The 71,001-nt window shown below is 40.8% G+C and overlaps 5 protein-coding genes and 5 non-coding genes across 11 annotated transcripts; 7 read left to right on the plus strand and 3 right to left on the minus strand.

Annotated features, from left to right (window-relative positions):
• Window positions 1-231: 231 nt before the first annotated feature.
• TRNAP-CGG (transfer RNA proline (anticodon CGG)) lies at window positions 232-303 on the plus strand. Its single transcript has one exon. It is a non-coding gene; the product is annotated as a tRNA-Pro (tRNA).
• A 5,678-nt stretch (window positions 304-5,981) lies between these two features.
• Window positions 5,982-6,063, plus strand: TRNAS-GCU (transfer RNA serine (anticodon GCU)). Its single transcript has one exon. It is a non-coding gene; the product is annotated as a tRNA-Ser (tRNA).
• An 11,511-nt stretch (window positions 6,064-17,574) lies between these two features.
• LOC116460559 (U2 spliceosomal RNA) lies at window positions 17,575-17,766 on the minus strand. Its single transcript, XR_004245855.1, has one exon. It is a non-coding gene; the product is annotated as a U2 spliceosomal RNA (small nuclear RNA).
• A 15,500-nt stretch (window positions 17,767-33,266) lies between these two features.
• Window positions 33,267-33,913, minus strand: LOC116459893 (histone H2B type 1-J). Its single transcript, XM_032140654.2, has one exon. The coding sequence runs from the start codon at window positions 33,865-33,867 to the stop codon at window positions 33,487-33,489; it is 381 nt and encodes a 126-aa protein (XP_031996545.1). The 5' UTR covers window positions 33,868-33,913; the 3' UTR covers window positions 33,267-33,486.
• Window positions 33,914-34,150: 237 nt separating this feature from the next.
• LOC116459883 (histone H2A type 1) lies at window positions 34,151-34,656 on the plus strand. Its single transcript, XM_058432325.1, has one exon. The coding sequence runs from the start codon at window positions 34,190-34,192 to the stop codon at window positions 34,580-34,582; it is 393 nt and encodes a 130-aa protein (XP_058288308.1). The 5' UTR covers window positions 34,151-34,189; the 3' UTR covers window positions 34,583-34,656.
• A 5,081-nt stretch (window positions 34,657-39,737) lies between these two features.
• Window positions 39,738-48,267, minus strand: LOC116459888 (histone H2B type 1-K). Of its 2 annotated transcripts, none has more exons than XM_032140646.2 (2): window positions 47,820-48,267; window positions 39,738-40,127 (listed from the first exon to the last, which is right to left on the minus strand). In XM_032140646.2, the coding sequence occupies exon 1, from the start codon at window positions 48,207-48,209 to the stop codon at window positions 47,829-47,831; it is 381 nt and encodes a 126-aa protein (XP_031996537.1). In that variant the 5' UTR covers window positions 48,210-48,267; the 3' UTR covers window positions 39,738-40,127; window positions 47,820-47,828. The 2 variants fall into 2 exon arrangements, with proteins under 2 accessions (XP_031996537.1, XP_031996539.1); XM_032140648.2 differs by lacking the exon at window positions 39,738-40,127 and adding an exon at window positions 42,462-42,482 and having other exon boundaries at window positions 47,820-48,266.
• LOC116459906 (histone H4) lies at window positions 40,686-41,472 on the plus strand. Its single transcript, XM_032140667.2, has one exon. It carries the CDS (start codon window positions 40,729-40,731, stop codon window positions 41,038-41,040), a length of 312 nt encoding a protein of 103 aa, XP_031996558.1. The 5' UTR covers window positions 40,686-40,728; the 3' UTR covers window positions 41,041-41,472.
• A 258-nt stretch (window positions 48,268-48,525) lies between the features above and the next one.
• Window positions 48,526-48,993, plus strand: LOC116459887 (histone H2A type 1-H). The gene has a single exon (XM_032140645.2). The coding sequence runs from the start codon at window positions 48,549-48,551 to the stop codon at window positions 48,933-48,935; it is 387 nt and encodes a 128-aa protein (XP_031996536.1). The 5' UTR covers window positions 48,526-48,548; the 3' UTR covers window positions 48,936-48,993.
• A 10,466-nt stretch (window positions 48,994-59,459) lies between these two features.
• TRNAH-GUG (transfer RNA histidin (anticodon GUG)) lies at window positions 59,460-59,531 on the plus strand. The gene has a single exon. It is a non-coding gene; the product is annotated as a tRNA-His (tRNA).
• Window positions 59,532-64,055: 4,524 nt separating this feature from the next.
• TRNAT-AGU (transfer RNA threonine (anticodon AGU)) lies at window positions 64,056-64,129 on the plus strand. Its single transcript has one exon. It is a non-coding gene; the product is annotated as a tRNA-Thr (tRNA).
• The last annotated feature ends 6,872 nt before the right edge of the window (window positions 64,130-71,001 follow it).

The raw sequence follows: 71,001 nt of genomic DNA on the forward strand, positions 1-71,001 counted from the left end.
TAGCAAAGTAGAATAAAGGAGAAATGTTTCTACAGGTTACAAGTTTTACCATAGTATGGTAATTTAAGCTACCAGCAGACCATCCACAGAAATAGCCTTTCCGACCCTTTCATTTATGTAAATGATTGATGGAATGATAAATATTATTTGGTAACAAATTCTTTGAAGAATAAAAATAAACAATTTGGGAATAAATCCTACAGTAAATATAAGCAAAACACTTTTCTAAGTGGCTCGTTGGTCTAGGGGTATGATTCTCGCTTCGGGTGCGAGAGGTCCCGGGTTCAAATCCCGGACGAGCCCACTTCATTTTCGCCCAATAAGCTTTAAGGATTTTTAAAGTATTTCCCCAAATAGTCATACCCAAAAATATGTACTTCCACCACATGAACAGTAGAATTGCCTAAGCAGGCGAGTACAGAATCCCGGACCTCTTCTAACGGCAGACACCGGAATGCTGATGCGGCTGCAGCGGCGCTCTCCCACCTCTGTCCGTCTCTTCTCAAACCCCGAAAGGAAGGCCGTGGGCAGCTCGTGCGCGCGTGCGTGTGCGTGTTTAACCGAGTGCTGGAGGGGAAACGTGAGTTGCAGTCAACCGGTTATCTTCCTCTTATAGGAAGGAGGATTTTAATTTCCACTTTTAACTCCAGCTTCGGTGATCACTCTCTGACTCCTAGTGTTTACTACTCCCGCCACACTGGAAAGTAAAAGTCTCCTCAAGTGCTGCTGGTGCCGCTGCTCCCATTGCAGTCGACTGTTAGGGTGTCACACTCCTGCCTCTCTTGCTTTCCCCGGTCAGAGTTCATTCCTTTATTTCTTCAACGGATGCATAGCCAATGAGTATGACATGTCACCCTTCAGTGCTGAAAGCTATGGAGGCAGTGATGGAAAAATATGGTTTTATTTCTACAGAACTTAATATTACAAGTGATTAATTGTTTACCATGATGACGCGTTTTGAGAAAATATGGAATTCCCATGGAAGTATATAGCACCAGGGCTGACTATTGACTCTTGGGAATATTGCTAGCCCGGGTTCATCTAACTGGAGAGAGAGACCACGAGGAGCAGTCATTAAGGCTGGAATTTCAAAGTTTTTCTCATCCCATGCTCTGGAAATTTGCGGGTACTTTGTTGAAAACGCTCAGAAGAATTGACTAACACTGGAATTCGAAACAGGGAAAAAATGGAGAGGAAGATATCAATCCAGTTATTTTGCTCATGCTGTCTAAATTAAAATATTTCCTCAGAATAACTGTTTTGTTTGCTTCTGTGGCCAAGACTGAAAGTGGACACCCACTCCCTGACCCCAATTTCGTTCTAGCTTCATGGACCTCACAGAGGCTCAACTTGCTCTGCTCATCTTGGTATTCTGAAAGTGGGCATTTTTTATCTTTCCTTTTTCTGACCAATTTTAAGGGCCATTGAGTATGAAGATGCAGATCCTTATTCATAGGTGAGGTGTAATATGTTGTCTCTTTTTATAAATAAAATATAAGTGTATAATTTATTTGTAAATTAATGTGTATAATTTATTTGTAATTTAATTTTATAACTTGGAATAGTGTTATTTATTGAGTTTGAAACTCAAAAGGAACTTCCTCTGACCTCTGTTCATTAAGAAATTTCTCTGAATGCAGAAAGTCAGTTGGATGTCATCCAGGCAGAAAAGATTGAATGACCCTTCTCTACAAGGAATTTTACTATCCTAAGAGGGATAAGTTGGACATTTTGACATGTAAGAGTCTGATAGTAAATGACACAGGCAGGCCATTCTAAAATGGTTCCCAGAGTCAATAAATTGGACTCATGGTCTTAGTTTCCAGTTATTTTTAGGGCTTAATTATAATTATGGACCAGCAATCAAAGATCACTAGGCATCATTAGACACTGAAGTTAGTGTCTAATCTGAGAAACAGGGATTTTTTTAAAGCTTTTTTTAGAAAGGGAGAGAAAGAATGCTGTACAAAAGGATAATTCTATAGAAGTTTCTTGAAATTAAAATTACGAGAGTAGAAAGAAAAAACTTAATAGAACAATTGACATAAAACCTGAAGGGCATCTCCAAAATGTGGAGTAAAAATATAAAGGGAAACTCCAGCAATTGTGATTCTTGATACATACTCAAATGAGTTGAAAAACCATGTCCACACAAAAACCTGCACATCAATGTTTATAGCAGCTTTATTTGGATTTGCTAAAACATAAACAACCAAGATGTACTTCAATAGGTGAATGGATATATTTAATGCAAACTATGGCACAATGGATGGACTATTAATTCATGATAAAAAGAAAAGAGCTATCAAGACAGGAAAAGACATGGAGAAATCTTAAAAGCATACTGCTAAGTGAAAGAAGCCAATCTGAAAAGGCCACGTACTGTATATATGATTCCAACTATATAACATAGTGAAAAAGGTAAAAATATGCAAACAGCAAAAAAGAGCAGTCATTGCTAAGAGGGAGGGAGGGAGGGAAGGATGAAGAGGTGAAGCACAGGGAATGTTTAGAGTGCAGATACTATTATACATGATACAGTAATGATGGACACATATCATTATACATTTATCAAAGAGGAAAGAGTTACAACGTAACCCATAAGAGTTACAACAATGAAAGTGAACCTAAACTACAAATTTTAGTTAATATTAATGTATCAATATTGGTTCATCAGTTGTAACAAATGGACCACAATCGTATAAGATTTAATAATAAGGGAAGCTATAGGAAGGAGAGGGGATATATGGGAACGCTTTGTACTTTCTCTTCAATATTTCTGTAAATAATAAACTGCCTAAAAATGTCTATTAATTTTTTAAAAGTAAAAAGAATGTAACCAGGAAAGAGCAGTAAAAACAAAACAAAAGGTAGAGGAAACATACTGGAGATTTAAAATCCAAGTAAAGGAAGGGAGGGAAGGAAGGAAGGGAGGGAGGGAGGGAGGGAGGAGAGGGAGGGAGGGAGAGAAAGAGAGAGAAAGAATGAAAAAGAAAAAAGAACGAAACAAAAGAAAAGAAAATTAGCCGAGTGTGGTGGCACACGCCTGTAGTCCCAGCTACTTGGGAGGCTGAGGCAGAGAATCACTTGAACCCAGGAGGTGGAAGTTGCAGTGAGCTGAGATTGCTCCACTCCCCTCCAGCCTGGGCAAAAGAACAAGACTCTGTCTCAAAAATAAAAAAATAAAAAAATAAAAAGAGAACACAGAAATCAGAAAACTAGCAACGACAGAAAACAAGCTAATATCCCTAACTGAAATACATGATTTAATGATGTAATAGAGTTCCCTAAACAAGGAATGGAAACAGAAACACACTAAAGCATATCTTTCAGACATTGCAGAACATTGAGGACGAGGAAATTATCCTGAAATAGATATATAAAAGCTAACTGCAAATGTAGTCTCCGTAATTACAATGACTTTGTACTTCTCAAAACGAATACTGGAAGCTAGAAGAAAAGAGAACTCTCTCAAAATCCTGAAATAAATTTCAAAAGCCTGAAAAAATATTTCCCAGACAAACATTCAATCAAGTTGCTGGAGAAGTATTAAAAAGTCTCGTTGACCACGGTGAAACCCCGTCTCTACTAAAAATACAAAAAAAAATCAGCCGGACGTGGTGGCGGGCGCCTGTAGTCCCAGGTACTCGAGAGGCTGAGGCAAGAGAATGGCATGAACCCGGGAGGGGGGGCTTACACTGAGCCGAGATCGCGGCCACTGCACCCTAGCCTGGGCGACAGAGCAAGACTCCGTCTTAAAAAAAAAAAAAAAAAAGTCTCATCTACAATAAACTCTTTCTCAGGAAGCTGCTTTACAATGTACTCCATCAAAATGTGAAGGCATATTAAGATAGAAAATACATGAGAAATTGGACATACAGCACCAGTGGCAGAGAAATAAAACGCATAGTACAATGGTGAAGGAAGACATCAGGATGAAAACCCAATATGAAGTTTAGAAATCACTCAGTTTATTGTTTTGGTAAGGCTTTTATGGTTATTTGTGATTTTTTTTCTAAAAATATATATAATGTTCAGGAAACAAAATAGTAAAGATAGGTAAATAATATTGCCAAACCTAATTATATAAAGGGTGATTACTCATTCAATAAAAATTCTGATATAACTATATTTGAAGGAAAAATTGATAAGAAGAGTGTCTGTGGAGGTATTTACAGTGAGGAAGAGAAGTGAATCTTCTATTTGTGTAATGGGAAATCAATGGAAAATACTAAGCTTAAAATTAATATGTAGCATATGTATTAGAGTACAATTTTGTTTCTGTAACAAAGACCCAAAAGAACCATAGTTTAAAAGAAACATTGCTGATCTCTCCTGTGACTGTCTGAGGGTGTAATCAATGCCAGGGTGATGCTTTGGCTTCATGGTGTTGGTTCCAGTCTTCTATGTCATGGCTCCCTCCATCCTACAGTGTGCTGGGTCCAATCACTATTTCATGAAGCCTTCATTCTCAAAAGCAGATACATGAGGAAGAGATAAATAGAGGTTATTTCCTTCTCTTATGGACATAACCTGGAAGCTTTACATACATTTTCTCTCTTATGCCTTTACTTAGAAATTGGTCACATGATGACGCTGACTGTCAAGGGAAGTTACTGTAATCTTTTCATGGGTGGCTATGAGCTCAGCTAATTTTCCACTTCTTGGAAAAAACAAAAATAATGAATGGACAACTAGCCATCTTTGCCATAGCGTGATATTTGGAGACGTGCAGGTAAAAACAACACAAAATGCCAAATGGCTGAAATGTTTGCCTCTACTAAGAGGAATAAGATAGGAGAGACCACTGTTTCGCATACACATATTTTTTGGAGTAATTGAGCTTTTAAAACGTGTATGGTTAACTTTGATTAAAAATTTTGTTAATAAAAAAAAGCTTTAAACTAAGAACCAAAGTATGGATAAATAATTCCGGGCGTGGTGGCGGGCGCCTGTAGTCCCAGCTACTCGGGAGGCTGAGGCAAGAGAATGGCGTTAACCCGGGAGGCGGAACTTGCAGTGAGCCGAGATTGCGCCACTGCACCGCAGCCTGGGCGACAGCGCAAGACTCTGTCTCAAAAAAGAAAATAAATTAATAATAATAATAATAATAATAATAATTCAGCCAGGCTAAAGTGAGAAAGGGAAAGAGCATTCCATGAGGGAAAATCACTTGTTGGAAGAGGAAAACTAGATCCATCTTGAGGCAAAAACCCAAATGGGACTGAGCATGGAAAACAAGGGGTAAGGAAGTGGATTGGGTTGAGGTTGAAGATTTCAGGCAGGTCAAGGCAGCAAACACTACAATATAAGGGCTCTTCCAAGGAAAAAGAAAAGGATGATTCTTTGTGAATTCACAGAAACAAGCAAAGGTGGTCTTCACTCAAGATGTTAATGCAATCTAACGTAAAATATCCTGACATTGACAGTGTGAAAATACAGCAGGGGTCCATTCCCGCAGGATTTCCCCTGTGTTCCCTGTTGTTTAGACTGTGATTGATTTGCGTGGGCCTCTGAAGAGAAACCGACTCCGGTGTGAACGGTTTTAGGAACCTCCGTCTCCTGCTGGCTCCCAGGTGCGCTATCAGACGCAGCGAGACGCGGTGAGCCGACAGAAGAGCTGACCAGGCTCACCTGCCGCCTCAGGTCGAAGGCAAACCCCGTGCGCCCCGTCGGCCCTGTCACGCCCGCAGCCTGCTCAGGCGCCTTCTGCCTCGGGACCAGGAAGCGGAAGAAAGGGAGAGACCGGCCCGGCAACTACGTTTCTATCATGTCTCGAACATTTGTGTGAGTCCCACGAAAGCTAAGCCTGTTTATTCCCCCTCGAAGCGTTTCCACTCAGTTCTCGATCATTCATGTGAAAACGAGCCATCTCCACGTCTCCCAAACGTCTTCAAACCGTGTCCTAAGTCTTGTAAGGCCGCCTGTGGGTTCCTATTACAAATTCTGAAATAAAATACTCGGAAAATGTGGGGTATCAAGACGAGGTGGCCGAGTGGTTAAGGCGATGGACTGCTAATCCATTGTGCTCTGCACGCGTGGGTTCGAATCCCACCCTCGTCGGGCGAGGTCTTTTAATACGAAGAGGAAGAAACAATACCAAGTCCAGCCAACTTCCCTTTCAACTCTCCTGGAGTTCAGGTCCCTGGCCTTGGAGAGGAAAAAGCAGCTCTCGTAATTCTGTACCATCAGTATTACCATGGTGTTGCTGGGTTTTTTAACTTTATGGTTGATTGGGTATTGATTGTCAATATTGTGCGCGTGATCAGTTTAATGAATATTCTTCTGGTGGGCTTCCTACCTGATGACTGCAAAAACGCCTTCGAGCCTGAGAAAGGGGAGAGGGCAATAGAGAGGAGAGGAAGGTGACGGTGGGGCTAGAAAGAGAGAGAGATGAAGCTGCCAAAAAGGGGGAAAAACTCGAGGTGTGGTTACCCCAGCCCCTTCTTTTAGAAATCATTACTACTGTGAACATTAGAATAAATTCATCAAAAAGATAAGCAGAAAATAAAAACAGCACGACAAATACACCAAGGCAGAAATTCAATTACTTAGATTCTCAAGACAAATCGAGGGACCAACATTGAAGAAACGTGTAGCACTGACGACATGGCCACAAGATTTTTGTTTTGTTAAAAAAAAAAAAAAAAAAAAAGCAAGCCGGGCGCAGTGGCTCAAGTCTGTAATCTCAGAACTTTGGGAGGCCGAGGCGGGTGGATTACCTGAGGTCAGGAGTTCAAGACCAGGCTGGCCAACTTGGCGAAACCCCGTCTCTACTAAAAAATACAAAAAAATTAGCAGGGTGTGATGGGCGCCTGTAATCCCAGCGACTCGGGAGGCTGAGGCGCGAGAATCGCTTGAACGCAGGAGGCGGAGGTTGCAGTGAGCCGAGATGGCGCCACTGCTCTCCAGCCTGGGTAAGAGAAAGAGACTCTCTCAAAAAACAAACAAAACACGTTATGAAATTTGGAGGTAAGTTATTTTCAAGTCTTCTTCATGATAATCTTAATAGCTGCATTATAGTCACAGGAGTTGACAAACTTTAGCAATTCTTCTGTTTTCGAAATGTATTTTAGGAAAATTAACGAGTCAAAGGATTGTTGCAAAAATCGGTCAGAGGCTTTGAACGTCTTCTGGTTATTGCTGGTAATTAGTGATTTCTATTTCAGTGTATGTTGTTTCTCTTTGCAATCAACAGTGCAAGAGGGACCCAGTTACCCCACTGACACTTTGACATAGGATAGGTATTCAAGGAGGTGACCATGTTCTTGGGACACAACAACCGTGGTGACCATACAGTCAACACAATAAGCCTCAGCATTCACACTGAAATTGAGCTCATTCAAATGAACAGCTATCATGAGGAAATTTCCCCTAGAGACAGCATGCGCATTTTGATTTACCTGTCCTTAGACTGAGGCTTTGCTCATTACAATAGTAAAAAACACACCTCTGGCTGGAGATTTAAGATGCCTGTGAGACATACCATGTATGAACAAGCATGTACAGCTACTGCGCATGTGCACTCAGAGGACCACCCAGAAGATGATTACTAGTAACACTTCTCACCTCCTTCTAAATAGTCATGTAAGACTCCCATAAAGGGAGCCTCCCTAGCGCCAATCTTTGCTGTCTCATCCTTAGGAGCAGCCCGCCCTGAATTCTCTCTCTCTCAGGGTGTGCTGTCTATTATGCCCCTAACTTACAAAATATTCTTTTTCCTTTGCAATAAATTAATCTACGCTGCACTTCTTTTGCTGTGTGTCTCTGGTTTAAATTCTTTATAACTAAGAAGACAAGAACCGCCGGGCGCGGCGGCTCACGCCTGTAATGCTAGCATTTTGGGAGGCTGAGGCGGGCGGTTCACTTCATGTCAAGAGTTCCAGACCAGCCTGGTCAACATGGTGAAACCCCATCTCTGCTAAAAATGCAAAAATTAGCCGGGCATGGTGGCGCACGCCTGAAATCGCAGCTACTCGGGTGGCTGAAGCAGGTGAATCGCCTGAACTCGGGAGGCAGAGGCTGCAATGAGCCAAGATCACGCCACTGCACTCCAGCCTGGGCAACAGAGTGACACTTTGTTAAAAAAAAAAAGACCCGAGGTCTTACAACAGCCATCAACAACTTGACAAGCTGAATTACATTATTTATTTTATTTATTTATTTATTTATTTATTTATTTGAGACGGAGTCTCCCTCTGTCACCTAGGCTGGAGTACAGCGGTGTGATCTCCGCTCACTGCAACCTCCGCCTCCCGGGTTCAAGCGATTCTTCTGCTTCCGTCTCCCGAGTAGCTGGGACTGCAGACACCCAGCACCACCCCCGGCTAATTTTTTTTTTTTTTTGAGACGGAGTCTCGCTCTGTCGCCCAGGCTGGAGTGCAGTGGCGCGATCTCGGCTCACTGCAAGCTCCGCCTCCTGGGTTCACGCCATTCTCCTGCCTCAGCCTCTCCTAGTAGCTGGGACTACAGGCGCCCGCCACCACGCCCGGCTAATTTTTTGTATTTTTAGTAGAGACGGGGTTTCACCGTGGTCTGGATCTCCTGACCTCTAGCAATCCGCCCGCCTCGGCCTCCCAAAGTGCTGGGATTACAGGCATGAGCCACCATGCCTGGTCAACAATTATTTATATACTTTATATAAAATCACATATATGTTACATATTTATATATATTTTGGATATATCAAGTAGAAAGGCAAGAAGTTTTCCATATTCTGTTCTTTAATTATGCATTTACTTGCTATAAATCTATCAGTCCTTAGAATTATTTACCTCAAATATATTTCCTTTTACTTTTCAAATAGATTTTTTAAACAATTAATTCATATATATTCATATATGTATATTTATATATATGATATATATGATAAATATATTATATAATATATCATATATTATATATCATACATTAAATATCATATATATGATAACCAACCTGACTTTTATTACTTCCTTGCATTTTTAAGAATTGTTTAATCACCAATTATTTTATTCTTAAACACCATTGTTTACCTATGTCTGAACGTTATATAAATAGAATCATATCTCCAGTATTTTTTCTATGTTTTTCCTTAATAATATTCTATAAATTTCATTCTTGTTGTTGTAGATAGTTCATCCCTTTGTTTTTATATAGCATGTCATAACATAAACATACTGCAACATATTTATCCTTTGAATTCATTTTCCATTGCTGTGTAAAAAATTACCGTAAAATGTAGTTGCTGAAAACATTTTTTGGCGGCTGGGTGCGGTGGCTCACGATTGTAATCCCAGCACTTTGGGAGACCAAGGCAGGCGGATCACAAGTTTAAAAGATCGAGACCATCCTGGCCAACGTGGTGAAACCCCGTCTCTACCAAAAATACAAAATTAGCTGGGCGTGGTGACACGCTCCTGTAGTCCCAGCTACTCGGGAGGCTGAGCCAGGAGAATCGCTTGAACCCGGGAGACGGAGGTTGCAGTGAGCCGAGGTCGCACCACTGCACTCCAGCCTGATGACAGAGCAGGACTCTGTCTCAAAAAAAAAAAAAAAAAAAAAAAGGAAAAAAAATTGGCTTCTAATTTCTGTGGGTGAGGATTCTGGGAGTGGTTTATCTGGGTTCTGTGGCTCAGGGTCGCTCACAAAGCTACAATCAAGGTGGCAGCAGGAGCTTCAGTCATCTCGAGGCTAGACTGGTGAAGGACTGGCTTTCATGATCACTGACATGGTTGTTAACAGCATGTTAGACTGAGGATGTAAGTACTCACCAACTATTGTCTGGAGGCCACTCTCAGTTCCTTGCCATTTGAAGTCTCCACAGGACTGCTCACAACATAGCAACTTGTTTCATCAGAGCAAGCAATTCAGAAGAGCCAGAGTGAGTACGAGCAAGAGAAAAGTCAGAATCTTTTATAACCTAATTTTGGAAGTGACATCCTATCACTTTTGCTTATGCTGTTCATTGAAAATGTTTCAGTAGGCCTAGCCCACCATTCACGGGGATGGAATTACACAAGGGCATGATTAACAGGAGCTGGGTATCATGGGGGGCTCTCTTAGAAGCTGCCTACCACACATTTTAGGTTAATGAAGATTTGTATTTCCGTTTACTTCTAGGGCCCTTCTTGTACATTTCTTCTGATGCATATGTGCTCAGGTTGCTGAGTCATAAATTACGGATATGTCATGGGTCTGGCTTTGTTCAATGTGATGTTGATGAGATAGATCCATGTAATTATAGTTCATTTTCATTGTGCTGTACTGTTCCATGGTTTGGACCCCACAATTTATTTATCCATCCTACTGTCAATTGACCTTTTTTTCAAGTTTTGCCTATTATAAATTACATTTTTGGAGATTTTTCCACATATCTCAGGGCACATTTGCACTGGATATACACACAGAAATGAAATGCTGACTCCTATGATATGCATAATTTATTAGATAATTTTATTAGATACCCCTCAAATTTTCAGAGATAGTATCGTGCACCTGCAGCATACATTAAGTTCCTGTTGCTTCAACTTCTTTCCAAAATTTAATATGGTCAGGCTTTTTAATTTCACTATTTTCCTGGGTGTTAATGGGTCAAAATTGCTTATTTATTCTGTAAATACCTGATTAGTAATGCCGTTAAGTCCTTTTTATATTATTATTACTATTCAATATTTCATTTTGTGAAATGCCTCTTCAAATACTTGATTTTTGTTTTTCTGTTCCTTTCTTACTGCTGTGTAGTAGTTCTTTCTATATTTTGACTACAAGCTCTTTGTTGATTCCATGTTTTATAAACACAATTCCCCTACGCTGTAACTTGCCGTTTGAACCTCTGAATCTCTTAATAACTTGAGGAACAAAAGATTTTTGTTTTAATGAATCTAAATTTATTTATACGTGTGTATCTGTGTCATATATTATATATGTACATATGTGTAAGTGTTTTATGGGTTTTGTTTTACAAATCTTCTGCTCCCTGAAAGTCATAAAGATATTTCCCTTTATTAACATTTAGAAGCTATCTTGTTCTACCTTTTACATTTATATCTAAAATGCACCTAGAACTGATATTTATGTATAGTGGGAGGGAAAATCACCTGGAATATCTATCATCTATCTATCTATCTATCATCATCTATCTATCTATCTATCTATCTATCTATCTATCTATCTATCTATCATCTATCTAAATTCATTTATCTAGAGATAAGTATATTCATTTTGGTATTAAAATGACCAAGCACTTGGTGGGGCGCAGTGGCTCATGCCTGTAATCCCAGCACTTTGGGAGGACGAGGCAAGTGGATCATTTGAGGTCAGGAGTTCGAGACCAGCCTGCCCAACATGGTGAAAGCACATCTCTACTAAAAATACCAAAAATTAGCTGGGCATAGTGGCACACACCTGTAGTCCCAGCTACTCAGGAGGCTGAGGCTCGAGAACTGCTTGAACCCCAGGGGGCAGAGGTTACAGTGGGCTGAGATTGTGCCACTCTGCTCTAGCCTGGGCGACAGAGCGAAACTCTGTCTCAAAAAAAAAGAAAAAGAAAAAGACCAATCACCATTTGTTGAAAAAAACCATCTTTTCCCTCTCTGCTCTGCAGACTTACTTTTTCTATCACCAGATGCCCATATATGTGGTCCTTTTCATTTCTCCACTCTCTTTCTCTTGTCTATTTATCTAACTTTATAATCCCCCACACTCTTATTTACTATAGCTTTATAAGTCTTGATATGTGGTAACAGAAAACTTGACCTATTCTTCCCCTTCAAGATTTGCTTGTTCTGTATTGCCTGTCTGTACTTACATATATATTTTGGAATTATTTTGTAATTTTCTGCCAAAAAAAAGCTGCTATGATTTTGGATAATATTTCCTGAATCTGTAGATCAGTTTGATTATAATAGGTATCTTTAAAATTATGAGATCTGGCCGGGCACGGTGGCTCACATCTGTAATCTCAGCACTTCGGGAGGAAGAGGTGGATGGATCACTTGAGGTTAGGAGTTCGAGACCAGCCTGGCCAACATGGTGAAACTCCATCTCTAATAAAAATACAAAAATCAGCTGGGTGTGGTGACACATGCCTGTAATCCCAGCTGCTTGGGAGGCTGAGGCACGAGAATCACTTGAACTTGGAAGGCGGAGGTTGCAGTGAGCTGAGACCGCACCACTGCACTCCAGCCTGGGTGACAGAGTGAGATTCTAGCTCAAAAATAATAATAATAACAAAATAATAAAATAATGAAATCTTACAATGTACATATTACCTTTCAATTATTTAGATTTTCTCTAGTTTATCTCAATAGCATCATACTATTTTTCTACATAGAAAAATGGCCAACATTTTACTAGGTATATTTCAGATATCTTTTGGTTTTTTGCTACTACATGTGATATTATTTTTTAATTTTTATTTTATTAATACATTACAATTCAACTCATTTCTTAAATCTGTTATAGAAAGCCTGATATTGGTTCATTGTATGGATGCTGATATAAGGAGAAGCAGGCCTGCAATTAGAAACATCGTATTAGGAAGAGTTAGCCTCACATCAGGTGATGCAGGATACACATATGTGTACAAGACCATAGACCACTAGGAAAACTCAGTCTAAGTTATGACTGAGGTTTCCCTGCTCAACCAGCATGCCTCTTTCATGAAGGATCTAAGCAGTGGTCCTCAACCCACGGTGATTTTGCCCCATTAGGAGATATTTGACAATGTATAGAGACATTCTTGTTGTCACCAGTGGAGAGGAGATGCTACGGTATCCAGTGGATAAAGGCCAGGGATGCTCCCAAACATCCTCCAATGCAAAGGACAGCTCCCCATGACAAATAATTTTCCAGCCTAAAATGTCAGTATCTTCAAATTTGAGAAACCCTGATACACTATGATACATATTAATATATACACATATATATAGAGAAAATATATCAAATGACAATTTTACTCTCTTTTGGATCAATACCCAACTCCTTTGCTGACATTCAAGACCCTCCATGCCCTCTACTTACCTTACTGCTCCTTAGAATGAAGTTTCAGTCTCGCTCACCTATGTCATGTGAATTCCTATCTCCAATACATTTCTTAGGATCTTTAAGTAACCTACCCTGCACCTTTAGCTTTGACTAATGTATACTTCTTCAAAGACTATTTCCAGGTCTACCCTTCTACATAGACTATAGAGAAAAGTGATTATTTGCTTCTCTCAACTCTGATATGTGATGCTTCCTCATATACCCAGCTAATAAGACATTTGCCCAGGTTTACCTTCTTTTGGATGATAGTTCTCAAACTACCCCACTCACTTGGGTAGAGTTGATCTGCTTCTGTCAAACATATACAGAAATATGTAGATCTCTTTTTCTAGCACATGATATCACTGAATAATCATTTTTTCCCAATGTGGTATCTTCTGATAAAATGAGAACTCTAGACGTTTTTCTTCAAACAGAAAATATGCTGTATGGATTGCATGTTCGTGCCCCCCCCCAAATTCACACATTGAAATCCTAACCTCCAATATCATGGTATTAGGAGGTGGGGCCTTTGGGAGGTAATTAGACCATGAGGGTGGAGTCCTCTTGAATGGGATTAGCGCCTTTGTAAAAGAGACCCCAGAGGGCTCTCTTGCCTTCTTTCTGCCAGGTGAGAATACAATGAGAAGTCTGCAACCTGGAAGAGGGCCCTCACCAGAACCTGACCACATTGGCACCCTGATCTCAAACTTTTCGCCTCCAGAACAGAGATAAATAAATTCCTATCATTTATAAACCACCCAGTCTATGGCTCTTTGTTATAGCAGCCTACACTGACTAAAATATATACCAATCAAAACTAATTGTAGGCTGGGCGTGGAGGCTCATGTCTGTAATCCCAGTACTTTGGCAGGCCAAGGCAGGCAGATCACTTGAGATCAGGAGCTGGAGTTTGAGATCAGCCTGGCCAACATGGTGAAACTGCATCTCGACTAAAAATACAAAAATTAGCCAGGCATGGTAGCAGGTGCCTGTAATCCCAGCTACTCAGGAGGCTGAGGCAGGAGAATCGCTTGAACCTGGGAGGTGGAGGTTGCAGTGAGCCAAGATGGCTTCACTTAATTGTATACTTATACATTGTGATGTTCTCTTTCTCTTTTATACATTCTCCACTACACAGCTTTAATGCAACCCATCCTGGGCCATAGGAATAAACTCATAGTATTAGACACAACTTGAATCACATATAATAATACTAACAGAATATTTAAAAACACTAACAGAGACCTAGAGTGACACAGAGACAGATTAGCACCTAGAGACACACCATGTGAGAAACAGACATGCCATAAAACAGACACAATCACACCTGCACACATTACGATAAGGCACTGAGGGCCAACATGTACCAGACACTGTGCTAAGCACTTCCTAGTCAAATTTACATAACATTCTCATAAAAAACTATGAGACAGGTACAAATAATTTCCACTTAAAAGTGAATAAATCCAAGGCACAAAAATATGATTTTCCCAAGGTCATCAGATGATAAATTGGGGCCGGGGTAGGAATTTTACCTGTCTGGTCTTTGACCTTAATTACTACTCTGAAGTATCCCCTTCCTCAAGTTATAATGAGGCTGGTTTCTTCTCTTTCTTCAGATCTCAGGTCTAAGAGGCCTTTCAAGTTTCCACATTTAAAGAGCCAACATTGCCTTGCTTCATTGTCGTTAAGAACTCACGACTATTTGAAAGTATTTATTATCCTCTACTTTTGTATAGCTGCTTGCCCTTCCAAGAGTTAGGCAAGAGAGGCTTCCTTCATCTAGGATTGCCAGATATAGCATATAAAAATATAAAATGCCCACTTAAATTCGAACTTCAGATTTTTAACATATCTCATGCATTATTTGAGAGTTACTTATATTAAATGCTTATATTCATTGTTTATTTGAAATTCAAATTTAATAGGGCATCCTATATTTTATGTGGCAACCCTCTCCATCACAGTCAACTCATCTATGGAGTCTTTCATATAGTTATTTTTTTTGTTTGGTTGGTTGGGTTTTTCTTTCTTTTTTTTTTTTTTTTTGAGATGGAGTCTTGCCCTGTCTCCCAGGCTGGAGTCAATGGCGCAATCTCGGCTCACTGCAACCTCTGCCTCCCAGGTTCAAGCGATTCTCCTGCCTCAGCCTCCCAAGTAGCTGGGATTACAGGCGGGTGCCACCAGGCACACTAATTTTTTTTTTTTTTTTTGTATCTTTAGTACAGACAGGGTTTCACCATGTCGGCCAGGCTGGTGTCGAACTCCTGACCTTGTGATCCACCCGCCTTGGCCTCCCAAAATGCTGAGATTACAGGTGTGAGCCACTGCGCCCAGCCTCATATGGTTGTTTTTAAATGTATACCTTCAATGTAGAAATACAATAAGTATTTCTATGGCTGTGGTTCAGGAAATCCATGTAACTGCTTGAATTGGGTGCAGGAACTGGCATTTTTACAGATTTGCAGGGAGAATGTTCATAGATATTTCTAGATAAACAAATGGATCAATGCTTTTTACCTTTGCTCTCTTGCCAAGTGAGCACTAGCTCCTTTTTATGTAGGATTTTTCCTTAGAACTTTCTCAGACTTGGTGATTCCCCAGCTGTTCTTACACAAACCTCCTCAACTCCCTTTGCCTTATAGAAAGACATAGAGAGACAATGTGTTTGTGAAAGCAGTCTGAAGATGTGGATCCTCATGGTGGACTCACCGCCCACTGTGTCTTGTTTCTCTTTTCATTCCAGGCTTCTAGTCCCTATTTTTTCTCATATTCAAAATATTATAAACCATTCAGATTCTTGAAGCGATGAGCAAAATAATTCATACAAAATTATTTGTAGGTTCTCAAAAGCAAGAGAAGTGCCACTAATTGCTATTATATGATATGTGCCTCTCACATTCAGAAACAGACACACAAGAAGGCATCAAGCACAGAACAGGAATTGAAGTTATTGCCAGGACCAGTATCTTTTGGAACTCAATTGCCTTAATACAGGTCCAGGAAAATGTATACCCACAAAATAAGCATATCCCTACAACCAGCAGACTAGGTGGAAATAGTAAGAGGAAATGTTTTGGGAACTCACTTCTACAACTCCCCTGATGTGGTTCCTAAGTGTGGTGGCATATCCAGAATGGATGATATGCCCAGGCATCTGCTTCACCAATACTGGGGCCCATTGCTGAGTTGGGAACAGAGTTAGGGAAATTACATATTCTCCTGGGATACAAATACTAGATAAGTAATTAGATTATTTGATATAATTTTCCTTTGTGTTGTGGAGAACCAAATGAGGCCATAAGTACATAAACAAGGGAGATCCTTAACCTGGAAGGTCAGGAGAAATATCCCAGGGTAGGTGGCATCAAAGCCATAAACTGAAGGAATGAGAAGCTGTGGAGGCATCAATATTCAATACTTTTTGACCAACATCTGTCTGATAGGATTAAGTCCCTACTCTGGAGAAGCCTCCATCTTATTGGGAGTTACTTTTTCAACTTTACATAGTAGAAATATTTTCTAGTTTGTCATTTGTTTTCTATCCTTATTTGCTGATATCTGTTAAAACATTTTAAATGCATACATACTAAACTTTCCTTTTTGTGTTTTTATTATGTTCAGAATGAAATGCAAAACACAAATCAAAAGAAGCAGTTTTCTGTATTTTTCAATCTGAAGAAATTATATTACCATTGCGTGCATCAAGTCTTTCCTTTTCAACATTAAATGCATTGTTACTGTTTGCACACTTCCTATATAAAATAGGTCCTAAGAAAAATTTGAGGTGATAGAACATATATAATCTGCAAAAGTACCACCCACAAATCCTATAGTCCTATATAGGCTATTTATTTTTATCGACTTTTTAATGGAAATCCAATCAAAGGAGAAAGCAGTTGAGATGGGTGTGGCAGAATGTGAGTGAAAGGTGTGATCTCACCAGTCCCAACAAAAGGAGAACATCAGACCAGAGCCCTTCAGGTGCACTCGGGAGGCTTCAAAGTTGGATGCCTGAGGAGAGCTCCTCAGTGTAAAAGAAGGTGAGTTTTAATTCTTGCATTATTTCTATGTTTTATTAGAAGTCACTTTAATGAGGGATATGTGTTTATTATGGGGAACTTTTTTTCATTTAAAGACTAAGTAAACAGTCTAGGAAGTATAGGAATTGTCTCACATAATTTTTTTAAATGAAATTCCTCTGCCCCCTAAACCTTGAAAATTTTTTGGATAAAATGTTACTAAGGATTCTGCGGAGTTGTCCTTAAAAATATAAATGCTTGTATCACATCATGGAACTATTTAATGTTATGTCAATATTATTTGTTGGACCTAAACTAAAATGGAAAAGTCACAGAAACATGGACAATAGTTTATGGAGCTTAAAAATCTTATAAGGCACTAAGGTATTAGGCAACAACGACACTAAAGAATAGTATAATTATAAGTAGATGTGGTTAATTAAACAAAAACAAGACTGGCCCCTTTCTAAAGCAGTTATGTATAGGTATGAATCATATTTCACTTGCAATCTCTTGCTAGCATTTTTTAAAAATTTCCCCCAGAGGAGGATGCATCATTTATGGAAGTACTGCAATACCAAGATGATGTGTGGAGTGGACAGAGGAAGTTGTTATTCTACCTCCTACTTCCAAAAGTCCATTTAATATATTGTTCCTTGGATACAGGACATATCAGATATTAAATTGATAAGAACAGACATTACACTTGATGTTAGCCAAAAGGCCGAGAAGCAATTTGTTATATTTAACTCCTAATTTTGGCCTAAGTACTGTCAAAGTCAAAATAAAATATAGAGATGAATCTCTAAACATTTTATTTGGGAATCACAAAATTGCAGTTCGAGACATATGCACAGACTGGGGTGGTCCTCAGTATGTCTGAAGAACAGAGAAAGTTGGAGATTTTACTGGAAAGAGAAACATTATATATTGTTTTGAAAGAAAGCTAAATGGCACTAGAGAAGCTCTTGGGAGCTGGCAAGCTCTGACCTGCAAGTGACAGTAGTAAGTAAAATGTCTCAGAGTCACCAAAAGTCATTTCAGCAGCTACTAGGTAAAACTAGTCTTAGGAATAAAGCAAGCCATTTCAGCAGCTGAGCTTATGGAAAAGGTAAGAACCACATGAATGATGGTAGAGATCCCTTTACTGAATTCCATTAGCAGGGACAAAAGAGGTCTTTACCAGGAAAAACTGTCTGGAATGGTAAAGCAGAAAAATTACCATTAAGAAGAAAATTTATGCTTTTATGCTGACCCCACAGCATCATATTTCCACCTCTGGCTGCATATTGGTTCTTTTAAATAGGTAGTGGAGGTCTTCTACCAGTTCACAAGTGTAGGTATGCTGGTCAAGTGTGCTCAGCTAATAACTCCATGAAGTTTAACATTCCAAGGGATTTGTTAATAGCACCTAATAAGAACCTTTTTAAAACAGCTAGAAGTGGAAGGATCACTTGAGACCAGGAGTTCAAGACCAGCCTGGGCAATATAGTGAGAAACCGCACCCCCCCGCAACCCCTTGTCTCCACAAAAAAAATTTTAAAAATTAGCTGGGTGTGGTGGCACACACTTATAGTCCCAGCTACTCAGGAGGCTGAGGCAGGAAGATGGTTTGAACCCAGGAGTTCGAGGCTACAGTGAGCTATGATTGCACCACTGTGCCCCAGCCTGGGTGACAAAGGGAGACTCCATCTCAAACAAAAAAAAGAGTAACATTTTGACTCAACAGTTTGTTTCTTTTGTTGCTTAGTAGTGTTTCTTTGCATGGATATACCACAATATTTTAGCCATTCATCTATTGATGAACATTTGGATTATTTCCAGATTTAACTAATACAAATAAAGCTGCTATAAGTATTTTTGTACAAACCTTTATATGGACACATATTTCCTTTTCTCTTGAGTAGATACGTAGAAGTGTCATGGCTGAATCATACGGTAGTTAGCTGTATGATTAACTTTTTAAGAACCTATCAAAACGTTTTCCATAGTAGTTTTTACATGCATAGGACAAATTTATGAGAGTTCCAGTTCCTCTATGTCCTTTCCAATACTTCACCTTCAGTCTTTTAAATTTTAGGCATTCTAATAGATGTGTAGTGGTATTTGATTGTGATTTTAGTTTGCATTTCCCAAATGACTAATGATATGCAAAGTATTTTCCTGTGCTTATTTGCTAACAATACATTTTCTTTGAAGTGTCTGTTCATATCTTTTGCCCACTTATTTAATTAGGTTGTTTATCCTTAGTGTTGAGAGTACTATATTAAGTATTGTTCATTCTGGATACCAGTCCTTTATCAGGTAAGTGCATTTATAAGTATTTCCCTGAGTTTGTGGCCTGATTTTTCATTTTCTTAACACTGACTTTCAAAGAGCTATTTTTAATTTTGAAGAAATCCAATGCATCAGTTTGTTCTTCGTTGGATTCTGGTGTCATATCTAAGAAATCTTTGCCTAATCCAGTGTCACAAAAATTTCTCTTATATTTTCTTGTAGAGGTCTTGTAGTTTTAGGTTTTATGTTTAAATGTATGAACAGTTTTAATTTTTGCAAGGTATAGACACAAGTTCATATGTATATATTACATATCATATATATATATATTTTGCATGTGGATATTCAATTTTTCTAACACTATTTGTTGAAAAGACTATCCTTTTTCCACCAGGATGCCTTTGGGCCTTTTTCGAACATCAGTTGTTTATATACATGTTGGTTTGTTTCTGGATTCTCTATTGTGTTCCATTGACCTACTTGCCTATCTTACAACCATACCATGCTGTCTGGCTTTCTGAAGCTTTATAATTCTGTGAAATGAGGTAGTTGATAGCCACCCAGCTTTGTTCTTTTTCAGAGTTGTTTCGGCAACGGTAGATCCTTTTCATTTCCATATTAATTTTGGAATCAGATTGTCATTTCTGCAAAGAAACCTCCTGGGTTTTGACTGGGTTAGTGTTGAATTTGTATATTAGCTTGGGAATAATTGTTATCTTAACAATGCTGAGTTTTCTGGCCTATAAGCAAGTTTTATCTCTCCAAGTATTAAAGTCTTCTTCGATTTCTCTCAGAAATATTTTGTAGTTTTCAGGGTATAGATATTTCACATCTTTTGTCAAACTCATCCCTAAGTATTTCATATTTTAATTTTATTATAACATTTTTAAACATTTTATTTCTGATTGTTGCTAGTATATACAAATGCAGTTGAGTTTTTTATATTGATCTTGCATCCTACAGCCTTTCTGAACTCAAGCATTAACTCTAGTAACTTTTTGTACATTCTGTCTGATTTTCTACATGAGATGGCCATGTTATTTGAGAATAACGGTAAGTGCTATCTTTACAATTTAGAGATTCTTATTTCTTTCCTTCCATTGTTCCTTCTTTTCTTTCCTCTTTTTTTTCCCCCTAATTTCACTAGCTAGAATTTCCAATACAACATTGAATAGAAGTGGTGAAAGCAAACATGACTATCTTGTTTACGACCTTAGGGGGAAAACATTCAGTCTTTAAGTATAATGTTAGTTGTAGATTTTTTGTAAATACCCTTTATCACATGAGGAAGTTCTCCTCTATTTCTAGTTTACTGAGAGTTTTCATCAGTAATGAATGTTGAATTATGTCAAATGCTTTTTCTGCCTTATAGTGTGACAGTCCTCCACCAGCTTGCTTAAGGGTGATATCTGCTACTTGAACCCTGAAGGCTGGGTGATAAGCCAAGGCCATGGTACCCAGCCGAGGAGCAGGTATCCCTGAGAACCCAAATATCCCAGAGAGTATCTGAGAACCTACCAAAGAAAACAGTCTCCTTGCCTAAACACAGTAGGCAAAGACCAGAACATTAGCTTAAAAGCAGCTTAGAGATGGTGGCAGCACAGCTCTCTAGAGCTGTCTTGCTGCCGTCCAGGAATGCCCTCTATATAAGTCCTAATAAACTCATCTACTTATCAAGCTGAACTTGTCCAAGTCATACTTTGGTCTCTCGGTTCCTTCCGAGTTTGGGAGAAATGTTACAGTCCCAAGTTTTTCTTGTAACATTCCTCTGTTGAGATTTCTTAGTTTGTTAATATGGTATATTATGTTGATTGATTTTTCTAATGTTTAACCAACTCCACATTTTTTGGAAAAGCCAGGAATACTTGATCATGATGTATTATTGTTTTTACGTATTACTGAATTTGATTTTCTAAAATTTTGTTTAGAACTTTTGTATCTCTGTTCATGAAGGATATTGGTCAGTAAATTTCTTTGTTTATATTTGTCCAGTTCTAGTACCAAGATGATGTTGCCCTATGGAATGAATTAAGATAAAAGTTAACCAATATTTTAAGAAGCCAGACAGTAAATATTTTAGGCTGTGCAGACAATCAGGTCTCTGTCACAACAATTCAACTTTGCTGTTCTGGTGGAAAGTAGCCATAGATAATACACAAATTAGTGAATGTGATTGTGTTCCAATAACACTTTTTTTTGAAAATCAGGTGGTGGGTCATATTTGGTTTGTGGGCCATAGTTTGTTGACCTCTGAGTTAGGAAGTATTTCTTCCTGATTCTAACACTTCTATGAAAATGAAAAGCCAATTATAAAGAAAAACACAGTTGGAGAATTTACAGTGTAAGTTGCCAACCCCTATCTTAAACTATGGTAATAAGAATGATTGCTATTGAGCCAGAAACATGTGTGTAGTCACCTGATTCATGAGAAAGGTAACACTGCAATGCAAGGGTTGTCTTTTCAACAAATTGTGTTAGGTCAATGATATGTCCATATGGAAAAGTCCATATGGAAAAGATTGTTACAAATCAGTAAGTAAAGTACAAATAATTTAAAAATGGGCAAAGACATGAACATTCTCTTCCACTAAATGACATTCAATGTATATGAAGCATATGAATAGGTACACAATATTATGACTCATCAGGAAACTGAAAATGAAAGCAACAGTGAGATATCACTAACACATCCTATTCAGAAAGGCAAAACTTAAAAAGCCTAACAAGATAAAGGCAAAAATTTGAAGCAATTAAAATCATCTTATAGGAGTTTGAATTGGTTTATACATTTTAGAAAAATATTTGTCAGTGTTTACTAAACCTAAATATATGGTTACTTTAAAAACTGTTAATTCCATTCCTATTATATGCTCAAAGGAAATGAGCATAGGCTGGGTACAGTGGCTCATGCTTGTAATCCCAGCACTTTGGGAGGCTGAGGTGGGTGGATCACAAGGTCAGGAGATCAAGACAATCCTGGCTAACACAGTGAAACCCCGTCTCTACTAAAAATACAAAAAATTAACCGGGCGTGGTGGCACCCACCTGTAGTCCCAGCTACTCGGGAGGCTGAGGCAGGAGAATCACTTGAACTTGTGAGGTGGAGGTTGCAGTGAGCTGAGATTGTGCCACTGCACTCCAGCCTAGGTGACAAAGTGAGAATCCGTCTCAAAAAAAGAAATGAGCGCATATGTACACCAAAATACATACATAAAAATATTCATAAAACTTATATTCATAATAGAGAAAAAGATAAGCTGAAAGCAACTGAAAAGTAACCAAGGCCATTACATTTTAAATTGTTAACATTTCCTGAAATTGTCTTCTAAAACAATGTCTTCTTTTAATTCTTGAAGTACAGATGAACACTTTAGTCCTAATGACATCATCATTTACAGAACATGGTGAGTTAACCAACTATTTTACCATGCATGTATAAATCTCAATAAAACAAAGAAATTTTAGAACTCAAATCTATAAACTTTAAAGTATTGACTTTGTAACATGATTAATTTAAATGTAAATTTAAATATATGAGTTTGTGCCTGACATGGTGGCTCACGTCTGTATTCCCAGCATTTGGGAGGCTGAGATGGGCAGATCACCTGAGTTAGAGTTCGAAACCAGCCTCAACAACATGGAAAAACCCTATCTTTACCAAAAAAAAAAAAAAAAAAAAAAAAAAAAAATTGGCCAGGTATAGTCCCAGGTACTTGGGAGGCTGAGGTGGGAGGATCGCTTAAGCCTGGGAGGCAGAGATTTCAGTGAGCCAAGAATGCGTCATTGCACTCTGGCCTGAGAAACAGAGCCAGACCCTGTCTCAAAAAGAAAATATATATGTATATTAGTTTGATAAACTCCAATATAACTTTTTTACATAAAATTGACTTTTTTTAAGTTTATAAATATAAATATTTTAATATGATATTTAAATCCAATTTTGCTGGAAAGCCTAAATACAATGTGGAAGCTATTGACTTGTCCTATTATCAGTCTTACATACTATTATAAAAGAAATGATATACCATTATAGCTTCTCCCAACTATCCAAATGCTTATGGGTCAGGTGTGAAACCTACAAGATGAAGCAAATGAGGATTTATCTAGGGGTGACAGTTTTGTGGAAAGAAATGAGTATCAGGGAAGGCTACACAATGCAAAAACAAAATTCTATGAGGACTTGAACCCAACGCATTTTGCTTACCAGACAAGAAAGCTGAATGACAAAGCAACAATTCCCTGTCATAAAAGTTAATTTATTTGATATTATAGTATAGACATTTTAAAACACACCAGAAAAATTTTAGAGTTTGAAAATAACAAGTCACATTTTGTTTTGAGCAGGAAACATATCAAGACAACTTCCTTCATACAAGACATTATTGTAATCCCAGCGACTCAGGAGGCCCAAGCAGGAGGACCACTTTAGGCTAGGAATTTGAGATTAGCCTAGGAAACATAGTGAGACCTCGTCTCTAAGAAAATAAATTAGTCATTGTAGTAGCACACACCTGTAGTTCTAGCTACTTCGGAGGCTGAGGTAGGAGGATGACTTGAGCCCAGGAGTTTGATGCTGCAGTGAACCATGATCATGCCACTGCACTCCAGCCTGGGTGACAGATCGAGACCCCATTTCTGGGAGGGTGGGAAAACCAGACATTGACAAGGCCTGAGCAGAGGAGGCTGCCAACTGTAGAAATTGCAAGTTACAAAGAAATTCTCTGTTTTCTACCTTCACGTCTATAAAAAGTTGCTCTAAAGAAAAAGAACCAGCTCTGGCCAGGCGTGGTGGCTCACACCTGTAATTCCAGCACTTTGGGACACCGAGGCAGGTGGATCACTTGAGGTCAGGAGTTTGAGACCAAGCCTGGCCAACATGGTGAAACCCTGTCTCTACTAAAAATACAAAAATTAGTGGGGTGTGGTGGTGCTCGCCTATAGTCCCAGCTCTCAGGAGGCTGAGGCAGAATTGCTTGAATCAGGGAGGCAGAGGTTGTGGTGAGTCAAGATTGCACCACTGCACTCCAGCCTGGGTAACAGAGTGAGAAAGAAAAAAGAAAAGAAAAGTAAAGAAAAGAAAACCAGTTATTTCCACTGTTTTCAGAACAAATCAGACTGAAGTTTACTTGTGTCAACAGTGTGTGAGGTTACAATGTGATACTTACTATTCTTGAGGAGATGGAAATGTTCAGAAAAGAAGCCACACAAAGTACATGGTGGAAGAGCAAAAATGCAAAACAGGCTTAAAGAACTGTGAGAGTTTAGAAATAAGCAATAGATCAAAGGGATCAAGAATGGGCATTAGAAGATGAAACTGAAGACAGAATAGGGAGTAGGGGGTTCCAAGTATAGAAATAGGACATTCTCTATGAGGAAAAGAGAAGAACCTGTTTAGTTGGGCATGAAACATACATTCTAGGTAGAAATAATTTTTTTTTTCTTTTTTTTTTTCTTGAGACAGCATCTAGCTCTGTCACCCAGGCTGGAGTGCAATGGTACAACCTTGGTTCACTGCAACCTCCACCTCCCAGGTTCAAGCGATTCTCCTGCCTTAGCCTCTGAGTAGCTGGAATTACAGGCGCCGCCACCACACCCAGCTAATTTTTGTATTTTTAGTAGAGACGGGGTTTCACTGTGTTGGCCAGGCTGGTCGCTAACTCCTGACCTCGTGATCCGCCTGCCTTGGCCTCCCAAAGTGCTGTGATTACAAGCATGAGCCACCGCGCCTGGCCCAGTAGAAATAATTTTTAAAAGCTTATCTGGAAAAATGTATATAGAAACAAGTAATGGTTTAAAACCCAGACTAAAAGGATAGAAGCTCTTTTGAAAAACTTCGAGTAGAGAAGTTACTTTCTCAGACTAAGCTTTGGAGTGTATTTCTTATCTGTCAGGAAGGTTGCAAGATGGTGAGCCTAGAAGTGGAGAAACCAGAAACTTTTCAAACAAGGGCCCCAGATGCTAGGCCATGTTCCTTCAGCCTCTGAAGTCAGCAGTGAATACATGTGACACCGCATTTCCTCCATAATGCTGTGTGCCACGAATGCATGAAGGAATGAATGAAAAGAAAGCAAATGTGCGGGAATAATCTACAAGAGTTGGCGAGTCATTGGAGGTGGAGATGTATGTCTAATGGGTGGGAATGCACAAATCTGTAAATATGTGTCAAGTGAACCGTTGGGTACATGCGGACAAGGAATGTGGAGGGAACATGAGCTGATACGTGAGAAGCAGCACGTTTCAGAATCAAAACTATTCTGCTTTCTAGTACTGGCTTTGCCACTTATCAATCTTGGGACTTAAGGAAGTTTTCTGAGTCTCAGCTTCATCTCTAAAATGAGGATAATGATACCTGTTTGTGAAAAATATTAAGCTGGATAAAATGAAACAATGTAAATGACCCAATTTTTTTTTTTTTCTGAGAGTTTTGCTCTGTCGCCCAGGCTGGAGTGCAGTGGCGCGATCTTGGCTCACTGCAAGCTCCACTTCCCGGATTCACGCCATTCTCCTGCCTCAGCCTCCCCAGTAGCTGGGACTACAGGCTCCCGCCACCACACCCGGCTAATTTTTTGTATTTTTAGTAGAGATGGGGTTTCACCGTGTTAGCCAGGATGGTCTCAATCTCCTGACCTCGTGATCCACCCACCTCAGCCTCCCAAAGCACTGGGATACAGGCATTAGCCACCACACCTGGTCATGACTCACACTTTATTGTCCCCTAATACATAGCCCTGAATAGATGGTGGTGATTTTTTATGATAAGGTCCTTTGGTGATATTTTCAAGAGGAGTATCTCAGGCCATGTGGTTGCAAGTGCAGATTTAAAACAAGGAGAAATCTAGGCTAGAGGCAAGTTTGCCAGCATTCATCCTTTCAGCTGTACTACGTCACCTACTCTGCACTAGGGCCAGAGAGGAAACAATGGCTGGTGAAAGAGCAACTGATATTTCTGAAGGCGGGAAGACAAATAATTAGAACGAGAGGGTGAGCAAGGAACATTGACAGCGCAGCCCTCAAGTCTTGGGTCCTTCTAATTAGGTGCAGGATGAAAAAGGAAGCCTTGATGACACATAAATTCTTACAAGCCAATGTTTCTCTTCTGGGAGAAATGGAAACTCAGAAATCAGTGCTCTCAAAGGGAAATTAGGTATGATTTCTTGAGAGCCACAACCCAACCAGGCTACAAGGCTTTCCAAATAATAGTCCTGAGTTTGAGCTTCAGAGAAGGAAGGTATATTTTCAAGTCATGCACTGTATCAATTGCCTTTTTGGGTACATAAAAGAAAATACTGTATATGCTAATAATCATTAACAAAAAAACATTCAGGTAAAAAGAAAAAAATCTGAGTTTTAACAAAACTGAAAAACACTCAGAAGAGGACTATATGGAATGACAATTTGTTTTTCATCTTCTGGATCATCCCCTGAGGAAAGTAAAGAAAGTTCCCTCAGGATATTCCAGTTGGCAACAGCGGAGCAGAGGAATATTATTTTATTCATTTATTCAGATAAGTACTTTGCTGGGCACTGTTCTAGAAGCTGGGAAATACAAGTGATCAAAATATAACCTACCCCACAACTCCCCAATCCAGCTCCAAAAAACTTTTAGTGTGGAGGATGGCATAGTAAAGATAATAAGCCAATGAATAAGGAAAACATAGCATTTCAGATCTTTATATTATGACCAAAAAAAAAAAAAAAATCCTAAATTGGAACAGGAAACACAGATGGGGTGGCTCAATTACAAGATGGCAGTTAAAGAAGGCCTCACTGACAAGATGAGTTCCCAGTGTTAGGACCCCAATATCCTTCCTTACAAAGAGTGGGGATCCCACCCTAGAAAAGGAATAGCAGTTCAACCACCCCACAGCAGCTCTGGCAGGGCTGTTTCTGGATAACTTCATGGAGAAGTGCACACACTGCCTTTCATTTCAAAGATGAGCATCAGTCTCGTCTTCAGAGAAGATGCAGCCATTTTGGGGTTAGGGTTTCTCTCCTCAGGTCACTAGTGTAGGTGCACCTGCTGAGAAGTTTCAGCCACTCCACCTGCAATAAGACAGTTAGTTAATGAGAAAAGCAAGACAGAACCTGTGAAGAACATGTGACCATCAGCCATTTGAATGAAAGGGGGCAAATTTGAATGAAAGGGGACACATTTGTTTGTGTTTGCATAAAGATATTCCAGACAGGTACACAGGAAACGAATAAAAGTGGTTCATTGTAGTATATCAAAGATAAAACACCAGGCCTTACTTTAAATGACGAAAACAGATTTTATTTAGTAACCACTGACAGTGGGGAACCATCTGGGTTTCATAACTGGCACATATCAAAATCAGGCTCCACTCCTACCACAGAGCCTGGGAGACGAGGGCCCTATCTTCAGACATTGACTGAAACAAACGGTAAATTCCTTTGGCGGCATCAATTGAGTTTTCTCAGGCAGGCACTTGAGGAGACTGGCGCTATTAGGAACTATGTTCGGGTTTGTTCAGGTCTTTATAGGCCAAGGTGGCCACCTAGTCCAGAAGAGGGCTCAGAAGAAGCCGCCTAGAGTTTGGTCAAAAAGAGAATCTTTGCCAAGTAGATGGGGGAACTGGGCGGCTGGGGGCTGTTGGAGATGGGATGGTTTAAAGTATTTTTTGTATATTCAATTATTAAACCGTAGCAATGAAATACCTAATCGAAATCATAAAACTAAACAGTTTTAGCTACATTATCCTATCCGTTATTGCCACAAGATGGCGACAGCACTTCTCAACTCATAAAACTAAAGTTGTAGCTACATTAGCCTATCCATTATCGCCACAAGATGGCAATAGCGCTTCTCAACTCGCCTGCGGGATGGAGGGAGGGTGTGGCCCCGAGAACTCCTCCCTGTGCCAACAGCAGCTCTCCAGCCCGCAGCGCTTCCTGATGTTCCGTTAGTTCAGTCGTCTGAACTCTGCATGTAGATTCCTCTCAGGGCAGCCCTTTGTTGACCAAAAAAGAAATATGTTCACTGATTTGGCCAGCTTTTTTAAACTTTTTTTTGGAGGGGAAAGGGAGTGGTCATGGACATCCTGAAGTAGACACAAAAATACAGAGAATCCTGCACTTCCCAAGTCTCGTCGCGCAGGCTTCAACAATTACCAACATCTTGCCCATTTTGTTTCATTATCCGCACCCACACTGACAGATGAGGGAGTCTAAAAAATATCCAAAACATGAAATCCCAAATATGTGATTTTAATCATGAATATTTTCACAAATATCCTAACAGATATGGATATAAAGAAAATACACTAAGATTTTACACCTAAGAAAATTTAAAAAATGATGTGTAACATTATCCCATACCTAGCCCTTAAAGAAAATCCTGAATTGTCTCAAATATTTTTTGTATTGATTTTGTCTGAGATCCCACCAGATCCAAATATGGCATTTGATTGCTGTTCCTCTTGAATGTATTAAAATCCCTAAATTTACCCAAGTCTCCAAGTAGCCTGAGTGCTCTTTGAAAAAGGAATTGAGAGACCATAATCTGGGTGGGAATTCTCACTGATCATGGATTGTCATTGCTTTTAAACCATTCTTTGAAAAGTGTCGGGGAAAAAATGTTTTGTTTTCTCTTTTTTTTTGAGACAGAGTCTCGCTCTGTTGCCCAGGCTGGAGTGCATAGCATGATCTCAACTCATTGCAACCTCTGCCTCATGGGTTCAAGCGATTCTCCTGCCTCAGCCTTCCAAGTAGCTGGGACTACAGGCACGCATCATCACGACTGGCTTATTTTTGTATTTTTAGTAAAGACCAGGTTTCACCATGTCGGCCAGGCTGATCTCGAACTCCTGACCTTACGTGATGTGCCTGCCTCAGCCTCCCAAAGTTCTGGGATTACATGCGTGAGCCACCGCACCCAGCCAAAGTTATATTTTTTATAAGAGTGTTTTTTAAAACACTCAAATTGTCTGTCACGGCTCCTTGCCTATGCCCCTAAAAAGAGAGGGGAGGGGTAGGGGAAGGGGGGCAAACAGAAACAAAAAGAAAACTGACAAACAGAGGAGAAGTCCAAAATTCCAACACCCATTAAGTCAAGACTTCCCACAGTTCTCTAAGCCAGCAAATGAATGTAATTTAAACTGTTTTAAACTTCGCATAAAAATAAATCATTTTTGGTAAATCAATAAACAGAGGCATCTCCATGACTACTGGTGGGAGTATGTACTCCTCCTTTTCTAAAACAAAAAAACAGCAGAGAGCCCTGAGTTGGAAACATGAAAAGCATAACTTTTTTGAGTTAGCTATTATTAAGTGTAATATGAGAGGTACCACTCCATTCCTACCTCTCCTTTCTTTAACCAATGCATTTTGGCTACAGAAGAAATTATGCTTTTTCTTAGTCACTATTCAGCACATCTACAACATCCAAAATTGAACAGTACTCCAAGAGGGTGCTAAATGACTACATGCCACTTTAACTGAGTCTTCCAAAAATTCAGACTTCTGCTTATAAGGAATGTGGTACACGTTAGGAATACCGAGTCCCATGGTCATCCATGCATTACCTTACCCTTTCTGTATAATGTATAGAAATGGGTCCAAAAACTGTTGAGATATGAGGTATAAAGTGTTCAGTAAGTTCACAGATGGTCCTGCTAGCAATAGCATGTAAGAAATTGAAGCATATCGAAATCTAGTGTGTTTATCTCAGTGAAGACAAATCCCTGCCTCATCCATGACAAAGTACTTGCAAGAATGCAAGAATACTTCCCCTGACATATATGGGACACTTAGCAGCATCAGTATCCAGAGGTCAGCCTTGATGAGCTAAGTCTATACTACAGAGCTCAAGTATCACCTCTACCATTGCCTACCACCCTGGTCACATTGTCTACAAGTAAATCACTTGGGCAATAAGTGGGGTGATAGGAAAAGAGACTACATGACAGCCATATGGTTGATGTGTACCTGATTTTTGATAGCCTCCTCTGAAGAGTGGGAATTTAGGTTAGCATTCACGTGGGACATTATTCTCATACTCTGGGACCATTCTGGGAAATTCGTCCATATCACTGGTCCCCAAAGCTTCTTGTCAACACAACCTCCACTTTTGCCCACTTAAAAAATCTCTGTCTATCCAAACCATTAGCCATGTACATTCAGTTTAGATCAGTGTCTTAGGTCACTCTCCTTCTAGAAAAAGTAAATAATGACATTCAATACTCCAAATTGTGCTGAGTAGCAGCAATTCTTTTCCGTATTGCCATTTATGGACATACTTGAGTTACGGCTTCTAATACTACTGTTACAACCGGCATCAGTAGTATTAGCCAACATATATTGAATGCTTACTATGTAGAGGACATTGTTCTAATTATACCAAAACTATTTGCTCAAGAGGCACTATTAGATCCCCCTTTTTAAAATGAAGGAAATAGCCAGAGGAAAAAAAAGGGAAAAAAGCCAATTCTTTAGGAACTGGTTAGTAATGGGTTGAACTTGCAGCATCCAGTTTTTCTTGTTTCTTTTTTGAGACGGAGTCCCCTCTGCTGCCCAGGCTGGGGTGCACTGACACGATCTCGGCTCACTGCAACCTATGCTCTCTGGGGTCAAGTGATTCTCCTGTCTCAGCCTCCCGAGTAGCTGGGATTACAGGGTCCCACCAGCACATCGGGCTAATTTTTGTATTTTTAGTAGGGACGGGGTTTCCCCATGTTGGCCAGGCTGCTATCCATCTCCTGACCTCAAATGATCCACCAGCCTCGGCCTCCCAAAGTGCTGGGACTACAGGCGTGAGCCACCCCGCCCAGTCACATTCAGGTTTTCAAGCAAAGTATTAACTCTTTGTCCTTATTCTTAAGGAGACACTAGCAAGATGAAAATAACCCATAAGGTGCCGGGCGCGGTGGCTCACGCTTGTAATCCCAGCACTTTGGGAGGCCGAGGCGGGTGAATCACGAGGTCAGGAGATCGAGACCACGGTGAAACCCCGTCTCTACTAAAAATACAAAAAAATTAGCCGGGCGTGGTGGCGGGTGCCTGTAGTCCCAGCTACTCGGAGAGGCTGAGGCAGGAGAATGGCGTGAACCCGGGAGGCGGAGCTTGCAGTGAGCCGAGATTGCGCCACTGCACTCCAGCCTGGGGGACAGAGCCAGACTCTGTCTCAAAAAAAAAAAAAAAAAGAAAAGAACCCATAAGGTGATCATTTGTTTCACTACTCCTTAGGCAGTTTAGTCCTCTGAGTAACAGGAGAATTAGCTGGGTTCTTTTCAACTTAACTTTGTATAGTTTTCGAAAACCTAGACTTTACAAATTTTCACCTGTGGCTGGACAATATACCCATGAGCCAGTCACAATCCTCCTTTTCTTACAAACTCTGCTTTTTATTCTGATTTCTATATCCTGTAAGATAAAGAAGCAAGTTATTTAGCTTGGAAATTATCATCTGACTATTTGGATTAATAGAGAGGGTCAGAGGCCCATGTAACATAACAATAATGACATAAAAGTAATTTAAGTTCTGTTTATTCACAGAATTGATAACAGTTCAGTTATCCTTAGTATGGGATGATTATGGTGAAGGAAAAGAACTTGAGTGTATATTTATTTTCTACATAGAAATATATACAACAAACCAGATAGCAATTCAAAGAGATATATATTTTAGAAACTCTACAGAGACAGTTTTCAAAGGCTGGACAAGTGTCTGAGAAAAAGCTAAAAAAATAGAAGAAATTTCATAAAGCAGGCAATATTTCACTGGGCTTTGAAAAAAATAGGTAGGACTTGAGTCAACAAGGGAAAAGTGTGTATTTGATAGTGGATTTAACAAAAATACTAATTGTTTTAGGTGTTTTTACTGTTCTAAATTTAGATCGATTTTAAATAAACTAGATAGTAACTCGTTTATATACAATTACTACCTTTGAAACCAAAACCCAGTCATAGTGGGAGCTTCCAAATGCTTTATAGACCTTGGATTTTTACCTAAAAGACACATGACTGAAGTTACAACCTAGAGCAACATCGTTTGTTGGGTGACTGGTTCTCATTTGTGACAACCTGAATATGGGGGAACTTGTTTTTCCTCACTTCTTCTAGGCAAAGTCAAAAACAGTATTTAAAATGCTAACGAAAGGAGTTTTAAAATTGAAATTGACTTGTTTCAGAAGAGTCTGGGATAAATGTCCTCGAGCTTTCTGCCTTCCTTACGCCCCGAATTGTCCTGTTTAGGCTTCTAATGCCTTTGCTTATATAGATATACCATAAAGGGAAAATAGTATTCTGATTAGAAATAAAGCATTGATCTTTCTCAGGCTGAAAACTACGGCATTCAAATTCCGTTGTAGCCGGGCTTGATGGCTCATGCCTGTAATCCTAGCACTTTGAGAGGCTGAGGCTGGTGGATCACCTGAAGTCAGTTCGAGACCAGCCTAGCCAACATGGTGAAACCCCGTCTCTACTAAAAATACAAAAATTATCCGGGCGTGGTGGCGCATGCCTGTAATCCCAGCTACCCGGAAGGCTGAAGCAGGAAAATAGCTGGAACCTGGGAGGCGGAGGCTGCAGTGAGGTGAGATCGCGCCACTGCACTCCAGTCTGGGCGACAGAGGAAGTCTCCTTCTCAGAAAAAAAGACTGATTATGTTGCCATAGAGGGTCCCTTTAAAAAAGAAAAAAAAAAAAACCTCTATCCAACGAAAACTAAGAAGAAATAAATCTTCCCGAAAGCGATAAAATACTAAAGAATGAGAAACTGACAGTTTACTGAGTTTGTAACGAAGGCCAAATAAAGGCGGGGTTTGGATTCCTTTGGCGCACCCAAGCCGACCGTGGACTTCCTGGATACAACAACCAATCAGGATGCAAAGAGGAAGGGCGGGCGTTGCCCGGGCAAATTCAAACTGACAACCGCTGCAACTTGGCACTGTTCCAAATCACTATCCGATGGGGGATCAACTTATAATAGAAAACCTCCCATCTCCTTACTTAACTCTAAGGGGATTAGAACGGCAGATCTAAAAAAAGGTCACTAAGAATTAGTTAAGTAACTCCTCTACTTCAAACTAAAAAACACAGTATCGAGTTACAAGGGCTAGTCAGCGGCCAGCACAGGACGAATGCAAGCACCAGCTCTTTCTTTGAGAAGATGGGTGGCTCTTAAAAGAGCCGTTAGGGTTGAGACTTCGCAATCAACTCACTGTTTACTTAGCGCTGGTGTACTTGGTGACGGCCTTGGTGCCCTCGGACACGGCGTGCTTGGCCAACTCCCCGGGCAGCAGAAGGCGCACGGCCGTCTGGATCTCCCTGGAGGTGATGGTCGAGCGCTTGTTGTAATGCGCCAGGCGGGAAGCCTCACCTGCAATGCGCTCGAAAATGTCGTTCACAAACGAATTCATGATGCCCATGGCCTTGGACGAAATGCCGGTGTCGGGGTGGACCTGCTTCAGCACCTTGTACACGTAGATGGAATAGCTCTCCTTGCGGCTGCGCTTGCGCTTCTTGCCGTCCTTCTTCTGCGCCTTAGTCACCGCCTTCTTAGAGCCCTTTTTCGGGGCGGGAGCAGACTTCGCTGGCTCTGGCATAGCACTGTCCGGCTACAAAGCGCCAAAGATAAAGGAAAAACAGCGTGAGCAGGGTATGACAAGGCGCTTTTATATAGAATCGTTTATGCAAATAAGGTGAAGAGTTGAAGTCTTGTGTCTGATTGGTAGTTATTCAGGGTAACGTCAGAGGTCAGTTCTGCCCAATCAGAATTCGTAAATCCAGAAGACGCACTACCATTGGTTGAAATTAAACTGCAGCCCTAGCCAACAGCACATCTTCTTTTTCGCGCCGAATAGTGTTTATAAAAAGCGCCGCCTTTCATGTTCGCTTTATGGTTGCGTGTAGTGAGTTGCGGCTATTATGTCTGGACGTGGCAAGCAGGGAGGCAAAGCTCGCGCTAAAGCCAAGACTCGCTCTTCTAGGGCTGGTCTCCAGTTCCCCGTGGGCCGAGTGCACCGCTTGCTCCGCAAAGGCAACTATGCCGAGCGGGTCGGGGCTGGCGCGCCGGTGTATCTGGCAGCGGTGCTGGAATACCTGACCGCCGAGATCCTGGAACTGGCGGGCAACGCGGCCCGCGACAACAAGAAGACCCGCATCATCCCGCGTCACCTCCAGCTGGCCATCCGCAACGACGAGGAGCTCAACAAGCTGCTGGGCAAAGTCACCATCGCACAGGGCGGTGTCCTGCCCAACATTCAGGCAGTGCTGCTGCCCAAGAAAACTGAGAGCCACCACAAGGCGAAGGGCAAGTAACTACCTGGACTAGTTTGTGGCAACTCAAGTAAAATCGAGTCCAAACCAACGGCTCTTTTCAGGGCCACCCACGTCTTCTCTAAAAGAACTTAACATTTATTCCATGTGAAAGAAAAAGTGAGACATGGACAAGACTCTAGTCATAAATTACCCATCTTTGTCCTTTTTGAAAACAGTGTAGCGAACACCGCAGATTTAAAAGAAAAACTAGAGGGAAGGTGGTCAGATTCTACCACGCTTAAAAGTTTAAGATGTGAACAAATCTATTAGGCCATTACTTAATTTTAAACTTAATGTGTGTCCACAGAGCACCAGTGGCTTCGTGAGTTCTTGAAGCACTTTGGCCCAAAAGAGTTATCGCCCTAGCTAGAATTTAGCACACAGCTGTTCCACGCGGGCCGGGGAGGCATGAAGAAGTCGCGCCGCTACATGCCGGGCACGGTGGCCCTGAGCGACGTCCGGCGCTACCAGAACTCCGAGCTGCTGATCAGCAAGCTGCCGCTCCTGCGAGAGCTCGGCGGTGACGTGACGCCGCTGCACGAGAGCGAGGCTGCAGAACTTTGTGACACGATAGTCCACCTCCCTGCAAAGGCTCTGTCAGGGACACATCTTTCCTGATGGATAGCTGTGAAGCATTCTCTTCACCACCCCACTGCATGTTGCAAAGTATTCCTTTAAAATGAAGTGAGTAAAATACTGGGATGACTGTTATCTGGAGCCCAAGAAAGATGGCTTATTTGGAAAGGCCTAATATCCCAAGTTGCTTACCCAGAAGAACTTGACAGGATAGTTATTTCTAATAAACCTTAAAACGCATCAAGAAATCTGAGGTAAAGTGTTAGCACACAGACTGTTAAAACGTCTGCCTCACAGATATGGGGGGAAATATATAGAGGATTATAATCTGGTTCAACAAATGTTGATGAGTATCAGAAATGTACATTAGAAATAAGTATAAGAAATGTTTATTAGAAATGTACAGGGTGTTGGGCGCTCCTGACAAACTGAGGCCTCCTAGCAAGACTGGTAGTTTTCTGTGGAGGAGGGTTATTTAGTACAATAGTGCAAATAACTTTTGGTGTTCTCGCTAAACAAGGAATACTCATGCCAAGATTGCACAATCGTGCCTCCTACCTCTGTTCACTGAACTCTGATGTAATTTTTTTTTTTTTTTTTTTTTTTTTTGAGACGGAGTCTCGCTCTGTCGCCCAGGCTGGAGTGCAGTGGCGCTATCTCGGCTCACTGCAAGCTCCGCCTCCCGGGTTCACGCCATTCTCTTGCCTCAGCCTCCCGAGTAGCTGGGACTACAGGCGTCCACCACCATGCCCGGCTAATTTTTTGTATTTTTAGTAAAGACGGGGTTTCACTGTGTTAGCCAGGATGGTCTCGATATCCTGACCTCGTAATCTGCCCGCCTCGGCCTCCCAAAGTGCTGGGATTACCGGCGTAAACCACCGCCCCCGGCCCACTCTGATGTAATCTTAAGAAAAAGACATTAACTCATTTTTCTTGTGTATTGTAGACACTTTTGGCTGTCTGGTAACATGGAAAATCTCAGAATGATGTTTTCAGTATATAAAATGCCAAACAAAGTTAAATTACAATTATCAAAGTATTTTTAAAACTTCATAGTGATAAATGAGCCGATATAGTTATGTTGTTAATATAGTTAACACATTACATGATTTGGTGAGCCTAATTGCTGTTACTAATTAGAGGAGTAAAAATGTTTTAAGATAACTCAGCAATTGTAATGAGAAATGAAACATCTAATGTCTTTTGGGTTACAAACTAACAGGTACTGAGATTTGTGGCCTGAATTCATAATAAAGTGAAATGTTCAAGTTCAGTCAAGGTTAACTTTTTAAAAATAGATATTTTACTACCCAAACTCACGGACTTCCCCTTCAACACCCTCCAATTACTGAATTTTTTCCTTAGGGGCATTGTGACATATAAGTATGGACTTCAGGTTAAAAACTCTTGCTCTAAAATTTGGTCGACCTACCCCATTTCTTTTCAGCTCCTTTTCTCTAGATACCTCCTCTTCCTATCTGGAATTTCTTTAGCACTTAGTCTATTGACATCTCATAACGTTTTACTGTTTCTGTTTCTTGTTCTTAAAATATAACTACTTCCAATCCTAGTATAAATATGATGTTTTGGAACAGAAACAAGTGCTGACAATATCTAGCAAAAATAGGTACTTGAGAGGCCCCCAAAATAGTAAAATATTTGGCTTTTTGATGGATTTTTATACTGTGTAACCCAAATAATAATTTTATTCATTTTTGAATTGCTCTGTCTTTAAAGGTCTTTCAACTTATTTAAATTAATATTTAATAAATTTCACAATTAAATGTACAGTGGTTAGACGCAGGATGTACTTTGCAAGTGTAACTGTTACTGGAAAGGGGTCCCAATCCAGACCCCAAGAGAGGGTTCTTGGGTCTCTCTTAAGAAAGAATTCAAGGCAAATCCATAGAGTACAGTGAAAGCAAGTTTATTAAAGTAAATTGTTCTTTTGTTCTATTCTAAGGATATTTATAGTTATTTCTTGATTACGTGCTAAACAAGGGGTGGATTCTTCATGAGTTTTCCGGGAAAGGGGTGGGCAATTCCCCAACTGAGAGTTCCTCCCCCTTTTAGGCCTTATAGGGTAACTTTCCGACGTTGCCATGGCATCTAGCACTGGTGGGAGTGTCTTTTAGCATGCTAATGCATTATAAGTAGTGTATAATGAGCAGTGAGGATAACCAAAGGTCAATTTCCTCACCATCTTCATTTTGGTAGGTTTTGGCTGGCTTCTTTACTGCATGCTTTTATTAGCAAGGTCTTTGTGATCTGTACCTTGTGCCAACCTCTTCTGTGACTCATTCTGTGACTACAAATGCCTTAAGCCTCTGGGAATGCAGCCCAGTAGGCCTCAGCCTTATTTTACCCAGCCCCTATTCAAGATGGAGTTTCTCTGGTTTAAACGCCTCTGACATAATAAAGTTTGCTGCCAGATTTGTTTTGTAATGTGAAAGAATGTGAGAACTCAGAGTTACTCTATTTGAACTAAGTTTATCTTGATAGTCAGTTATCCTGTTAGAAAACAGACTGATTAGCATAACATTTTAAAAATATTATACTGTGTGTATGTTTACTATCGATTTCAGAACTAAATTTACCGTCAATTTCAGAAACTAAAGACTCTGACAAACTCAAATATCCTTGTAGGGGAGGCAAAATTTTACCGCTATCCTCTTAAGAGTTTTTATGGCTGGGCCTGATACTTAAACTGACATAAGACAGATTAAGAGGAGAAAAGCATATAAATTTATTTAATATAAATTTTATGTGGCATGGGACATGGGAGCTCTAATAATAGACCCCAAAGAAGTAGCAAAACCTAAACGCTTTTATAGTAGGTTGAACGGAGTAAATTGTGGAAATGTAACTATGTAGGAAGGAAGGCTAAAGGAAAACAAGAATTATTTTAAGATCCACTTGTACAGAATTCTCTTGGTTTCAACTTCCTGTCCTTGAAGAAAATGTTCTTTTCCTTTTGGTATGGGGAGGACATCTTCCACATGGGAATTTTAATTCCTGCTTTTAGGGAGTAAAAGGGAACGGTCAGAGTGCCTTTCTTGTACCTACTCTTTTTAAAATTGCCTGTATCTCAGAATAATTCTTATTCCAAACTTGCATATTTTGGGATGGCATGCTCTGCCACCTTTTACCATTCATTGCTATCCTTGTCACTAATTGCTATGCAAAACTCATGAAATCAGATACAGAAAAAGCCTTCTGATTGGTAAGAAGCTCAAGTAGAGAAAAATACTTAACTAATGTTGGGGAAATACAATTTTAAAATCTCCCAAAGAAGAGAAAGGAAATAATTTTATTATTGAATAAGCATTAAACCAGACAGAGTTGCTTATCACAGGCAATCTTATGAAGAGGTTGCAAAAGCAGAAAGAAATCTTGCTTTCTTATTATGTATAGCTACATTGGATAGGTTTTGCAATTTGAAGTCAGGTGACAGCTAAAGTTCAGCCCGTTTTCTCGCTGGAAACTGGGAGACAGAGCACTATCTTTTTTTTTTTTTTTTTAGACGGAGTCTCGCTCTGTCGCCCAGGCTGGAGTGCAGTGGCGCAATCTCGGCTCACTGCAAGCTCCGCCTCCCGGGTTCACGCCATTCTCCTGCCTCAGCCTCTCCGAGTAGCTGGGACTACAGGCGCCCGCCACCACGCCCGGCTAATTTTTTTGTATTTTTAGTAGAGACGGGGTTTCACTGTGGTCTCGATCTCCTGACCTCGTGATCCGCCCGCCTCAGCCTCCCAAAGTGCTGGGATTACAAGCGTGAGCCACCGCGCCCGGCTCAGAGCACTATCTTTTTTAATGATTAACATTTCAAAGGGATAGCTCTCCAGGCATTGAGAAAATATTCTGAGTTATAAGGCCTATTAAGCCATTAAAGGGATTTACATACATTTTAAAAGGACAGAGAAAGACATTTTGAAAGTGATGGGAAAGGAAAGGGAAGTCTCTTGTTTTCAACAGATAATTAAGCCTCTTATTTTTAATTTGTATTTACCCTTAGCTTAGCATATTCAATTAACCTATGCTACCTTACCCTCTTTACAACATATACTGAATTCAGCTACAGCAAGTTACAGCCAGTCATATCAGTTTTTTTTTGTTTTCCAAAGGTGTATGGCAAGTTCTCTTTTATTGCAACATAAATGCAAAAATTTCTAAAGTATTTTAATGAAAGGTTTATCTTCATTTACTTTATGACATTTAAGTGGAATACTTTGAAAATACTTCAAGCACTGCTGTAAGGAACTCATTGAAATAAAGAGTAGCAAGAAAATCACCAAATAGGCCAGGTGTGATGGCTCATATATTCAGTATATGATAATAAGTTCCTCAAATCAGTGGGGGAAATAGTTAATGTATTGTGCTGACTAACCAGCTGATTAACTTTTTGAAAAGTTATTTCTATATACAAGAAATCAAGTCCTTATTAGTACAGTTATTGAAAATGGTTCTACCCAGCATTAGTTAAGGTTGTAGGCATATCAAGAACTGCTACTGGTGCAGGGGCCAAGAGAAAACCTCCCTTTTGGCCTCTGAAAGTTCAGTGAAAATCAACTGACAAGATTAATAAGAGAAAAGACATACAAATTTATTAAGATACAGGGCTGAGGACCACAGAATAATTACCCCAACCCCCCAGTGGGGTACAGAAGCTTATATATCCTTTCTCAGAGGCAAAAGAGGAGATGGGTAATGTAGACAATTCTTTGAGGAACAGTAAATGATTATTAGGGAGAAGGAATGGACCAAGGAGACAGAAATTAACTTGTAAATTATTCTCTTTGGAATCTGAATGAGATCAAGAGGCCAGCTTTATCTTGTGGAAAAGTCCATCTAGGTATGGTTGCATTCTTGTCTTCTTTTCTGCAGTAGATAATGAGGTAACCGAAGGCAATTGTGCTTCTTTTGATAAGAAGCTTTCTTGGTCATATCAGGAAATTGCAGAGAAAATCCCTCCCTGTATTTGGGGAAGAGAAACAAGACAAAGTTAGAGGGACCTTGATTCTTAGACTTGTTTCTTAGAACCCTCAATTTTCAAAAGCACCCACCATTACCAAGCTCGATATTTAGGGGGATAATTCTCCACCCCAAACACTGAAAATGAAAATAAGTAGAAGAGAACTTAGCAATCTACCTGAACGATCTTTAAATTCTGAGTCTATCTTGTTCTATTGCTAGGAATGTAGCATATGGAGTATATTTCCATGGTATATTAAGGAGAAAAATGCCACAAAATAGCATAGTTCCACACAAATAATGTTAAAGAAAAGATGTACATATGCAGAGATAATATTCTTTTTGCTTTATGTATCTTCTACAATGTTAACCTTTTTCTTATGAGGCAGAAATCCAGCCTAGGTCTTGAGGATTAAAAAGGACTGAAGGAGAACAAAAGGGAGTAGAGCACGGCAGGCCTGTTTCCCTTTTAGGTCCCCTCCCCCAACGCAGAGGGACTTCCCGCCAAAGCTCTTCCGGTTTTCAGTCTGGTCCGCAGAGGTTACCCATAAAAGAAAGCTGCCATCACAGGCAGCAGATCTTTGTTCTCTAACCACTTGATAATGTCAGGACGCGGCAAAGGAGGTAAGGGCCTGGGGAAAGGGGGTGCCAAGCGCCACCGCAAGGTGCTGCGCGACAACATCCAGGGCATCACCAAGCCAGCCATCCGGCGCCTTGCTCGCCGCGGCGGCGTGAAGCGCATCTCCGGCCTCATCTATGAGGAGACCCGCGGGGTGCTGAAAGTGTTCCTGGAGAACGTGATCCGGGACGCCGTGACCTACACGGAGCACGCCAAGCGCAAGACGGTCACCGCCATGGACGTGGTCTACGCGCTCAAGCGCCAGGGCCGCACCCTCTATGGCTTCGGCGGCTAAATGGCATTTTGAAGCCCTGTCATTCTCTAAAAAGGCCCTTTTTAGGGCCCCTAAGCTTTCAACAAAAGAGTTGAAATGACTGCAAACTGAGTTTCTTAATAGGGCCATTGTCAGTGAGTTCTGTCATCCTGTTTTACAAGATTAACTCGGGATATCGAAAATGGGCTGATGACTACAGGTGACCCTGGGCCGAGATTTTCCAAGGCCAGAAGAGCCTCTGCTGGCCAGGAACTTCTGGCGGCTGCCTGGAAATTGCCTGCAGCCGGTTTACCGCTTGGATTAGTTTAGAAAGCCAAGGGGTCTGGGGCCTAAATAGGGGCGGGCTAGACAACTAACTTCCCTCTGGACCTTCAAATACGTCTCGGGAGAGATGAGGAGTTTGATGGGCTCCATTAAATGCTGGAACCTCCAGGAAAACTTCGTGGTGGCTGGTTTAAGAGGACTTGGGCACGGAGCTCTGCATGGGGGGGAGGGGGGCAGACCATATTTTTACTACTGTAGAAGAGTCGGGCACTCTTGAGTCTTGGTAATAATATTCCTTTATGTTTGCCTTCTGGTACGATTTTTAAATACTGGAATATATCAAGTATACAAAATGCGCTGGTGACCACACCACTTATTCAAGTGCAGCTAAAATCCTTCCTTACGTCCCTTTCTCAGTAGCACAGCCCTCCCTTTTTCCTATCTAGAATTAACTGACATTCTAGGATAAACTGATATTCTGAATTTGGTGTTTACTGTTCCCACATGTTTTATTTTTAACTTGAGATGCACATACCCCTAATCTATTTGAATCGTCTTCATGAATTTTTACATTTGCTCTTGAAATATATCCGTGTTGAAATGTGCAGTTCTAGGTTATTTTTACCATCAATCTAGTTTTCTAATGTGTCAGTAAATACTTTATTCATTTCTCTATTGATTTTTTTTTCCTCATTACAAAACAGCACTGTATACAGCTGTGCGTTTTCTGATTACATGGAAGTGGAATTATTTGGTAAAACTATGTGCATATTCAACATGAATAAAAATGAACAATTTGCTTTCCAGGGTAGTATTTTAAATTTACACTCCCATATTCCACCAGCAGTGCTTGAGAGTTATTATCAGCATTTCCTAATGTCAGATCGGAGTTTTTTTAATGAGATTTTTGGCTATTTGGAGATTTTCCCACTTTCCTGGGAATGGTCTATTCAGATTCTCTATAATTTTTATGAGTTTTGATTTGTAAATATTCTTTATATATTTGAGTTTTAACTTTTTGTCAGTATGTGACAAATATATTCTGTCACCTAGTGGGTTTGTCTTTAACTGTTCGTGATATCTTTGGATATGCAAAATTTTAATAATGTTGGATTTTTATTTTTTATAGTTTTTGAATGCTGCCTTTTCATAAAGGAGTTATCTGACTTCCACTTTCCCCAGGAGCTGCAGGCATCAATCTGGGGAAAAAAAAAAAAAAAAATTTAGGCTGCTTATCTCCTGATTTGGCTTGAATTGGATAGTAAGGCTTTTCTGAAATAGCTGTAAGAGTAGCATTAAGAGCGAGCTAAGGGGAGACCTGATAAAAGATTGATCTTACTCTCTAAATAAGCAATGATTAACAATACCTAAAATTTTCAAAGTATTACAAAACGGACAAAAGAAAGGGTGAAAGAGGAAAGTAATGCCTAAGATACACTGGAAGTTTGTTGAAAATTGTGTTAAGTGCTTTACATGGATTCTCATATCTCATATTCTTGTGAGATAGATTTTATTACACTTATTTTAAAATGGCAAAAGAGGCCAAATCAAATAACCAATTCACAAATGTTAGATTTTATGACCCAAACTTGTAATTTTTTAATTTTTATTATTCCAGGAGCATAGATTCAAATTGCCCGGAACATACACTCACTCAAACCTGTAATATTCTTAATCACACTCTCTTAGTAGATAGAGAAGCCATCACAGAGAGTAGTAGTGGTGCTAGTCCTATAATGGAGAATTTGGGGAAATGTGTCAGGACAGGTACAAAACCTGCCTGTCACTTATCCCAATTGGAATGAATTATTTTCATGTGTCAGTTTGTGGGCCTACCTGAGAAAGTCATTTTTATTTTGTGTCTATATAGTTATGTTATTGTTAATCTGCAGCAATGTAACATGTCCTTCCCTGTCATTTTTCATGTTCCAAGCCCAATGGATTAAACACTCCTTAGGAAAAACTGTAGTAGGTGGTGATGCCAGAAGGAATTGTAATCCTTTGCATAGTGCCCTAGTGGGTTTCAGGTCAAGTTCTGCTCATTGAATGTCTTATGGTATAGCACTAGCCATGCATGGAGTTTGAGCACTTACAATGTGGCATGTGACTGAGGGAGTAACGTTTAATTATATTTTAATTAGTTTACATTTAAAAACTGGTGGATTCAATTAGATAACATTCAAGTATACTTGGAACACCTTAGAGACATGAATCAGAATCTTCTTATTCTAATTACAGATGAAGAATTCCCCATGAAAATTTATTTTGATATACTGCAAAAGTGTAAAATACATACCAGATTTTGAAGATTTGAAATGAAAAAAGAATGCAAGATATTTAATATGTTCTGTATTGACTATATGCTGAAACTGTATTTTTGATATATTCTGTCAAATAGGATACATTATTAAAATTAATTTTTTTAACTTTTTTTTTTTTTTTTTTTTGGAGACGAAGTCGCACTCTCGTCCCCCAGGCTGGAGTGCAATGATGCGATCTCGGCTCACTGCAACCTCCGCCTCCCGGGTTCAAGTGATTCTCCTGCCTCACCTTCCCAAGTAGCTGGGATTACAGGTGTGTACCAGCATGCCAGGCTAATTTGTATTTTAAGTAGAGACGGGGTTTCACCATGTTGGCCAGGCTGGTCTTGAACTCCTGACCTCAGGTGATCCATCCACCTTGGCCTCCCAAAGTGCTGGTGTGAACCGGGCCGGTGAGCCACCACACCGGGCCTGGGAGATTTGTTCTTCATTTGGTTTCTCCTACTTTCTCATTCTTTCTTGAACTAGGATTTTTTTGTCTTTATTACATGTGTCTGAAAGCCAGTTTGTTACTCTTAAGACACTACTCAAATAGAAATATAATGTGGCCAGGTGCGATGGCTCATGCCTGTAATCCCAGCACTTTGGGAGGCCGAGGCAGGTGGATCACAAGGTCAGGAGTTTGAGACCAGCCTGGCCAGTATGGTGAAACCCCGTCTCTACTAAAAATACAAAAATTAGTTGGGCATGGTTTCGCATGCCTGTAGTCCCAGCTGCTTGGGGGGCTGAGGCAGGAGAATGGCTTGAACCCGGGAGGCTGAGGTTGCAGTGAGCCATGATTGTGCCACTGCACTCGAACCTGGGCAACAGAGCGAGACTCATCTCAAGAAAAAAAAAAAAGGGAATATAATACAAGTCATACATGTACTTCTTATCTTTCCAGTAACCATTTTTAAAAGTTAAAAAAAATTGTCTGGGTGCAGTGGCTCATGCCTGTAATCCTGGCACTTTGGGAGGCCGAGGCGGGCGGATCACCTGAGGTCAGGAGTTCAAGACCAGCCTGGCCAACATGGTGAAATCCCATCTCTACTAAAAACATAAAAACTAGCCAGGCATGGTGGCGGGCACCTGTAGTCCCAGCTACTCAGGAGGCTGAGGCAGGAGAATTGCTTGAACTCAGGAGACAGGGGTTGCAGTGAGCCGACACAGTGCCACTGCATTCCAGCCTTGGTGAGAGAGTAAGAGTCTGTCTCAAAAAAAAAAAAAAATTAATTTCCTTTCCTTCACTTATATTCCTGAAGATAGAGATAAGGTCTTCTCCCAACTGTACTTACACCTCAGGCAATATCAAGAAAGCAGTGACATGATATATTACATTTCATGGGCATAGAGTTGTGAGATTTGCTCCTTTGTATTAAGCACTTGAAGAATTACTAAGTTTTTCCAGCTCATCTAAGGTAGAAAGCCATGCCATTTTCTTAGGTCCATTGACCTCTTTACTTCCAACTTCTAGACTTAAAGATACTAGATAACAACAGAGACCAAACATATGATTGCCAAGTCCCTAACCACAGTTAAATAAACCTCCACTTTTCAATCCCAGAGCTACTCTCAGTTTCCCAAAGGATGGGAGAATCTGAAGCAGGCAATTATTCTGTGCAAGCATTCTTCAGCAGGCTGTAACAATTGCTAGATTGAATTGCTGTGGTCCAGAATCACACAGCAATTATTGTAAAGCACTGAACTACTCTTTAAAGAAAAAAAATATATATTTTGAGACAGGAGACAATTTAGCACATTCAACTTTTTAACAATTTAAAAGAGATTATGAAATATACAAATAAATAAGTTAAAAGAGCCCTATTTTTGTTCCAAATTAAGTCAAAGTAATACACGTGGCTAATGAGAAAATGACAAAGAGATATATCGTATAATGGAAACAAACAAGAGCATAATGGAATCTTGTTCTGAGTCTAACGATCTGAGCAAACTAAGCTTTGCATCCATTTAGCTATTTGTAAAATAACATTGATCTGAACTTTTTGATTCCTTCAAGCTGTTAAATTCTGTGCTATCAGCCAGGCGTGGTGGCTCACACCTGTAATCCTAGCACTTTAGGAGGCCGAGGCAGGTGGATAGCCTGATGTCGGGAGTTCAAGACCAGCCTGGCCAACATGTTGAAACCCCATCGCTACTAAAAATACAAAAATTAGCTGGGCGTGGTGGCAGGCACCTGTAATACCAGCCATTCGGGAAACTGAAGCAAGATAATCGCTTGAACCTGGGAGGCGGAGGTTGCAGTGAGCCAAGATCTCACCATTGCACTCCAGCCTAGGCAACAGGGTGAGACTCTGTCTCAGGAAAAAAAAAAAAAAATCTGTGCTATCAAGAGAAATAAAAGGAGATCATTTTGAAGGGAGAAAGGGGTGAGGGTGAAAGCAGGAGAAAGTTATGGCCACTTCCACCACGTATTTCTATTAAAACACAAATGCACTTCCAGAATTTTGTGAAAAGAGCAAAAAGGACTGAAAGTAAATTGTATAAAATCAAGATGATATGTCCATTTGCAAAAATGGTTTGTAAGTCTAAAGGTAATAACAGCAGATAGCTCCAGAGTAAAAATTTTAGTCTATAAAGAGTAGTCAGGTATACCTGAAGGTAGAATTCACTGGCATAGTGTATTTTAGTTTATTTTTTAATTTTATTTGCGACAGAGTTTTGCTCTGTTGCCCAGGCTGGAGTGCAGTGAGGTGATCTAGGCTCACTGCAACCTTTGCCTCCTGGCTTCCAGCAATTCTCCTGCCTCAGCCTCCCGAGTAGCTGGGACTACAGGCACATGCCACCACGCCCAGCTAATTTTTGTACGGTTAGTAGAGAGGGGGTTTCACTATGTTAGCCATGCTTGTTTCGAATTCCTGACTTCAAGTGATCAGCCCTCCTATATAGGTATGAATATAGATCAGTGCCTCCCATATAGGTAAACAATAAATATAATTATTTGTTGATACACTTCTTGGAATATTAATGTAACCCCAAAATTACTGGTAGGATAAATAAGACTTGGATGAACAGTGAACATATGCTTTGCATGTATGTTTTCCAAAATGACCCTGCTACTCTCCAAATGCCCAAGGGCGGGCAATATCCCCAAAGACTAGAACAATGCGTGGCCAAATATGTTAAACATATATACACACACACATAAAAAATTTCCCTGTGAAACTGGCCTACATTTCCAAATCACAAATTTAGCCAGGTAGCAACCTAGCTTAAAATTCATGGACCCTTTCTTTCACTTGGTTCTTCCAAAAAAGTTTCACATTGCTCATCACCGGCATAGCCATTCTAGCCTCTAATCACACAATAAAACCCACCACCTAACTCTAACCCACCACCTAACACCTAGCTCAGACCCTGTGCTGCTGGGGAAGTTCCCTTCTCCTCAACTCCAACTTCTTATTTCGGGGCGGACTGTCTCTAGTCTCAGTCTGTCTCCCCTCTGAATCCACTTGCTTTTCATTTTCCTTTTCTATAAGTTTTCTTGTCAAAAGGAAAAATTATTGATTGAACCAACTGACGCTGAACATGCCTTAAAAACTAGTAAACTATTCCAAAAATCTCCGTGATTATCTCATGTTCCGTTTCTTCACTCATGAGAAAAGCTGTGCTCCTCCCCTTACCCTTGCAGACTATCCTGCCTGGTGGTCTGGCATCTTCCCGATGTCCTGTGGGCTGAAGAGATGGAATCGGGGGGTGAGGGGGAAGCAAAGCAAGGCAGAGCTGGGTACAGCCTAGAAGGGGTTAAATAAGGTAACTGCTCGATCGAAAGCCATACGTACTGGAAGGCCATCGGGAACCAAATTTACTAATATAGAAACTCACGTTAGAACTCCTTTACATAGTGGAAAGTACACATGACACAATAGGCTTTCAACAAGTTCTAACAGGAAGTCACAGAGCTCGACACAACGGAAGTATCCATTTTCGCGCCAAGAGCCAGGAAGCACTTTCTGTTAACACAAGTTTCCTGCACATCCCTAATTTTTTAGGCGCCATATTCCTCACTCAGTACTAACAAAGTGCATGTGGTTTCTCCTTAGCCAGACTCGATTACAAGCACTGCACGCATTACTCAGTGTAATAAGATCATAATAATCCCTTTAAAGAGATCGCCCGAATTTAAAACTGGATTAGGAACTCGTGTTTGCAGCTCTAATATAGACAATTTAAGTGGCTCTTAAAAGAGCCTTTGGGGTTGGGCTTTAAAACGCTTACTTGGCAAGTTTACTTGGCGCTGGTGTACTTGGTGACGGCCTTGGTGCCCTCGGACACGGCGTGTTTGGCCAACTCCCCGGGCAGCAGCAGGCGCACAGCCGTCTGGATCTCCCTGGAGGTGATGGTCGAGCGCTTGTTGTAATGCGCCAGACGGGAAGCTTCACCCGCGATGCGTTCGAAGATGTCGTTGACGAAGGAGTTCATGATTCCCATGGCCTTAGAGGAGATACCGGTGTCGGGGTGGACCTGCTTCAGCACCTTGTACACGTATACGGAGTAGCTCTCCTTGCGGCTGCGCTTGCGCTTCTTACCGTCCTTTTTCTGCGCCTTAGTCACAGCTTTCTTCGAGCCCTTCTTGGGCGCGGGAGCGGACTTTGCTGGCTCCGGCATGTCGAAGGCGAACTACGAGTCTGAGGCGAGCAAGAGATCGAGAAAACGGGAAGTAATGTGAGCAAGGCACCAGGAGTCGTTTTTATATAGAACCTCTCATGCAAATAAGGTGAAGAGTTAAAGTCCTGTATCTGATTGGTGGTTATTAGGGTGACGTCAGAGGTTAGTTATACCCAATCAACCCAATCTGCAAATCTAAAATACGTACTTCCATTGGTTAAAATTAAGCTACAACCCTAACCAATGACATATCTTCTTTTTCGCGCCCAATAGTGTTTATAAAAGGCGCTGCCTTTCCACTTTCGTTTCGTTGACTACTCTTAGTAAGTTGTGCCCAGTATGTCTGGACGTGGCAAGCAAGGCGGCAAAGCTCGCGCCAAGGCCAAAACACGCTCTTCTCGGGCCGGGCTTCAGTTCCCCGTGGGCCGAGTGCACCGCCTGCTCCGCAAGGGTAATTATGCCGAGCGGGTTGGGGCCGGCGCGCCGGTGTATTTGGCTGCGGTGCTGGAGTACCTGACCGCTGAGATCCTGGAGCTGGCTGGCAATGCGGCCCGTGATAACAAGAAGACCCGCATCATCCCGCGTCACCTCCAATTGGCTATCCGCAACGACGAGGAGCTCAACAAGCTGCTGGGCAAAGTCACCATCGCGCAGGGTGGTGTCTTGCCCAATATCCAGGCCGTGCTGCTGCCTAAGAAGACTGAGAGCCACCATAAGGCCAAATAAGGAGCGAGGTTGTGAAAACTGAAAAACAAAGGCTCTTTTCAGAGCCATTCTACACTGTCCTAGAGAAAGCTGGACACAGTCATGTTTGTTTCACTTCATGTTTGCTTCATTAGATAACATTGCAAAGCACTTCTTTGCGGTTGGGCTGGAGCAACTCTTTACAATGTTTTTAAATGTAACCCACTGGAAGGCAATGAGGACCCACAAGTTGTTGTAGGATCCTCCGGAGAAGCTTATTCAGCAGGGGTAACAAGTGAAATCAAACGTACAAATACCTGAAATCTATTTACTAATTCCAATGGGGTTTTTTTGTTTTTTTTTTTTTCTTTTTTTTGAGATGGAGTCTTTGTTACCCAGGCTGGAGTGCAGTGGCGCGATCTCGGCTCACTGCAACCTCCACCTCCCAGGTTCAAGCGATTCTCCTGTCTCGGCCTCCCGAATAGGTGGGATTACAGGCACACACCACCAGGACCGGCTAGTTTTTTTGTATTTTTAGTAGAGACGGGGTTCCACCATGGTGGCCAGGCTGCTCTCGAACTCGACCTCAGGTGATCCGCCCGCCTCGGCCTTTCAAAGTGCTGGGATTACAGGCGTGAGCCACAGCGCCCGGCCTCCAGTGTAAAAATTCTGTTACATTAATAGTGTTGTCAAACAGCCATAAAAATGGGATATACTCACCACTCTTTAAAGGCAAATTTTGCAATTCTAAGTATTCTTGAAAAGCAAGAAAGGGCAGCCTGATTAGTCTATCTCTTAAGAGTAACTTCACCCAGGTGATGAAAGTCTAGTGACTCATTTGCATCAGAATTTGATTCCGATGGGAGGAGAATACGGGATGCAGAATTTCCTGAATCCCATATTTGTAAATCCTTAGTCCCATTTCTTTGGAGCAGGTGTATTAATGCACTCTTGTAGTAGCTTAGGATACAACATAGTTTTTTCTGTCTAGCTAATTTGTATTATCAAATTTATTAAATCAAGATTGCTATTGCTTTTGATTGCTTGTCCACATTAATTTACCTACCCTAGGAAGACCTATGAGTTTCCTTCCTCCCCCCCTCCACCCCCTCTTGATATTACTTGCCTGCTTTTACTTCATAGCCTCAAGGCTTTCTGGCTATTCCCACAAAATGCCAAACACATTTTATGTCTTAAGGCCTTTGCACTTTAAATCCCCTCTTCCCCTGATAACTACCTTTCTCACCTTTTTTCAATCTATGTAGGTCTCTGATCAAGTAACACCTATAAAGAGGTCATCTTTGTTTATCTCCTATCTAAAATGGAGGGCCCGATTATGCTCTCTGTGCCTATGGGGAGAGGATATATATTAATTGAAATATTACATCTATACATCTTTATTTTTTCTCTATGGAATTCAAGCCACTTAAAAAAGACACCAAAAAGTAGTATTAACTTTGTATTTCACAAAGATTTAAGAGGACATAGGTTATAATTCAATACACATAGATTTGTTTGCTACTCCCAGTCTTTGCATTGCAGAAGCCCAATTGAAAAAGAAATGCAAGAGATGCAGAATGAGAAATTATAATGTAGTGACATATGAGTTCTCGATAAACAGATGCTGAGATGGAGTTTGGGATGCAAAATATTTATTAGGGCTCAATATCTGTGAAGGGGTGAAGGAAATAGGATTGGGCAAAGGAAAATGTCAGACTATGATACAGGCCAGACAAATGCTCAACCAACCCAGTGGAGAGCTCTGGAGCCAGTATGCCTGTCAAGTTGCCCCCACATTGGGCCAAAGGGGCTCTAGATCACCCTTTTTAACTCCTTTGTGGGTCACTGAATGAGGACTGTCCTCGGGAAGGATGCAGCCTTGAGTGGGGAGGAGCTCTGCAGCTGAGGCAAACACTGAAGAAGCTAACAGCTGGTGTTTATCTGCTAACTGTGCTCTCTGCAGTTGGGCTGCAAGCCCTTCCTTGAAGGAGGATCTGGGCAGTGTATTTCCATGTCTATGACATATATTAACATGAATATAAATATCAATGTTAAGTAAGGTCTATGATAGTATCTGGGAGACTGACTTTAGCATGCGTTAAGTGCATAGCTGGTATTGCTCTTTGACTTTTTTTTTTCATTTTTCTTTTTTTTTGAGATGAAATTTTCCTTTTCTTGCCCAGGCTGGAGTGCAATGGCCTGATCTCGGCTCACTGCAACCTCCACCTACCAGATTCAAGCGATTCTCCTGCTTCAGCCTCCCGAGTAGCTAGGACTACAGGCGTGTGCCACCACTCCCGGCTAATTTGGTAATTCTAGTAGAGAAGGGGTTTCACCATTTGGTCAGGCTGGTCTCGAACTCCTGACCTCAGGTGATCTGCCTGCCTTGGCCTCCCAAAGTGCCGGGATTACAGGCATGAGCCTGTAATTACTTTCATCAGGGAATTTAAAGGTGGGGGGGGGTCTTTTCTTTTTAGAGAAATAAGAAAATGTACAGACTTTCTAAAAATCTTTATTAGTTTGATATACTCCTGTAAGAGCTTTAAATGCCTCAATCGTTGCACATGGAAGGTGATAGAAAACAATTATAAAGGAAATGGGAGATTCTTCCACTGACTTTTCCTACCCCAGATTCAGCAAATCTCTTCACTTTTCCCAAACTGAGAAATAATCCAGCTTTGCTCCATACTGAAGAAACTTCAGAATGAATATTTGAGGCTCAAAGGAGAGGAGAGGAAACCTTTAAAAAAAAAACCATGGAATGAGTTTCTGTAGTATAGTGGTTATCACGTTAGTCTCACACGTGAAAGGTCCCTGGTTCGAAACCAGGTGGTAACACATTTTAGGCCGGGTGTGGTGGTTCATGCCTGTAATACCAACACAAAAACTTAGCCAGGCGTGGTGGCAGCTGCCTGTAGTCCCAGCTACTTGGGAGGCTGAGGCAGGAGAATCGCTTGAGCCTGGGAGGCAGAGGTTGCAGTGAGCCGAGGTTGCACCACTGTACTCCAGCCTGGGTGACAGAGTGAGACTCCATCTCAAAAAAAAAAAAAAAAAACCTAGAAGAGATATTTGGTGCCAGCCACTTATGGGCTACATATGCAATATGAATGTGCTTATTTATTTCTCACAACCTTTTGAGGTGGGTATTGTTTGGACTCTAATTTGGAAAAGAAAGTGTGGTGTTACTTATCCAATCAGATTCTCAATTAGTAAGAGAAAAAGCTATCAGAATATTATCTACTCAACATGGAACACACACATAACTGCCTTCTCTTAACTATCTGGTCTCATGTGCTTTAGTCTAAGGTATATAGAAACTTGGGTAAGAACTGTTAAAGGGAGATGTTGAAAGGTTCTACCAGAAGAGTATCATGATCATATTTGAATTAATAGATACAAAATGAGAAAGAATAAAACTGGACTTAATTATTCAAACAGTGTTTACAATAGTTTAAAGTGAATAGCTAAAGATTCCTGAAAATGGGACTCACACTTAAAATATATACTTTTAAAAAATATATTTTTAAAACACATACAATTTTTAAAATGCATACATACATGCTTTTCCTCAGTTCCGCCCTTCCCCCTCATCTTCATACCTATTACAGATGGAGTCGTTGTCATGCACTCCTTGTAAGGAATAATTCTGGTAAAATCAAAATAGTAAAGTCACATCTAAAAATATGTGAAGGTTTATATCCCAGAGGAGCTACATGATTTAAATAATTAACAATGACAAAATATGGGAAACACATGTGTTTATGGATAATGAGGGTACTTAACTAAGGACAAAATAATATAATTTTATATCAGGCTAACTATTGACATGGCTTCACTTACCTGGGAAGCCAGAGTCTGTGTGTAATAGTAAACACCTGGGAGGAATAGTGATTGTTTACAAGGCTGACTGGTATCTGGACTCAGAACTGGCTATCAGTAAATCAACTTGAGATCACAAATATGCCTTGGAATCACACAAAGGAAAACACCAAAAAAAAAAAAAAAAAGGAGGTAAAATTGCTGGTGTACGTTGTTGATATTGCTTGACTTATTAAAAGCTAACTTTATTCACAGCAGAATTGCTAAGCTTTTTTCTATTCACAGCAAAATTGCTCTTTTTGAAGAAACCAGTGAATTTTGTAATTTACTTGAAACTATAAGATTTAATAAAATTAACGGACTGGAATTAGAAAGTGTATTCAAGGATTGGCCTGTTTGATTCTATCTGGTACTCCCGTAGCTTTGCACTTGCGATTTCCTAGGCCCAGAGTGTTTGTCCTACCAGCCTCTCCTTGGGTAACTCCTATTCATTCTTCAGTTTTCATAATATGGCACCTCCTCAGTGAGGTATTCTCTTATTCCTAGTTCTCGTTATGCCTTCTGGGTTTACCAGATCAGGTTCTTTTTTTTTTTTTTTTTTTTTTGAGACGGAGTCTTGCTCGGTAGTCCAGGCTGGAGTGCAGTGGCGCGATCTCGGCTCACTGCAACCTCCGCCTCCTGGGTTCAAGTGATTCTCCTACCTCAGCCTCCCAAGTAGCTGGGATTACAGGCGCGTGCCACCACGCCCTGCTAATTTTTTTTTTGTATTTTTTGTATAGATGGGGTTTCACTGTGTTAGACAGGACAGTCTCAATCTCCTGACGTCGTGATATGCTGGCCTCAGCCTTCCAAAGTGCTGGGATTAGAGGCATGATCTTCCGCGCCCAGCCCAGATCAGGTTCTTAAACTCCATATCATCACCGCTTCTCAGCCTTTTGGCTAAGACCAAGTGTTTTCAGCCTTTTGGTTAAGATCATCTGTTCTTATGGGTTTAAACTCCATGTCAATGATTATATTTTGAAAGTAAATATCTTGTTTGTATTTTCATTTAATATCTGTAAACACAGCAGCATATAAGCTAAAAGAGGTCAATATGTCAGCCAGTGTCCCATCAGGAAAGAGATGAGTCCTTCAAATTGGGTACTTTGGGCCTGATGCCGTGACTCATGCCTGTAACCCCAACACTTTGGGAGGCGGAGGTGGGCAGATCGCTTGAGGTCCAGAGTTCGAGGCCAGCCTGGCCAACATAGTGAAACCCTGTCTCTACTAAAAATACAAAAAAATTAGCCAGGCGTGGTGGTGGGCACCTGTAATCATAGCTACTCAGGAGACTGAGGGAGGACCTTGAACCTGGGAGGCGGAGGTTGCAGTGAGCTGAGATTGCACCACTGCACTCCAGTCTGGGTGACAGAGCAAGACTCTGTCTCAAAAAACAAACAAACAAACAACAACAACCACCACCAATTGGGTGCTTTGAAGATTGACAAAGAAGTGAGCAAGGTGTTAGGAAGCCACAAGAGATAGTGCAGTATTTTGAAGCTAATACCATATATAAGTAATTACCACACCTAGGCCTAAAGGGGCAATGGGAGGAAAGGAAATCTGGAAACAGAAAAAACTCCTTCCTTTCTCTGACATATTTTCACTTTTCATCAGCCAAATTTGACCAGAAGCCAAAGGACAAGGATCAAATTCATGTATAAATCAGCCTCCTGGGGACACAGGATGAAAGAAGGGGACAGTGGGCCGGGCACGGTGGCTCACACCTGTAATCCCAGCACTTTGGGAGGCCAAGGTGGGCGGATCACAAGGTGAGGAGATCGAGACCATCCTGGCCAACATGGTGAAACCCCGTCTCTACTAAAAATACAAAAATTAGCTGGGCATGGTGGTGGGTGCCTGTAATCCCAGCTACTCGGGAGGCTGAGGCAGAAGAATCGCTTGAACCCGGGAGGCGGAGATTGTAGTGAGCCAAGATTGCACCACTGCACTCCAGCCTGGGTGACAGAGCGAGACTCCGTCTCAAAAAAAAAAAAAAAAAGAAGAGGACAGTGTATCTAGGCTGGCAAAAGTAAATATCTAGCACAGTCCATCCCTTTTGTCCTTTGGCATGTACTGCCGTTTTCTCAAGTGAAAAGTCTGCATTGCATTCCAACATGGAAATTGTGAAATCACAGCCAGCTCATGGGGGTGATGCCAGTTTGTTCATAATCCTACTTTAAAACTAAAATGTTAGTTGTCACCTTCCTCGAATGTACTGGGGTAAAAAGTGAGAAGTACTTAGTTAACATTTTACAAAGCTGTTATGAACCTTGCTTCTGTAGCTGATCATAAGGCTTAGGTTAGTAATCACAGCTTCCTTCTAAAATTCATTTCTTAGGCCAGGTGTGGTGGCTCATGCCTGTAATCCCAGCACTTTGGGAGGCCGAGGGGAGCAGATCACTTGAGCCCAGGAGTTCAACATGAGACTGGGCAAAATGGCGAGATTCTCACTCTACAGAAAATACAAAAAATTAGCCAGGCATAGTGGTGCATGCCTGTACTCCCAACTATCGGAGAGGCTGAGGTAGGACAATCACCTGAGCCCGGGAGGTTGAGACTGCAGTGAGCCATGATCCTGCCACTACACCCCAGCCTGGGCACCAGCCTGGGCAATGAAATGAGACCCTATCTAAAAAATAAATAAATAAATAAAAATAAAATTCATTTCTTGTTATCCTGACTTCTGTCAGCATGTTGGCTGAATTCTTTACATGGTAGTATAAAATATGCCCTTATTCCTGTGGGATCTGTGTCCTCATGATCTTTTCTTTATCTCATTGTCACAATTTTTAATTGACGATCGCTTGTGGGCAAAAAACATTTAGAGACTTCTCTGGATTAGTAATTTTTGTTTGTTTGTTTGTTTTTTGTTTTATTTAACCTCCACTGTACAGCAGACACCAAACTACCTCCTAGAAACTGGGAGCAATCACTCCAAGTAGAGGGACACTTTTCCCTGCATATTTGTTCAGTGGCATGAAAAGACTAAAATGGCCAGAAGCAGTTTTCAGGTTTCAGTTGATTTGAAAGGTGACAATGCTCCCTAGTGGAAACATTTATCCACTGGGCACAAAGACACTCATTCCCTCAGAGCTCAATCAAGGTCACAGGGATAGGATACAAAATTGTCCAAATGGATCACTGAGTAATAATGAGAAGTGCCACTCACACCTCTACTTCTTGACTCCCAGACATGTGCATTCTGGATATGGAGAGATGGCTCTACATATTGGCCACTGTTTTAATACTTATTAATACTATCACATTGGTAATTAACTATCAACATAAGAATTTTGGGGAACACATTCAGACATAGCAGTTTCTAAGAGGAGGTAGAAATCCAATGTATCAAATAGTGTTGAGAAATCATATAAGTTGAGGACTAACATAGCTATTTCAACTAGTGAAATGTAAAAGATCAGTTTAAGTGGAGTGTTGGAGAAGAAAGCAAAATGAAGGAGCATATTAAAGAAATGAGATGAAAGAAATAAGACATGGATTTGATGACACTTCAAGGAAATATGGCTATAAACTGAAAGACAGTACTATCAATAGCTGAAAGGAAAAGTGAAAGCAAGAGAACATTTCTTTCAGATGAAAGAAATAAAAGCAGCTTTGAATGCTGATATGAAAGATCCTATAGAGATCAAATCGAATTTTTTTTAATACAGGAGAAAGAGGAAAATATTGCTGGAACTATGCCCTTGAAAGAAAGCGGGTTTTTAATTATTTCTTACAGAAAATTTAGAAATTCAGAAGTAGAAGAGTGCATGGCATTGGTAACGGTAGAACTAGTAGGTTCAACTGTGCCAGCCTGTCTCTTATTCTTCCCAGAATCCCTGTAGTGAATGTGTCAGATGAAATCTTCCAAATGGCCTTCCAAAATAAGCACAACAAAAGAGGCCTTTTTCTAGGCCTATGACATCAAAGATACAGCTTTTCTCTCTTTTTATGGAGAAGCACATGCAGATCAACCCAATTTCCAAAAACATCCCAGCAGAAAATGCTGAAAAGCACTTTCATTCACAGCAGCTTTCTAAATGAGGTTGGGGAAGGCCCTAAGCAAAGGAAAAGGAAAGATCCAACTCAAAGAGACTTGAGACAGAGGCAGCTTGCATTTCCTTCTTATTGGCTGCATTTTCTTTGATGGAGCTCATGTCTTTGAGACTGAGAAAGCCCTTAGGTCACTTCCCTGATCAAAAAAATTAATGTTAGGGCTGGGCGCGGTTGCTCACGCCTATAATCCCAGCACTTTGGGAGGCGGAGGTGGGCGGATCATGAGGTCAGGAGATCGAGATCATCCTGTCTAAAACAGTGAAAACCCATCTCTACTAAAAATGCAAAAAATTAGCCAGTCGTGGTGGCACGCGCCTGTAGTCCCAGCTGCTCAAGAGGCTGAGGCAGGAGAATCACTTGAACCCAGGAGGCGGAGGTTGCAGTGAGCCAAGATCACCCCACTGCCCTCTAGCCTGGGCGACAGAGCGAGACTCCGTCTCAAAAAAATAAAATAAAATAATAATAATAATAATAATAATAATAATGCTAGGAAACAGGTAATTCTTCTTTCAGTAAACCTTTTAGTAATTAGAATACTTTTGTGTAATCCAGACAGGAAAGGAGATAAAGAAAATTTTAGGAAATTAAGCACATTATTTTGGCTCTGCTGAGAAGCTTTATTATGGATAGCTGCAGGGGTAATTTTGAACTCCCTTCGTTTTTAAATTTATTATTATTATTTTAGAGGCAGGATCTTGCTCTGTAGCCCAGGCTGCAGTGCAGAGGCACAATCATAGCTCACTGCAACCTCAAACTCCTGGATTCAAGTGATCCTCCTGCCTCAGCCTCCCTTGTAATGGGGACTACAGGCATGCACCTCTGTGCCTGGCTCAATTTTTTTATTTTTATTTTTGTAGAGACAGGGTCTCACTATTTTGCCCAAACTTGATTCAAATTCATGGCCTCAAGCAATACTCCTGTCTTGACCTCTCAACCTTCCTTTAAATTATTACCAATCTTTTCCCATCAAAGGTCAAAAGGCAAGCCTGCTGAACTGGGCCAGATGCTGCTGGGAGAAGTTGCTTTCATAGAGCTTTGGAGTGTAATCTCTGCCCATCCATTCATTCATTCTGCAGCCAAACTATATTGATAAAGAACCTACCAAATGGGGAGCCCTAGTGATAGATTATTGAACAAAATAGATACTCCTCGTCTTGAGGCATATGGAGAAGGAGGAGGGAGACTGACATTAATCAAATAACTCTGGTATTATACATTACAAACTGATATAAGAGCACTAAAGGAAAAGTGAAAAAGAATCAAGTGGCCGGGCATGGTGGCTCACGCCTGTAATCCCAGCACTTTGGGAGCCCGAGGCGGGTGGATCACTTGAAGTCAGGAGTTGTAGACCAGTCTGGCCAACATAGTGAAACCCCATTTCTACTAAAAATACAAAAATTAGCCCTGCGTAGTGGCTTACGCCTGTAATCCCAGCTACTCGGGAAGCTGAGGCAGGAGAATCGCTTGAACCCGGGAGTTGGGGATTGCAATGAGTCGAGATTGTGCCATTGCCCTCCAGCCTGGGCGACAGAGCGAGACTCTGAGAAAAAAAAAAGAAGAGGAAAGAGAAAGAAAGAAATAAAAGAAAGGAAGGAAGAAAGAGAGAGAGAGAAAGAAGGAAGGAAGGAAGAAGGAAGGAAGGAAAGAAGGGAGGGAAGGAAAAAAAAATCAAGGAACCATGTGTTGCGTGGAGACCGGAGGTCAAGAAAAGCTTCCTTGATTTGAAAGCTTCCTTAAGTTGAAGCTGAAGCATTAAACAAATTTAACCAGGTAAAGAGAAGAGGCTGGGCGCGGTGGCTCACTCCTGTAATCCTAGCGCTTTGGGAAGCCGAGAGGGGCGGATCAGTTGAGTTCAGGAGTTTAAGACCAGAATGATTTTACAGAAAGAAAATCATTTCGTATCAAGGGGAAAACACGACCAGGACCTTGACTCTAGAGGCTACGTTCCTAAAACAGCAAGCGGGGCAGGAGGGAAGTCCCACAGAGATTTGGAGCCACAGGAGAGGCACTCTCTTATCTCCCCCTTCTGGCAAACTAGGTATGAAAGGGAGAAAGAAGTTTCACTCTGAGGTGCGAGCGCCGCCGGACATTTCCTGACGGCTCAGGTGGGCAGGCTGAGTGCTCCAGCGCCTCACTGGCTTCTCATAGGTACCTGGGTCAGGACGAAGCCACATAGTTCCTCGTGCTGAGAAATTCACTTCTGGCACCTGTCGAGATGCCAGATTCCATGCCAAGCCCCCAACGATTCTGACTAGTTTGGCAAAAAATGGGATCCGGCAGGTCCACTTCAAAGCAGCGCCCTCTTCCTTTTGTTGCCAAAGATCTGAGGACCATACTGCTAAACTGAGCAAGAAACATGCGTGGGTTGGAGATGGAAGTGAGAGTAATGAGTTTACAAGCACAGTATTACCAACCCCAAAAAACAACCACCACCCTGGGAAAATTCCATATAATGAAACTTAATTTGTGTTACCTTTGGCTTGTTTGCCATAAGCAAAATATTGGGGACCGGGAGTGGATAAGGAAGTAAACTGGGTAGGTGTGTAAATAGGGACGGAAGACAGTGCACCATTCTTTAGATGACAAAAATAGACGTTCCTGAGAAAAGAGCAAAGGAAGAGCCCCACAGGCAGCGGCCTCTGGTGGCGTGCCGTGATCGTATAGTGGTTAGTACTCTGCGTTGTGGCCGCAGCAACCTCGGTTCGAATCCGAGTCACGGCAGTACCTTGACGTTGCCTCAATTTTTCAACGTACTGGGCAGTACCTTGACGTCGCCTCAATTTTTCAACATGCTGGAGTGGAGACAGTCTAGGAAAAACCCTTGCAAAATTGAATTGACTCATAATCTAATCTGTACACAAAAAACACTAGAATTCATCATGGTGCCCCAACCAGTCAGCCAACCAGAGAGTGTCTAGGTTTGTTGCCTTGTCTTTTTTTCCCTCTCCAAAGATTCTCTTCCCAACTCTACCCAAGCCCTACAGTCTTGTTGGCATTGGCTGTATGTGAAGAAACTGAGAAAAAAATTTTTTTTAATGGAAAACTTTTACTTTCAAACACTGGTAGGCATGAGGAAAGGACTGTTCAAAAGGGGATCCAGGTTTGTTGTGGAGATCTTTCTTAAAACTTTTTTTTTTTTTTTTTTTTTTTTTTTTGAGAGAGTCTCGTCTGTCCCCAGGTGAGTGCAGTGGGCAATCTCGTCATGCAAGTCCGCCTCCGGTTCGCCTTCTCCTGCCTCAGCTTTTTTTTTTTTTTTTTTTTTTTGAGAGAGTCTTTCTGTCGCCAGGTGAGTGCAGTGGGGATCTCGGTAAGTCCGCCTCCGGTTCAGCCTTCTCTGCCTCAGCCTCTCCGGGTAGTGGGATACAGGGCCCGCCATGGCCGGTAATTTTTTGTTTTTTAGTACCTCGATCTCCTGACCTCGTGATCCGCCCGCCTCGGCCTCCCAAAGTGCTGGGATTACAAGCGTGAGCCACCGCGCCCGGCCGCAAAAGACAAATTATTAATCACGCGTTTCTAAGTATCCTAGCTGGACCAATGCTGAGAAACTGTGTAACCTTTGATCGTCTGGAGAAAATTAAAGAAATTTGAGTAATTGAAGGAATTTGGGAGGGGGGGATAATGGCCCAGAAGAACGGCCCCCATTTCTAGCCCGTCCAGTTTCTAGAATGAGTTCTAAAGGGCCAAGTAGTCTGGGTGAGGCGGGAGTGGAGGAGAGCTGATCTGAGATAGGGAGGTGGCTGGAAAGAAGTAGTTGGTGCTACCTGGGACCAGTAGGAGGTGGCTGGAGACAGGCAGATCCCCAGAGGCACTTCCATGAGCCCAGTTTTAGTTAGTAGCACAGTACTCTGAGAACACATTAATGGCACTTCGTCCCTCCTGGCCCTGGTGGATGGTTAGTATTCAAACAGCCGTGGTGGCTCATGCCTATAGTCCCAGCACTTTGTATAATCCCAGCACTTTGGGAGGCCGAGGTGGGCAGATCACCTGAGATCGGGAGTTCGAGACCAGCCCAGCCAACATGGTGAAACCCCGTCTCTACTAAAAATACAAAAATCAGCTGGGCGTAGTGGCATAGGCCTGTAGTCCCAGCTATTTGGAAGGCTGAGGCACGAGAATTGCCTGAACCCAGGCAGTGGAAGTTGCAGTAAGCCAAGATCACACCACTGCACTCCAGCCTGAGTGACAGAGTAAGACTCTGTCTCAAAAAAAAAAAAAAAAAAAAAAAAGAATACTCACACTCTTTTAGCAACTTATCAAAAATTTCAGCAAAAGAGATTTGTTCTTTCCTTCTTGGGGCTAAAATAGCCCCCATTTCTTCTCTAACTGTCCATCCAACTGACACGGATTCTGAAACTCAGAGATATTGTAATTGAGCTGAGCTGCTTTATACTGTAGGATATCATCTCTCCAACAGGTTAGGTTCTAGGCCTCTTCTCAGTAATTTAATACCATTCACAGTGGTTATTCATGTTCACTTGTATCACACTCCACTTCAATTTTCTTTTTAGTCTATTTTATCTTGACTCAGTCTTACAAGAGTGAAGACAGGGATTAAGTATGTATTGACCCTAAAGGATCAGTTCTTGTCAATTATTTTGCCAAAAGTGAGTAATAAAACTGCTAAAGCAATAAAGGTTCTGATCTTGCAATTCTCCAGAACACATTTTCTCAGATCTTACTGGCCTGAGTAGCAGAAATCTATGGACTGTAACTCAGAGGCTACCTCTTAGTGAGAGAGCTAGGGTCCTACATCTATTACAGAATATAATTGCAGTGACAAGTGAGTAACAGGGATCAATAAAACCCATGCTATATGATTTGCTCGAAAAGTAGAGAGCTTGCTTGGTGTGTACCATATGATATTCGGTGCAAAGCACATGTTTATCTTAGAGGTGTGAAGTTCTCTGGTTCACAAGAATGTTTTGCAGCTTTGAGTGAGCATTGCTAGAAATCTCGTATAAAGTAAACAGGGGAATTGTGAGATTAAAAGCTTGCATTTTATGAATGCACTAATATTGGTATGGAAGTATCTTACACAATCTGCCAACCACATTTTCAGAAAGAAAACTGTCTTACTCTACCTATGGCATTCATGGTCTTGAAATGACTTTTTAACATTTCTATGTCTTATCATTCTCATCTCTCCATGGAAGTTAATGGAAGTTACCACCTTCTAAAATTGTTCTAAAGATTTAAGGGTGTTAGATGCATGATGGCACTAGCTCAATAAGGTACAAACAAACAAACAAAAATGATAAAATAAGCCATTTTTGAAGTTAAATAAATAAATATCATTGCTACTTAAGTGGTGGAAGGCCTTCATGCAGTAGTAATATTGCAAAGACTGGTACCAGACTCAGCATCTATTTAACTTGACTACAATCCTCTGCTTCTTTGATGCTGATAAGGTAGTTCTAACAATAACAAGAAGAGTTTTGTCTGTCTTCAGGACTGAGGCTTATTTGAAGATTTGAGCAAGGCTTTTTATAAGGCGGATGTTGGCCAAAATGTTTGCCATGATAGGCCATAAGTTTAGGGAAGACACAGATGTTGTGGGAAAAGGTAGTTTCCAGAAAGAATAGCCCCAAAAGTCAGGGAATCAGGAAAAGAACTTTCCTTCTAATGTCAGCAGAAATCCAGGTGAAACACTTTAAGCAGCGGTTTGGTAGTGTTAATTTCTCTCAAGAGTGCAGCAATCTATCTGTAGCTACACCACTCCAGCACCTACTTTATGTTGAAAACGTCTGCTCGTATCTTGGAAAGATTTCCTAAAGGAGAAACAAAGGGCTTTTCTTCCAGGGTTTTACACCATAGCAAGATTTACGAAACACCTGTCAGTGAGAAACAGAAGTCAGGGAATAAATAACTAAACTTCACAAAAAACCTCAGCCAAGAAAGCTGAAAAATTGGTATATCCTGGCTTTGTGATTAGCTAGGTAGTGAGTAGAAGCTCACGACCCACAGGAAATAAATCAGAAGCAACAACAGCCTTGGTTAAAAAATAAAAACTCAACCTCAACCTAAGTAACTTCTCATCTTTCCAGAGTCTTGCATTTTGTGGATGTTTAATGAATGCATATGCAAAGCACCAGGCAGTTATTTAAATATTTCAGGATATTGGTTTCATCTGCTTTTCCCCACACTAAGCTGCATTCAGCTAAACATTCCATGACTCCTTCTGCATTCATCTAAACATTCCATGACTCCTGCATTCATCAAACCAACATAGAACCTGAGATAAAAGGTCATGCAACTCTGTGAGGCCCAAGTGAGAGGTTCCCACAGCATCCTGTGAGGGCTATCACATTGTACTCTACTTTGTTCTCTACTTCTCTGTATCATCAATGCAGTTTTACAATCTATGTGGGTCTAGAAATTGAGTCTATTTTAACCCAGCAGGCAAATGAGCAGAACGAGACTATGACAGAAGCAAAGATATCCATCCAGGAGATCTCCCTGTGTACACCTAACTCATTGTCTCTAACAGCAGACCTCCTGTTGAGACCAAAGCTGTCTTTGAAACAGAGGGTCTCAAGGTGCCTAGTTTGGGTAAGTGGGAAGCAGGGTGACCACAGATCTCCACGGCATCACTGTGTCCTCATCTAGGCTCACTTTCTTGTGCCAGATTAGATAAAATAGAAGGAAGCATAATGGTTTTACTCAATTGCAGTGAATTAGCTCAGAAGGTAGTGTCGTGGGTTCTATAACCCAGTGGTAAAGAGCTTGGTTTTCATATCACTTGTGTTTTTGTTTGTTGTTGGATTTTTTTAGGTGGTTAGTTTGTTTTGGGGTGTTTGTTGTTGTTTTCTGCAAATTTTAAAAATTTGCTTTTTTATATCCCTGTGGAACATAAATCCAACAATGGAAGAAAATTTTGCTATTTTATTCAATGTTCTATCTCCAATACTTAGAAAAGTACCTGAAATGCAGTAATGACTGCATTTGTGGACAAAATGAATGCACGAACAGAGAAATAAATTAAAAATATGTTGCGATATCCAATATTTCCTGTAGGGGGAGATAGTCACCATGAAATAGAAATTTCACTCATTTCAATTTGAAATAAATTCTGAAACCTTGCATTGAAGAAAAGTATTTTTTTTTAGTGTTGGAATTGCTGCTTTGTTGCTGGTTCAGAAACACAGATGTGCTTTCTTTGTCACAAAATTAAGTACACTTTTGGCAAATTGATACATTTCACAAAAATGTTATAAATACGATATATCTGAACATATGCTCAAGAGGGGCCCTGTGGCTTAGCTGGTCAAAGCGCCTGTCTAGTAAACAGGAGATCCTGGGTTCGAATCCCAGCGGGGCCTTACTTGTTCAGTTTTATATTTTCAATAGTATGTTGCAAATACATATGTTGAAAAAATGCATTAAGGAATTTATAGGTTGTGAAATCTGTATTGAGCGATTAGCACAGTTATGGAGAGTCCCTTGCCAGGTAACTGCATCACAATATGAAAGGGTTGGGATGAAGGGAAAAATGAATAAAGTTTCTCTTGGTAAAAAGCAATGGGTTTGCTGATGACAGGTAAGACTGGGGATATACAAGTTGTACAAAAAAAAATCTTGTAATACATATTAGAGAGTAACATTTCAAATTCTGTTGTAGACATTCAGTCTCCAGCCTCTTAACCTTGATAGTCATCATTTTCAGCTACATGACAGATTTTGATTATCAGTGTCAGGCAAATAATTAATAAGCCATGGCGTTTTGTTTGGAGTCTGATTCACTTTGATTTTTGAAAACAAGAGAGCAATGGTGCAATTTCTATTCTCACCATTTCGGTTTTATATGACCCTAAAAATTGTCTTATTTGTGCATCTAGGATCTAGGGACTCAATTATATCTTGAGGAAATAAATCGCAAATGAATGAAGACTTTCCTGAATCTTAAGTGGCATTGCAGTTCATAAACTAAAGTGTACCCTCTACAGCACTGGCCTACTCATTAGGCTTCTCAGTTTTATCTAAAGAGATTTCAAAGGTTATTATCAGAGTTCCAGCAGAGTCATTGTCTTTTCACTGCTGTAAAAGTAGTCCTGCACTGTGCCTGAAATCATTTGTACTTCAGAGTAAATCTGAATTCTGCTTTCTCATTTTATTCATAGCAGTTCTCTCCCACCTGCTTTCAAAGGAATGTGAGCGAAAAAGACTGTCACAAGCCTCAGCTTCACTTCTCAGAAAACTGATATTTAAAGGATCCTGAAAATTGGAATGCTGCTATTGAAAAATTTGTAAACAATTGATTAAGCTATGTCTTCAAAGTTTAAGTATCTAAAAATACAAACTTGAATACTACAGTATTCTCTCCTTCTTGCAAACTAAATTCAAAGAAGGCTGAAAATATCTTAAGATTTATATATTACATGTTATAGTGTTATTCTTGCTCTACGCTTACTAAAGGCTCAGAGAGGAACAAATATGTTCTCAGGTACATTTCAGTTAAGTGGCCCTAAACAACCTCTGTCTGAAATATTAAGTGGAACACACAAATCACATACCAAACTCTCACTACCTGAGACCTGTCAGTTACTCCAAACTCAACCCACACATTGAAAGGAAGCTTCAGGTCAGGTGCGGTGGCTCACGCCTGTAATCCCAGCACTTTGGGAGTCCGAGGCAGGTGGATCACGAGGTCAGGAGTTCAAGACCAGCCTGACCAACATGGTGAAACCCCATCTCTACTAAAAATACAAAAATTAGTCGGGCATGGTGGCATGTGCCTGTAATCCCAGCTACTCAGGAGGCTGAGGCAGGAGAATCACTTGAACCCAGGAGGCAAAGGTTGCAGTGAGCCGAGATCATACCACTGCACTCCAGCCTGGGCAACAGAGCCAGACTCCGTCTCAAAAAAGAAAAAAAAGAAAGAAAAGAAACGGAAAAGAAAAGAAAGGAAGCTTCCTCCATTATTAACATATTTGCAGACTGTCTCACAGCCTGGTTTTGAAAGATGAAGAAGTAGAATTCTCCCTTCCCCCTGTTACATTTATGAAAGAAGGGAGAAGTAAATTAAGAGGAATGACAGAAGATGACACAGAATATATGGTGTCAATGTTATTTAAAGCTTTGCAAAATAACAGAGATTCAGTGAAGAATTTTTATAGAGGAGTGACATGAAATATTCTTAGAAAGACAATGATTAAAAGGAATTCAAGAAAGCAAGATAAACAAGAAAGTAAGATAAGATAAATAAAACAAACCAAAATAAATAAACAAAAGACTTGCTGGGCTTGGTGGCTTATGCCTGTAATCCCAGTACTTTGGGAGGCGGGCAGATCACCTGAGGTCAGGAGTTTGAGACCAGCCTGGCCAACATGGTGAAACTCCGTCTCTATTAAAAATACAAAAATTAGCCAGGCGTGGTGGTGTGCGCCTGTAATCCCAGCTACTCGGGAGGCTGAGGTAGGAGAATCACTTGAGCCCAGGAGGCGGAGTGTGCAGTGAGCTGAGATCACACTACTGCACTCCAGCCTGGGTGACAGAGTGAGACTGTCTCAGAAAAAAAAGCCTTCAAGCAAAAACAAAACAAAACAAAACAAAAACAAACACTTGAAAATAAAATATCTGACAGTTTATGAGCAGTAGCTTTGGTTTTTAAAGATATCGATTTATAAATCAGATCTTGAAATATATTTTAATGACTTTTAAAATAATTTTCTGTACTCTAGAGCAGGCAGAACATTCTTCACACAGAGCATTTCATCTCAAAAGCTTTCTGCTCTTTGTTTTAATTCTCCAGTGACCATCAATTCACTTCTCAGAAGACTAATATTTAAAGGACCATGCGAATTGGAATGCTGCTATTGAAAACCTTATAAGGAATTGATTAAACTGTGTCTTCAAGGTTTAAGTATCTAAAAATACAAACTTGGCATGCTTGTTCCATTAGCAAACCATCCCAACACATATTTTTATTTGTATTTATTATTATTATATATTTGATATTAAACAAGATGCAATAAGCCATAATTTCAGTTATTTATTTAAATGTTAACTTAGTCACAACTTTACTTTGTTCATTTGAATCTAGCATCTCTAGGCCAGTGGTTTGCAACTGGAGATTTGCATCACTTACCTATGGAGTTTTATTAATATGCAAATATTGTAGGACTTACTCCAAGCTTACCAAATCTCCATTTGATATTATTAATATATTTTTTATGTTTTTATTTTTATTTTTTTAGAGACAGGGTCTCACTCTGTCACCCAGGCTAGAGTGCAGTAGCATGATCATACCTCATTGTAACCTCAAACTCCTGGGCTCAAGCGATCCTCCCATCTCAGCCTCCCAAAATGCTGACATTACGGTTGTGAGCCACTGCACCAGCCTTTATTGATATATTCTTGGCATAATCTTATCATGTGGTAATATATTTGTGGTATATCATGTTGTATCTTAAGACTTTTTTCTTTGTAAAGATTATGTTCATCCACTTTAATAAATTAAATGCAATGTCTACTCGTCTTTGAAAATATAATTAATCAGTATGTTCATAACTATTATGTCTAAAATTTATTTTGGATTGGCTTTATTGTCTTGTCTTACATGCCACAGAAAAACCAAAACTCCTTATTAATGTCATTATTCTTATTATGAACTCTCATCAGATATTTCACTTTTTTTTTTTCTTGAGGTGAAGTCTTGCTCTGTCACCTAGGCGGGAGTGCAGTATGGTGATCTCGGCTCACTACAACCTCTGCCTCCCAGGTTCAAGCAATTTTCCTGCCTCAGCCTCCCGAGTAGCTGGGATTATAGGCATGTGCCATCACGCCTAGCTAATTTTTGTATTTTTAGTAGAAGCGGGGTTTCATGATGTTGGCCAGGCTGGTCTCGAATTCCTGATGTCAGGTGATCCACCCACCTCTGCCTCCCAAAGTGCTGGGATTACAGGCATGAGCCACCGCACCCAGCCAGATCTTTCACTTTTGAAAATTAGAAGTAATAAATTAACTATAACCATTTCAAGTCTTTTGTCATCTACATATAGTTATTTTGTTTTACTTTGATGCTGCATTGAAAGCCTTTGCAATTAGCTATAGGCCAGAGTGCTTTATCTTCAACAAAGAACTCTCAAAGCCTTATGGAAAAAGACTATGCCAGGTACTTTTGGGTACAGGCTTCTGAGGGCATCACTTAAGCAACTTTAAGACCATATCATTCTACCAAGGCAGCATTTCCAAACCCTAGTCAAGAAACACATGGTCTCATGAGAATGTGCTAGGGAAATAAAATAATCTTGCCAACAAAAATACCCTTCTGTACCAATAGAAGAAAGAACATCTTTTATTGAGTGTGCATTAACAGATGCATATGTATGTAAGGCAGCATAAAGGTGATGACAAAATTAGAACAAAATCTCACTCATTTTATGTAGCAAAGCTGAAAAAAGAACAATAATTCCTCTTAAGTCCTTGAAAAGCAAAGAGCTGCACCTCATGACACTCTCCCATTCGTCTTTGAGAGAGACCCCTGACCTAATTCTAGAGCTACCTTTTCTACATATCTAAAGTTTATTTAGTTCACCAGCTTGGAAATAGCCCTACATTGCAAAATCTGGAGACTGGGTTTAATCTTTTTTTTTCTTTTCTTTTCTGAGATAGGATCTCCCTCTATTGCCTAGGCTGGAGCACAATGGCATGATCATAGCTCACAGCAGCCCCAAATTCTCCAATTCCTGGGCTCAAAGGATCCTCCCCATCTCAGCCTCTCAAGTAGCTAGGACTACAGGTGCACATCACTACGTCCAAGCATTTTTTTTTTCCTTTTATAGATGGGGTATCACTGTGTTGCACAGAGGCTGATCTCAAACTCCTGGGTTCAAGCGATCCTCCCACCTTGGCCTCCTAAAATGTTGAGATTACAGGTTTGAGCCACTGCACCTGGCCTAATCTTTAAAAATACTAATCTCTGCTGAAGATTAGCATAAGGACTCAGACTCACTATGTCTACAAGGAAACTCTACAAAGAGAGAGATGAGCACTTTGCCATACATGAATGGAGAACATAATTTTCATTTACCCTTACAACTGCTAACTGGAGATCCAGTGGGGCCGGAATTAATTACCTAGAACTACATGAATTTATGAGGGATGGTTGTAGTTAGTATTTAGAATATTGTTGATGTCTTTTTAGTGTTCTATTTTCTGAATGTATAAAAAAGCTCTTTCTCTTTCCTCTCTCTTTTTTTTTTTTTTTGAAACGGAGTCTCACTCTGTTGCCCAGGCTGGAGTGTACTGGCACAACTTCGGCTCACCGTAACCTCCGCCTCCTGAGTTCAGGTGATTCTCCTGCTTCAGCCTCCCGAGTAGCTGGGAGTGCAGTGATGCGATCTCCGCTCACTGCAACCTCCGCCTCCCGGGTTCAAGCGATTTCCCCGCCTCAGCCTCCCGAGTAGCTGGGACTACAGGCGCGCGCCACAGTGCCCGGCTTATTTTTTGTATTTTAGTAGAGACGGGGTTTCACCATGTTGGCCAGGATGGTCTCTATCTCCTGACCTCGTGATCCGTCCGCCTCAGCCTCCAAAATTGCTGGGATTACAGGCATAAGCCACTGCTACTGGCCGATTTTTTGTTTGTTTTGTTTTGTTTCGTATTTTTAGTAGAGACGGAGTTTCACCATGTTGGCCAAGCTGGTCTTGAACTCCTGGCCTCAAGGATCCGCCCACCTCGGCCTCCCAAAATGCTGGGATTACAGGCACGAGCCGCTGCGCCTGGCCTCTCCTCTTGGAGTCAGACGCGCTACCGTTGCGCCACGAGGTCCCTGGCCTCTCCTCTTAAGCTATCTATATTATGAGCCATTTACTCATAACAATTTAGCAGACTTTGCTTTTGTAAACTAAAATTAAACATTTGTAAATATCTTATTGTCCCTACCTGACCCCTCTAAAATTGGGAAACTCTTATTAAGTATTCTTATTTTCATGGCCTTATAGATACTTGCATAGGTTCAATAAGAATCTGTCCTTTTTTTCACTAGGACATAATTGGAAACACTGGTCATGCAACAAAGGCTTTGCCTCAAACGTCACATTTGAAAATGGTATTCATTTGATCAGGTATCACCAGACATTTTTAAGAAAGTAAGGTTGACGTTATAGAGACTTACAAAGCAATCTCCAGGAAACTAACCTGATACCTGGTTTGCAGTGTTCCTAGCCTTCTAAGTGAGTGTCTATAGAAGGACATTTCCTGGCAGGCCCAAGAAACTCAGAATGTTTTAGGAACCTTGAGAAGAGAGGTATTCACTCAAATTTACAAGTACTGCAGGTTAAAGCTGGTCATGAGTTCTTGGCTTCTGAACAAGCAACTAATAAGGAAAACAAATAATAAGAGTCTTTATTTAAAGTCCAATCTGTGATTCCTTGTGAAAACTTCCAGCAAAGCAAACTTAAGACAGCCTATATGCTGTACAGACGTAATCAGGTCAAATTAATGACCTCATTCTTATTTTATGACGAAGAATATTATTCTTTTTTTGACAAGAATATTCTTTTGAGATTATTTTTGGTCAAAAGAGGGGAAGTCTGTAGGAAAATAATTTTGTTTCAATGGAAAACTATGCATCGTCTAAATACAGCATATGCTTCTGGGATATCAGGTTCTAGCCTTTTATGATCTTTGAGTTATTTTACAGTTTTTTGTTAATTAATAGGCACGCAAATTCTATATTGTCCAGTACAGTTTCAGTTGATTTCTGACATGGTTTGGATGTTTGTCCCCTCCAAATCTCATGCTGAAATATGATCCCCAATGTTGGAGCTGGGGCCTGTGAGGAAGTGTTTGAGTCATGAGGGCAAATCCTTCATGAATGACTTGGTGCCCTCTCCTCAGTAATGAGTTCGTGTGAGAGGTCTGGTTGTTCGACCCGAGCGTTCTCACAAGGAATCACAGATTGGACTTTAAAAAGAGACCAGGACTTTCCTTCTCTCTCTCTTGCTCCCTCTCTCACCATGAGGCGCCTGCTCCTGCTTCACCTTCCCCATGAGTAAAAGCTCCTTTTGGCCTCACCAGAAGCTGAGCAGATGCTGGTGCCATGCTTGTACAGCCTGCAGAACCATAAGCCAAATAAACCTCTATTATTTATAAATTATTCAGCCTCAGATATTCCTTGATAGCAATGCAAAATAGACTAACACAACTTTCCTCCCGCAGTGGAAAAACCAGTTTTCTCTCCATTTCCAAT

The sequence above is a fragment of the Hylobates moloch genome, unplaced genomic scaffold (assembly GCF_009828535.3).
Source record: "Hylobates moloch isolate HMO894 unplaced genomic scaffold, HMol_V3 SCAFFOLD_20, whole genome shotgun sequence".
NCBI lineage: Eukaryota > Metazoa > Chordata > Mammalia > Primates > Hylobatidae > Hylobates > Hylobates moloch.

Excerpts from the sequence above, each read along its gene's own strand:
- LOC116459893 (XM_032140654.2), bottom strand. The coding sequence starts at position 33,867 with ATGCCAGAGCCAGCGAAGTCTGCTCCCGCCCCGAAAAAGGGCTCTAAG.
- LOC116459883 (XM_058432325.1), top strand. The coding sequence starts at position 34,190 with ATGTCTGGACGTGGCAAGCAGGGAGGCAAAGCTCGCGCTAAAGCCAAG.
- LOC116459906 (XM_032140667.2), top strand. The coding sequence starts at position 40,729 with ATGTCAGGACGCGGCAAAGGAGGTAAGGGCCTGGGGAAAGGGGGTGCC.
- LOC116459888 (XM_032140646.2), bottom strand. The coding sequence starts at position 48,209 with ATGCCGGAGCCAGCAAAGTCCGCTCCCGCGCCCAAGAAGGGCTCGAAG.
- LOC116459887 (XM_032140645.2), top strand. The coding sequence starts at position 48,549 with ATGTCTGGACGTGGCAAGCAAGGCGGCAAAGCTCGCGCCAAGGCCAAA.